The sequence below is a fragment of the Pithys albifrons genome, chromosome 2 (genome assembly GCF_047495875.1).
Source record: "Pithys albifrons albifrons isolate INPA30051 chromosome 2, PitAlb_v1, whole genome shotgun sequence".
NCBI classification, from domain to species: Eukaryota; Metazoa; Chordata; class Aves; order Passeriformes; family Thamnophilidae; genus Pithys; species Pithys albifrons.
Window position 1 is genome coordinate 43,741,837 of NC_092459.1, and position 60,948 is coordinate 43,802,784.

At 42.2% G+C, this 60,948-nt stretch overlaps 1 protein-coding gene across 7 annotated transcripts; it reads left to right on the forward strand.

The window, feature by feature from the left end:
* The first annotated feature begins 27,334 nt into the window (after positions 1–27,334).
* On the forward strand, positions 27,335–60,481 carry PRDM1 (PR/SET domain 1). Of its 7 annotated transcripts, none has more exons than XM_071548829.1 (7): positions 27,335–27,492; positions 37,364–37,612; positions 44,119–44,238; positions 47,383–47,635; positions 55,371–56,479; positions 56,777–56,905; positions 57,323–60,481. In XM_071548829.1, the coding sequence occupies exons 1-7, from the start codon at positions 27,487–27,489 to the stop codon at positions 57,896–57,898; spliced, it is 2,442 nt and encodes an 813-aa protein (XP_071404930.1). In that variant the 5' UTR covers positions 27,335–27,486; the 3' UTR covers positions 57,899–60,481. The 7 variants fall into 7 exon arrangements, with proteins under 7 accessions (XP_071404930.1, XP_071404928.1, XP_071404935.1 ...); XM_071548827.1 differs by lacking the exon at positions 27,335–27,492 and adding an exon at positions 28,204–28,275; XM_071548834.1 differs by lacking the exon at positions 27,335–27,492 and adding an exon at positions 35,740–35,878.
* Positions 60,482–60,948: the final 467 nt, after the last annotated feature.

The window sequence follows — 60,948 nt, forward strand, 5'->3', positions numbered from 1 at the left end:
ATTTACCAATATCAAGGGATTTCCAGCTCCAACTGGTGGTATGGAAAGGAAGGTGATGCCTTATAACTTGGTTGTGCTGCTGCATCTGTACAGGCAAAAGGGACTTTTGCCCATATAGAACCCTTTGAAAATGATGCCAATACAATCTTAGTCAAGTCTCATGGAACAGTGGTTATTGCACAAACCCATGTGGGGAACAAGGTGGCCTCTCACAGTGTTATCAACATCACATTTCTACATATGCTCAGTTTCCAGTATTTGTACAAAAAGCCACTCTGAGAAGGTTGATTAGAAGTGATCAGAATTGTTTTGCATCTCAATTTTGCATATTTCTGTTCAAATCAGGATAAGTGGTCATATTTCAAATGCTGGATTTGGCAGTAACAAAATTGCTTGAAGGAGGATATGAAAATCTGCTGTTTGTTTGTAGACTGCTATTGTTAATTTAATATAATTGGGTGTCAAACCCCATCATATGCTATGTGTTTATAAAGTACTTTTATCAGTGGTGTAAAAAATCCAATAACAACCTAAGAAACTTCTCATTATGAGAGGAGAAAAATATTAGTGCTTTTCCTTGACAGTGTTTCTTTTCATGAGGGATTCCTCTATGGAACACTAATCAAGTCCATTCAGAAAGGTCTTAATCAATTTAATTAAAATCTGTCAGATCAAACTGATTAGCCTGACATCCAGCCTGGCAGGAGGAAGGAGGCTGGCACACGCGTTGTAACTGTGTTGAGGTGGGATTGCTGCCTGCAATCAGAGATGTGTGGCTGCTGCGGTGATCAAAGCCGTCTTTCATTGTAGTCAGAATAAACGTTATGGCTCCCCAAGCAAGTGATCCAGTTTCTTTTTGTTAGAAAATATTTTATACCTCCACAGTCCTGGCAGTGCACAAGAAGATGGCAGGTACCTGGCTCTGTGTGTGATTGAAGGGGAGTGCCAAGTGACCTTTCCTACACTTCTGACAATGGGAACACATATTAAACATTTCTCATCCTTTTGCCATCCTCTGTCTTAGCTGTTGGGCCATGACCACTGCCACGCTGGCAGGAGAGAGACAGAGGCCATGTTGCCAGGGTTGGCTCTGCATGTTGATGCTGAGTGTGGGTGTTGCTGCAGCAGAGCCTTCCAAGGAGCTGTATCCACCTTGGAAGGTGTCCACGTAGGGCATCTTCTTTCTGAGGACTGAACGGAAGTGGAAGACAAGAAACTACCCCCTCTGCTATCTGGCTGTGCTTGTCCAAAATATAGGAATTACCTCAACCATAGGCTTCTTAGTCCTGCAGCTGTTAATAATGATGTGCGGTTTCTATGGCAAACATCAGGACAGCCAATGAAATCTGTGTCTATAGCCCTTTCCACTTCCCCTACGCCACATATGTACTTATGGAGTACCTCTCATCTTCAAAGATTTTAATAAACATTTTTATGCATCGTTATAGTGGGATGGATCCATCAAAAGGGTAATAGCTAGTAAATACTCAGTTTTTTAGGCCCCCCAATCCTGCAGACGCTTAAGCATATGTTTTAGCTTTATGTGCCATTGTTCAGGCTTCAGTGGAACCATGAAGCTAAGCATACGTGTAAGATAGGAATTGCAAAGATTAAATAACATTCCTGTTAGCTAGAAATAAAAAGGTATATGAAAATAGTGACTCCAGCTATGGAGGAAATGCAATTCCTGAAGAAAGAGCAGCAGCAGCAGCTGCCATGAAAGACTTGCCAGCGGAAGACCTGGCAGTGACATATGTTTGGTCTTTATTTGTGAGAAGGACTCTTCTCCTGGCAAAATGTCAACAGGCCATTTTCTCTGAGGGCATAATTCATCTGGGGCATCCAGTTCCACTTGCATGGGCATACACGTAGTGAAAGCTTCTTTTTACATCATCTGGAGATGTTTTTCCTGACTTGTACTGTCCCAGTACTTTCTGACCATGTCATTTGATACTGATATCGTTGGTCTGAACTGTAAGCCTGCAATAAAAAGGTTATGTGTGGTCAGTTTAGGATCTTAAAGCTGGAGAAAGATGGTTTATGCAATGATTTAGGGTGATAAGGGTAGGGCAGACAAATAAGCCACTAGCCAGTATATATATAATTTTTTTAAAGTAATATTTTTCTTTCTCTGCTATCTAAGCCCAAGCTTAGATGTGTGGACACATTTTCCCCTACCTGCCAAGGGCTTCTTTGATCCTGAGCTCATATTATCTCCACACTGGCCCAAGGATCCAACCATGATGAGACCCTTTGGCAAGAGAACACATTACACAGTGTATTCATGGTCTCCTGTGTTAATGATGACTAAACTCAAGCAGTTCTGCCTAGTGGGGTGCAAGTCTATCTTTTTTTCCTTCCATGCTTTTACTATGGCGTCCCTTCCCTGATATCTTCCCAATTTCTCCATTAATTTTCTCTTAAGATAATGCAAAACTGAACTCTATTCAATTGTGTCCACTAAATTGGATTTCCTCTAGATTTTATTTTTTTTCCTAATCATCAGGTATCTAGCTTGAAAAACTTAAAGGTTCCAGTCATGGAACTGAGACTGAGGAATATGTTCAACACATTGCTATTATGCATGTTTGTAGAGAAAAATAGGCAACAAAACCAGATTTTTGAAGCTATATTTTTACTTAGATATTATAAAATTTGCCTCTTCCAATGAGACAGCAGTACAAGCTGTATGTATTACTTGAACCAAAGTGATTTTTATTTTTTACTTCGTTTTTTGCATTCAGCTGACCTAATACTTTCGAGGAAATAACACTGGACATTATTGATCTATTTTTTTTCTTTTCTTCCTGGCTCCTAGGTCACAGTTTAGGCCCTAGTTCAGCAAAGTACTTAAGAAGAGGCTTATCTTTAAGCACATGTTCAAGTCTCAGCAGAGTAAATGAGAATTAAGCAAATACTTAAGTACTTTACTGAATAGGGATAGAATTAAGCATGTAGTTGAATGTTTTGCTGAATCAGGGCCTTAAAATTAAAAATTAATCTTATTTGTGCTACGAAGATTGAAAAGCTACACACTAGATTTAGATCCTAAATTAATATAAACCAGGAACAGGGTAGCACCAACTGTCACAAGAAGAGGGGTGTATAGGTGTAAAAATGGGTAAAGCTGGGGTTGTTAAAATCGTGGGTAGGACTTGGAGAGATGTGCACTCTCTTCCTATGCCTGTTTCAGACTAAATTACTGGAGATTGACATTCCTTTGTGTTTTAGTGCTGGTGCTGGTGAGCCCTGGCATGCATAAAAAGTCCTATAATGTTAATAGCTGCCATGCTAAGTCTGAAGTTGCAGAAGAGGGGTCTTAATCTTTCTAAGCCTATACACATACTTTATTTGTCCTGTGAAGTGAAGGTAATGCCACTTCCCTTCTTTAACTTTGTGTCTCCCTTCTCCATCTGATTGCAAATTCTTTGAGCTGGTGAGCTTTCTTTCTATGCATTTACATGATGCCTGGCACAGTGCTCTTGCTTGTAGCTTCTAGATGGTTTTGTAATTAAAGACCATAATAGTAAATCTTGGGCTTTGGGCTTGACAAAATAATTTGTGTGACATGACAGAGTATCATTGCATTTTAAGTGTTTTTCAAGATTTAGGTTAATATAAAATAATGACAGCATTAAGTAGGTTTCTGACCAGCATAAGTAACCTGTGAGCCTCTATTAAAAAATAAGATTTGAAGAAATGTGGTAACTTTCCACTATTTTTTAGGAAGACAGCTGCTGTTCTTAGCCTCTAGGGTTGAGCAGCTTATGGATGGATGTATGGGAATGTTTGCATGGACTGGTTTTAGGGATGTCTGTTAAACCTGCAAACATCTAGTATGAATTTTTAGTGCCTGTTAATTTCTTCTGAGCAGTTTTTGTATTAATAATAAATATTTGAGTTGTTTAAGCAAGGTATTTTATAGCCATAATTTCTACAAAGATGGACCTTGTGCCCAAGGCTGGCTCAGTGTGCATCATGATGTTATGTGTTGGGGCAGTCGGTGTTAACCTGTAGCGATGCTTACAGAAGACTGATTGACCCATGTGCTTCTCCTAAACTAAATTTCATATAAAGATACCTTAACATGTATGCATAGTGAGTGTAATATGATCTGTATGGATGGTAGCTAATGGTTAACAGGCTCTGTTGAACCTGTGTTCCTTAAACAAATGCTATGAGTGTGGGATGAGTTGTCTTATTTCTGCAGACAGGCTAGTTCAGGTTGGAGACTAAAGTTTTCTTCTTAGGAGTAGAAGACAGCAGGAGGGCTTTCACTGCCTGCTCAAACAGGGAAGGGAAGGAAGGCATCTTATTACTAGAGCTGCAGTTTTCAAATCAAGACAGGAGGGATGAGGGTACTAGGATCTCTTGAGTACATTCTCAAGTTTGTGGGGTGGCTGACCTCAACTCAGCTGTTATTTTGATTTTTTAACTGACTGTGATCTGAACAGGTGGTTGATGCAGTGTAAAGCTTCTCAGGATTGCTGGCATAGCTTTGGTTTAACACTTCAAAAAAGGGGAGAGAAATAGGCAAGATCATGCTTTATGCAGGAGTTTACAGTGTGGAGATACTGTGTACAGAGAATGAAGGGGCAAGATAGTGCCGAAACTTTGAGCTTTCTGTACAAGGCAAAAACTTAATAGATCAGGTGAGTCAAAACTGTGGATCTTGCTTGTATGCTGGGGGCTTTGAAAACTTTTTGTAAATCGCTTGTTATAAGGCATATGGGATAACAGTCTTGTTTTCTGAACTTTTACCAAGGCAAAAATTTACTTCTTACCCAAATACAGTTCTTGCAATGATAGCATTGTATGGTCATCTGGATTAATCGTCTTGACTTATAAAATAGGTTGATATCTTAAATCTGAGCAGTTATTGAATTGTTAAAAAAATGCTGTTTCTGGATGAGTTGTAATGGGATTTTTTTTGGTTTTGGTTGGTTGGTTGGTTGGTTGATTTGGTTTGGTTTCTCTATGCATTTGAAATAAGAAAAGTAGCTTCTGTTGAGAATGAGCAAACTATTTATTCCTACAGGTAGAAACCACAACTCAGCATTGAGGCTTTAAAAGCATATCTAGAGCAAAACCAGTATGTTTTGATTTTTCACAGTTATGGGCTGAGTAAGTTGGTATTTCTGTTTTTTGATCCTGACTATTAGGAGTTACATTAATTACATGAGAAATTCTCTCTTAGTGGTTATTTTTTCCAACTTGCTTTTCCTCCCTTGGTGAATGAAGTGATCCACCTCTACAAACAGATGAGATTGCTAGCTTTGAATAAAGTAATAAATTTTAAAGTGTATAGCACCTACTGCTCACAATAAAAACCTCTGTTTAGGACAGAAGTTTAGAACTTGATGCATTTAAGGTATTTTTAGTGACCAAATGAAAATTCTTTGTTAAAATATTTTTGGGCACTCAGTTCCCTCTTCATTTTGGTTATCCTTGCACTAAGTATATTTAATTCACTTGAGTTCACTGTGACTTAGAGCATTAAACATGTGACAAGAAACAAAATGATGAAAGAATTAAAAGATAACTTTATTTTAGTTTTGTGTTGTTTATTAACAGAATAATTCATTTGACTTTGATTGCAAAAAAGCTCTGACAAGTAAATAGTAAATGTTACTTCCAAGTTAACATGACATGAAAGTCTCTGGCGTACATAATGGTTATTTTAAGAATCATTCATTCACAGAATAAAATACATACCTCTATTTTTTATTGTTTAGTGTTTTAAAATTACTATCAAAGAACAAAACTTTAATTTGTAACTGAATTTACTTTGTTGAAATAATTTTCTCTTGATAGAGTATGGTTTCAAATGATAACTGAGTTGATTTGTAATAGAGAATGAAATAATGGTTAACATTTTAAACAGATGAATGAAATTTTGACAGGCCTGGAACACAGATGATTTTGTTTTGTGAATTCTCCAGTTATTTTTTGTTAGGTAGAAAAATCACACTTGCACCATTTCTATGAATTATTCTATCAACTGCAAAAAGTTTAAGATTATAAATCAAAAGTTTTGAAGCAAATCAGAAATTAGGAATCTGGAACGAGAGGCTGGTTTTGGACTCCAGGTTTGTTGAACAAAAAAGCATTAGCTAGTTTGCTTTGAAACACCTCTCTTAAGCACTGCTAAATTATAAATTTTTATCTTCTTAATACCTTTATGGGTTAAAGTAATAAAGACTAAAATTACATATGAATGTAAGTTTCGGGGGTTTTTTGTTTGTTTGTTTTATTTCACTTACAACCATTTTACGGAGACTTAATGAGTTCCAGTGCGTCTTCCAAATATTGACAGTGCCCGGGCTGGATGGAAAGTTCAGACCAAATCTTGAACCTCCTCTTGTTGGTTCTACAGACTGTCTGGAGTCCAAAGGTTACGAACTGCTTGTAAACTATCTCCAGAATAAAAGCCTCTGTGCCAGGACATCAGTGCTGGTATTGTGTCCTCTATTCTTTTCCTAATCTGCAGTTTCTCCCCACTCTGATCCCGTGAATTGTCAATGGCCTGAATTGCTTCAGTGTGTTTAATTCAGTGAGGCTGTGCTAATCGGTGTCGCCTGAAAGCCTGTTCTGAGACCCCGAGACTTCAGAGATGTTAATTCGCTAAAACTAAAAGGAAAAAAACCGACAAAAAACAGAGAATAGTTCTACATTGCCCGCTCTAGCGGATTCAGCAACAGTCAACACAAGTCAGTACACAGCTTTTAATGGTACCGATCTTAACAGCACTGTTTCCTTAACATCAAGCACCACACACAAACGTGAGGTAACTGATGACATTTGTTAACAGTAAAGGGTCTCTGCAGTATTTTTTCTCTGTGAGGTCTGGCAACTTAAAGATTGAAATTTGCATTTGTATTGTTCTCAGGAAGATTGACCCAGTGACTACTAGAGTCAACAGAAATCTTCCTATGAACCCGAATTTAAAGAATTTGCTTTGCTTAGCTGTGCATGTTAGATCAAATAAGACCATTTATGTCCTTAAACCTGAGGCAGCAACATGACGCTGAACATACAGTTTTCCCATAGACCGGTCTGGTACGTACCTGGAGGAGAATCTTCAAGCTTGAGTTAAGTGCTGAGGCTCTCCAGGTGGCTCAGTGGGAGAACACAGCACTCAGGAGAGGAATCAGCCAGGGGCATCCTGAATTTAGTTCAATGATTTGTGCATTTTTGCAAAGTGGAGGATAGGGCATAGTACAATACCGTCCTTCCTCAATAAATGGAATTGTCTGTCTGTTCTTTGGATATCATTTGAGGATCCAGGCTCGACCTCTCAGGCAGGAGTGCAAAACAGTAGATTTCTTCAATGTTGTTAAAAAATTGGTTCTAAATGAACATTTCTGCCTAAAGCCCTTTTCCAAAGAAATACTATTACTGGAGAGACAGGGAGCAATCACAGCTTTCCACAGGCAAGCACTGTATGTATTTTATTCTCAACTGTGATAAATTTATCTTGGTTTTAATTCATTAATAAAACTTCAGCAGGGAAATACAATTTCTCTTCCTTGTCTAAACATAACAAATAGTCCTTATCTCCTTGGACTAGTTGTTTTTGGGACATGAAATTCCTGGTAAATGGATCTATTTAATATAAACATTTTTTAAACCCACGCACTTTCCCCCCCTGCATCAGTGCGTGGGTTTTAGTTAGTAACAAAATATCTCATATCAGCAGTTTATCAAAGTGATTAAAGATCCAATTTAGGGAATTTATGTGAGTCTTTAACTATTAATTGATCCTCAGTGATCAAGTTAAACTAGTTGCTTTACTCAGCAGAAATAACTTCTTTTTGTATCAGAATTTTAATGCCTCATGAGTATATGCTAAATACTCTTTGTAGCCAGCAGTAATCTTAATGATAAACCATTTCACAGTGTTTCAAATGTTCTTAACTCTTGAGATAATTCCAAATTTAGTCTGTTAAATATTTTCAAGAAATAAGCTGGCTGATTTTTAATCTGCAGGTTTGTTTTGTACAGCATGCAGTTTCCAGGTACTCGGTATCTCTTGTGCTTCTTAACCCGTCTGGTGTGCACAGCTATCTAATCTTGGGGCAGGTGAGAAGCTGTAATTTGTGAGGCTTCTTATCAAAATGCAGAAAACTGATGTGGAAAGAATGGCAATTAAGCTGTATTTTGCCCGCACAATATTAATGCTGTTTTAAAAAATAGGTGGCACTCAAGGAATAATCTCCAGGGCTGTTAAAACATTGCAGGTTGCATGGTTCAAAGGCAAGCCCTGCAGAGGCGAGCACCGCGGGGCACCAGCGCCCCTCACTCCCTGGGAGCCGAGTGTGTCCCCCCCCCCACTCACCAAGATCTGATCGTCCAGTGACGCAAGAGTTTGCTAATTAAACAGTTCACAGAAGTGTTGGGGGAAGAACCTGTGGACATTTAACCAATTGAACAATTTATTGCTGTAATTGAAGGGGTTAGCTGGTGTTTATTAACTAGCCTTCCTGTCACGTTCCAATGGCTGGACTAACCCTTGGTCCCTGACTTGTTTTCAAGTGTCCCACCGTGGTGTTGGCTCTGCAGTGTCACTCTTCAGGCTGCCACTTCAAGGCCAGAACTTCACTTATCCGCCTTTTGCAAATTCAACAAAATGATTGGGCAATTTTTCCTTGCTGGACCAAGTGTTTTATTACAAACACAATACTGTCCCTTTAAAGCAAAAAGGAGATTTCATCTTAGACAAAAAATAAATTTGGATTATTAAAAAATTTCAGCAAACCGCTTCTGGTTTGAAACGTGTTTCTGGTTTTGTAATCTCAGCATAGGGATTATTTTCTTTTTACGATCATGGTCACCTCTGCTGTCTCCATCATCCCTGAAGTGGGTTTGGGCTGGGATAAAGGCATCATTACACTGACCAGCAGCACAGCTTCCAGTCAAACCGCTGAGGCACGAGCAGTTCGGGACTCAACTCTATTCAGGAAAACAACGAGTCCTGATGGTGGTAACAGGCTGCTTCTCCCCCTTACCCGTGAAAGCTTCTATAACTAGAACTAATTGGCCGTTCTTAAAGTGCAATTAGTAGGGATATTAAGCTAGGCCTGGCAGGTGTGAAAATGTGTTTCTGTGAGTCTATTTAAAAGACACCCTATCTGATCACCCGTAGGAGGAGCCTGAAGTAATTGTGCCTATAAACTTGCAACGCTTTAGTTTGTTAGAACCGAACAGCCGACTTTTAATAATCACATTTGAGTCAGACGACATTAACTCCACAGAAATGGTTGGGAGGCAGTTCACTTAATACTGACATAGTTGTATCACTTCCATCATCCAGAAAGGAAATGCCTGCTACTGCCTTCATTTGGGTACATGAAGCAAAGGGAAGACTTTTGAAAAATACATGTTTTAATGAGAAAGGTAGGACTGAATTATTTTGTATTAGGGATCATTAGGTGCTATCCGCCAGTTTACTTCTAGTGCAGTTTTATTATCTCCATTTGTAATGTTGGCTGCTTTTCTCATTTAGTTGTTTTTCATCTCACTAGGTGCAGAATAGAGCAGAGACTTGAAAGGCGTTGCCAACTAAGGTGGCTCATCTCATCAGCTATGCAGGTTTTAAACAGAACTAATGTAACAATTGGTGAGAGAGTTTCAGGACTCAGGACATCACTACTAGTCCAGCTTTGTAGTAGCTGGTGTAAATAGGCACAGCTCAGTGGAGCTGCACTGGTTTATACATGTCTGAAATACTTAATTTAATCAGCAGACTTACTGTGGGATGCTGAAAGGGTTCCAGCTGAACCTGCAGATGGCTGCTTGAGCTAGTGGGCTTCAGGCTTGGAACTAAATGAGGAAATTTGTATTTCCCATTTTAATTAAAAGGGGTATTCACAATTTAAGACTAAAAAGACAAAGCCTACCCCAAAGACATGCATCTGTTTTACATAAGATAAATATATTATAAGAGTGAGAAATTGCTTGAAGATTGGTTTTGATACTGAAAATAGCGTGAGTTCATGGGCATGCACATGCATGTATGCTGTTCAGTCAGCTTGAAATTTTTCCGAAGATGGAAAATTTATTATGTAGGGTCTGCTCTGAAAAAATGTGTGCATAATGCTTTACTAGCTCACCATTCTGGAAGTATCTGAATGTCTAAACCACAGTGATACTTCTCTAGAAATACCTTAGCAGACTTCTTAGAAAAGATGAGTCTAGAAGAGGTCTCCTCAGTTGCTCAGCCCAGTCTTCTGATGGAAGAAAAAATGTTCTACTAATAAATGAGGCCTGTCTTACCCAGGCTGGGATTTCTTTGCCTCACTGCTGTGATGGAAAAGCCCCTCTCAGATTAAAGACTTTCTGGCTTGAACTTGCTTGGGACAGTTTTGTTGTTCTCTGAAAATCTTTAGCTGAAAAAAATCAAGAAATAGCTCCTTGCTGTTTATCCCATGACACATTTATAGAGCACAACCATATCTTTTCCTGACCTTGGCAAAGAAGAAGAGCAAGAAGGATCATGCTTGCATAATGGAACAAGGTTCAGCTGTCTTCAAGAGTATGAGCAGTGGTAGAGGTAGCCTTAGGAACAGTGTATGTCCCTGGTCTTAAATTTGTGTGCCTTTCTGTAGAGCTTATTAAATTTTGCTCTTTTGGCACTGTGATGCCCATCAGGACACTACACTTTTCCACAGCCAGCTTGGAGCTGGCTCTGTGGGCTTTGCAACAGCACATGCTTCGTGGTGTGGACATGCTCTTTTGCATCTTTTCTAAGAACAGCTCTGCGTTTTCTAACCTAATGCCATCAAAATCGATCTTGATTCAACACAGATGACAAGCATAGTAAACAGCACCCTTCTTTTGGAGCAATAGCAAGGTTTGTAATTTCTTTGGAACCCACTGCTCTTCTGTCAAGTCATCTGAATTTTCCACATGATTTATAGGTTTAGTATTCAATTCATGATTTAGGAGGGCAAAGCAGTTTTTTTCTTAATTACCCCAGATAGTGCAAAACATCCAAGAGGAAGGAGGGTCTTGTGATTGAGACAAAGGGCTGTGATTCAGGACTCGTGGGTTCAGCTCCTATCCCTGCTGTCTGCTTTCAGTTAAACCTTGGGGAAGTCATTAGATCTCTTCCTCTTACATAAAATCTGTGACTCCTTCTGTCTTTTCGATTGAACTAAGAGGTTCTTGTCACCAGCTGCACATTTGTATGCCTTCCTCGCGATTGTTAGCCACTAATGCAAGCTAGACAGCCACATTTGGGGAGGAAGGTTGAGGTATTAGAGTTTTGGGGTTTGTTCTTACAATGGAGAACATGATCCCATGCCCAAATCTGCTACCAGGACTCCTGCTTGCTTTTTCTTCTCCCCTCCCCTAGTTTCCTTCCCCACAACAGCTTCATTTCTCCTGTGTCTCTCCTTTACCCCCAGAAATGAAGAGGAAGAGAAGGGCTAGCTTTCCCCCTCCCTACTGTGAAGCCAAAATATATTGTCATTCTTCTCTTAACCAGACGTGGGAACAAGATTACTCAAATTGATGTCAAATGAATACGAGCTACACAGTTTTGCAAGTTGATGACTAAAATTGGAATTACCCAGAGCTAAATGATTTGTTGTAGCTGGAAATTGGAGAACCTCTTGTTGTTTACACCACTGTTCCTAGTGGAAGGGCTAAGTCCTGCTGCTTCACATCTTCACCCTTTTTATAAACCAAAAGGGTGCACAATGAAGAGGTTTGTTCATACTTGCTTAACCTCAAATGGTTTGAACAAATACGTTCTTTATACCTCAGTTATATTTTCATTTCTATTCAGAGTTTTCATTAGCAAGTTATTTTGTGGCTACCCAGAGTGACATTTAGTAATTGCACTGAGATGTTTCTCTTTTAGATTTCTAAACTAATAATGCAGTAAACCCTGCTTTTGCTCAAGAAATACCTGAGCAACAATGCAGTAATTAAAATAATGGTTAAATAAGCACTGATGTGGTTTTTATTGATGGAAAATTGCAGCTCTTTGCTGCACGGCTGGTAAGAAACAATAGAATGAAAAATAGCTACCACTGTCCCAAGTTAGAGAAGTCAGAGGAAATGGCAGCAAGAAAAAGCAAATGAAGATGGATGAAATCCCAGGAGGGTGAAGGGAGATGTCCTCCATACTGGAAGGGGCTGGGCAGTTGACTCCTGGGTCACCTTAGCTATTGCTTTTCAGAGTGGTGTTTTGAAAGGGCACAGTTTGGGAGAAATGCTTCCTGGCCGCCACTGCTGCACACCACTTAGAGATGCTGCCTGTGGGTCAGTGGGAGGTCACCACCAGTTAACTCAACACCTCCAGCAAGGAGAAAGCTCTTGGGGATAAACTTTCTAACTATCACTGTCTAACCTGTCCTGAGAGAACTTGCAGATGCTTGACTTGCCCCTTTGCCTTGTTCTGAAGTACATTTTTATGGCATCATTAGCACTGTCAACCACCATCTCTCCCCTTGTCTGGTATAGCTGGTCCAGCACCGGTTTCTACAACCCGGTGGTTGGGTTTTCTCTTGTCTAGTATAGCTGGTCCAGCACTGGTTTCTACAACCTGGTGGTTGGGTTTTCTCCTGGCAGGTCCCTCTCTCCATGCTGTGGCCAGGGCTGAGCTGTCCTCCAGTACCTCACCAGCACCTTGACAAAGCTGCCAAAGACCAAGAGAGACCTGAGGATCTGCAGACGTAGCAGCATCCTCAGGCTTGGGTCTCCCCAGAGCATGCGTGGGTGCCTCCTGAGCTTGCCATGTGTTTGGGGCACATCTCACAGTCTTGTGAAACCTAAACCAAGGCCAGGCCCATTGCCATGGCACTCAGAGCTCCATGGTGCAGTTTCAAAGGGAAGTGGCAGCTCTTACATCTCTGCCTGTACTCTAAATGTTGTCAGTGATGACATCAAGAGGGGATAAGCCGAATGTGAAGCTGGATGACATTCGCTTATGGAATGTAAAGTCTGAATATGTTCAGCAAACTGTCTCAAGTCTGTAGCTCCAGAAGGAGAGCAGTTGCATTTAAATCATTGTATTTTGAAAAGATTAAACATGCAAATAAATAGCACAAGTAGTGCAGAAGTCCATTTTTTATGTATATATAGAGGTACATGAGAAATCAATGTATATCACATTGTTCCCATGTTTTTACTTCTGACAGCAGTTACAGAGCCCTGCTCACAGGTGAGTCTGGGTGCAGGGACTCCCTGATTGTTAGTTCGCTGGTGGGGCTTTCTCAAGTATCCATGCAGATTTTGGACTAAAGTCTGGAAACGGTAAAATGCTGATTCAAGAGGATCAAACTCTGCAAACCCTCTGCAGGTTTCAGACTGTTCTGTTCTTGTCCATAAAAGAATTTAGTAGGCATATATTTTATGTGTGTGGGTACATCAGTAGATGCATAAAAATACATACGTCTGTTTTCAATAAAAGTGTTCCATGATCTAAACATCTTCCAGATAGGATCTTAAAAATCTTAGACTTCACATTTTCTCGAACAGGCTTGTTCAGGGAAACAAAAGAGAGTGCTTGACAAGATTATGGTGTTGCTTCTATACATTTCCTTTATTCTTGTGGCTAAAAGGAAATTACAATGTGTTGTTAAGTCAAAACGTGGTCTGTGGAGCCAAACCAAAAAACCTTTAAATGGAATAAAATTCCCCTTCTGATAAAAGGGAAAACGACACAGCAGAGAGACAGGATCTCTTTAATTTAAATAGTGGGTTTAGGTATATTAATTTGAGTTCAAAGCATCTTTCAAAGGGTATGATGCCCACATTTTTAATTTTACCTAATACTGAGCATCTGGTGTGGACTGGTTTGTGGTACTGAGAGCAAAAGGAAATACATTACTCATAGATGAAAGGAATGAGGGGGAATCACTGTCCTAACTAAAAATAGCCTTTTTTCCACCAGTTAATATCAGCTGGAGGTTTGATTAAATAGTAATTGTCTAGAAAAAGACAATAATTGAGTGTGACTGTTTCCTTTCAGGGGCCAGGCCCAGGTGGTGAAAGTTAAGTATTGTCCTTCAGATAAGGTCCTGAAAGCAGTTTTCCTGAATGTCCATGGAGCCTTTCTGCAAAATGTCCTTTCTGGGTGCTGAGCTGCAGACAGACAAAATCCAGGCCTTTTCTCATGGCAACAGCAGTTTTCAGGGATGTAGTGCTGGAGGATTTTATGACTGCATTGCAGATACAAGCTGGCTCACCTCTTTGGCTGGAACTCTAACCCAGAGGCACAGAGATCACAAGAGACAAATGTCTTGAATTAAGAAATGGGGTTGACATCTATAAAAGTCAGAGTACATCTAGTAGGCAACATGTGTAATAAGACTATAATGTTTTATCTAATAGGGAGATTGGAAATCTGTCTGAAAAAGTGCAGCTTCTGTTCCGATCTGCACATTCAAAAACAAAATACACCAGATTAATGTTTTTTTTTTCCATCACCACCCCTCCCCCTTTATTTATTGATCTGAATCCCTATGGTATTTTCCAAAAAATCAGTCTGTTTTTTTCAGTAAGAGATTATTGATGATACTGTTAACAACTTTGCCTAGCTTTTTTGGAGTCCATAGTGAAGAAATGCATAACAGTATTTCCTTCTAGATTTCTATGACCCTTTTATGCATCATAATGGTAACATTTACCATTTGTCTAGGACTTTCATGGATATCACTTACCATATGTCTAGGATGTATCATGACTACCTAAGCATTATTTAATTAACCTTTGCAAGTGTCCAGTGAGAAACATGAAATACAGCCAGACAGGAAATACTTTTTCTGCCATGCAAAAGTTTTCAAATGCTACTTATTCCAAGTTGAATGGACTCAAAACTTTGTGGAGCTTTTTATGGAGGAAAAGAGGAGGAGGAGAGAGCGTGAGACACAGTGGATTGTTGTAAAATAGCCAAAAGTTACAGAGTGTTCCCTGGGGAGGGGGAAAGCTATCATTTCAGCCCTTTATCCTGCTTGGTGAGGTTTTGGAATTTCAGCCTCATGCCTCCTCATGCTGAATTAGAGCTATAATGGCTAAACCAGAGTCAGACCAGCTCTGCTGGGAGGTCTAGGGACAAACACTTGGAGAGGAGGTCACCATGGCCTTCTAGTGAGAGCAGCTCCCAAAAGCTTTGCTGGCTTTAGCTTGGTTGTCTTTTCTTTTGCATTCCACATAAATGATCTCACTGCAAGGTGAGGCTGAGCTCCCATCGAGACAGAAAACCCCTTACTCAAAGAATAGCATACATTCTACTAGGAAGGCTGGATTTTGGCCATGCATCATTTTCCAGGGGAAGCTGACCCCTTGGGTTGATAAGAGTAGTTGCCTCAAAGACAGAGCAAAAATTAATACTGTATTCAGTCTGATAATTCAGATATCTTTATTCTGTGGTTCAAAATACTTTGAAACAAACAAACAATGCTTTTTCTGAAATAGGTAGGAATATTTGCATTTTTATATAAGGACACACAGAGGCATGAAAAGGGTATAAAGTGTGCCAGAAGCCAACATAAGAGGCCTGTGGAAGAGCTAAGAACAGAACCCAGGTTTCCTGATACCAGCTCCTGTGATTCAGCCACAGCACACCGTGAGGTCAGGACAGGAAGGAGCAGAGATAAAAAATTAATTTCTTTTGAAAGTGAAAACTATTCTTGCTTCAGTTAGCATTTTCTATTGTATGCTATACTACATGATCACTGCTACATCCCTATAATCTAATTTTTCTTTAACAGTTGGATTTAACAATGCATGTCGCATTGGCACCTACCCCTGGAAACTCCTGGCCGTCTGCTAACCACAGATTGGTAGGCTAAAATGAGAGACTGACCAAGAATATAATCCTGGTCTGCAGGGGGCTCAGAGATTTCTTCCCCTCTGCGAAGCAGCCAGTGGTTTACAGTAACTGGAGCCTGAAACCGTGTTTAGTGCTGCACATCATGCTGAAAGTTAACATGAACTTTAAAGAGGGGGAGAGGGGTCTTTAGATGATGAGAACAATGATGAGTTTGCGTGTGGCAACTTTAAAAATGTAGAAAATACATAGGAAATTTTAAAAGAGTATGTTAACTCTGATTTCAGGAAAGCAGTTATTTTCCTGTCTTCCTTCATGGCAAATAAGGTGGAAAACCAATACAATTCTGTCCACAAATACCAATGTGTTTTAATAGAAAAAAACCCCAGGGTCAGGAAGTCCTCTGCAAACAGGCTAAAATGAAGATAGAGAGTTCATTGCTTCCATATTTTGAGCTTGTGACTTCCAAACTCAAAGACCTAGTAATCTTAATGGATTGACTTCCAAATTTCCTTGGATTTGTATTGCTGGACTTGTCTCTCTTTAGGGCTTAGCTGGATCCCTGCAGATAGATTTTTGGGTTTATATGCTGTAATTCCACTTAGTCCAGCTGTAAACTTGTGGTGGCTGAATTAATATGTTATAGGGGCGAAAAGAAAAAAAAAAAAGAGTATACCTACAAACCTCCTAGCTTGTATAGCAAATCCTGAGGGGGAAAAACTGGGCATTTCAATTAGTTGGTTGTGTGGCCTGATTGAAGAACAGCTCTGTGGCTAACAAAGCTTTGTCTGTAGTATCAGCTTGCTCTTCATCCACCAGGACAAATAGAGTGGTTGGTCATTAACGGGCTAGCCATCGGGTAGGGGTTTTGTTCTTAAATGGGGGCTTTGTCTTATCCCTGCTGTTTAAGCCCTCTCCAAGCACTCCTCACCTGTCATATCTGTCATACATTTAATTCATCACGCTCTCTGGTCAAAAGCTACACTGATAGTATCAAAAGAAGAGGAGGGGGCTTCTTATAACTTTAGCGATCAAAGGAGATTACCAAGCAAATAAGATTTTAATGAAGATGGCAGGTTTGGAAAGGAGAATTTACTGCACTGCAAATCACTAACACATAAACATTAGTTTTTATCTGTGTAGTATGTAAGAGTAGTATCCCAAGCTACTACAGAAGGAAGGATAGATACATGTGTTGATGTGTGATTTTAATTAAAACACAGAGGAAGGAGATATAGGGGGGGAAATTGAGCTCTTTTATTTCACTTTAAAGGGTATAATTTTATTTTGTAAATATGATAAGCAGATTGTGTTTAAACACGAGTTTGTTTTAATGATGACAATACATCAAGCAATTTGCCACTGAACTGATATCGTCAGGTCAATGCTCTCTGTTACTTGACCTAAGTTTCAAAATATCAATTGCAATACTAAAATATGCTTGACCTCACTGTATCTATTTAAGAGGCAAAGCAGGCAGACAGTTCCCAGTCACAGTCACGGAAACCTGCGTGTTCCTGGGATAGTACATAAGGGAGGCAGAGGTAACGGAAATGCACCTTCTCTGTCAGTGAGTATTTTACAGGAAGACAGCCCTGTGCCAGGTGAATGGAGAAGATTGAACACCTTCCTTTACAGGTTCACATGGAGAAGAACATGCTGCCCTGTGGTGCTTTGTCATGGAATGCAAGCCTGCAGCATCCACATCTTAATTCACTATTATCTTCTATTAAACCTGCAGTTTTTCTGCAGAGGAATTTTCTCTTTGGGACTGTCAGTTCAGAGTACTTACTCTGCTTTCTGATAATTCTGATGAGGGAATTACCTGTTGCAGTTCCTACTGCTACTGTACATAGAGCGCCCAGCCAGTCATTTGGAGATTCATTTAGCAGCAAAGATGCTCTACTGGAAACATAAAGCTTATGAAGCAGATCATCTTGAATGCCAGCACACGACACATGCAAGAGAACTAGGGGATCAGGCCCAGCCAGCATGGATTTATGAAAGGCAGGTGCTGCTTGACTAATCTGGTCTCCTTACGACAAGGTGACCTGCTTGGTGGATGGGGGAAAGACTCTGGATGTTGTCTGCTTGGACTTCAGTAAAGCCTTTGGTACTGTCTCCCACAGCAATCTCCTGGAGAAACTGGCTGCTTATGGCTTGGACAGGTGCACTGTTTTGTTGGTAAAAACCTGTCTGGATGGCCAGGCCCAGAGAGTGGTGGTAAATGGAGTTAGATCCATCTGGCAACCAGTCAGTGGGGTTCCTCAGGGTTCAGTACTGGGGCCAGTTCTGTTTAAAATCTCTACTGATGAGAGTTCACCCTCAGTCAGTTCACAGACGACACCAAATTGGGCAGGAGTGCTGATCTGCTGGAGGATAGGAAGGGTCTACAGAGGGATCTGGACAGGACCAATAGACAAGGGCCAATTGTATGAGGTTCAACAAAATGAAGTGCTTGGTCCTGCACGTGGGAATAAACAACAGAGCTACAAGCTGAGGAAAGAGTGACTGGAAAACTGCCTGGTGGAAAAGGACCTGGGGGTGCTGGTTGACAGTGTCTGAACATGAGCCAGCAGTGTGCCCTTGTGGCCAAGATCAATGGCCAGCAGGACAAGGGCAGTGATCATCCCCCTATACTTGGCACTTGGGAGGCCACATCTCAAATCCCGTGTTCAGTTCTGCACCCCTCACTGCCAAAAAGACATTGAGGTGCTGGATCAAGTCCAAAGAGCAACAAGCTGGTGAAGGGTCTGAAGCACAAGTCTTATGAGGAGGAGCTGAGGAAGCTGAGGTAGTTTAGCCTGGAGAAAAGGAGGCTCAAGGAGGCTTTCTGTGATGAGAGAAAACAGCCTCAAGTTGCATGAAGGGTGATTCTGATTGGATATATTAGGAAAAATTTATTCACTGAAAGAGTTGTCAAGCAGTGGAACAGACTGGCCAGGGAAGTGGTGGAGTGTCCACCCCTGAAGGAGGTATTTAAAAGCTGTGTAGATGATGGTACTTATAAACATGGTTTAGTAGTGGACTTGGCAGTGCTGGACTTAATGATTGGAATGGTCCTTAATGTCTATGGTCTTAAAGGTCTTTTGCAACTGAAACAACTCTATGAATTTATGAAGAAGTGTTTCAGACACCAGTGAGCATCTGTGAAGTGCACAGAGCCAAACCTGCCCTGTTAGCAGGAGAACCAGGCAGCTTTATTTTTGCACTTTTCCCTTGTGGTGGAAAGAAAGCCTTTGCAGTTGCTGAAGCCTTTGATAAAAGAAGGGGTAGTTTGTATTATTAGCACGGATGTTAACATCTTTACTTCAAAGACATGGGGGAAGTGGCTGCCTAGCTTTCTTTAAATTGAATTAAAATGTGGGTTCCAGGAGGGAGCTCACAAAACCATGTCTGAACTTGTTAGCCTCTACAGGTTCGGGTGGAAAACTCCAGTTCTCACTTTCCACTGAGTAATACTGAGAACTCATTATTTGTGTGGTTTTCAACCTGGCTATGAATTATGAATGATTTATTTAAGAAGTGCTAAACTATCGGTCTGCCCTTCAGCTAAGAGAAGGTCCCTGCAGCTTTGGTGTTTTACGTTCAGCAAGGAGATGATCCTCAGCACCCTTCTGACATTGGAGATATTATCCTGTATTTTCATTTAAGGGTCAGTATCCATCCCATAAATTGCTTTTGTATAGCCCACAAGATCTCCTGATAAGCAAGGCCCAATGAACTAGTTTTACTGAAAGAGAGATGAAAATTCCCATGTGGTCTGTAATTTGGTGGCATGAATTTAGCTGAACCAAAGTCAGACCCAGATATATTTGCAAGTGAAGATGGGATAAAAACACAGCCAGCACTAGTTCAGAAACTCTGCTTGAACCTTGTTTTGAGTAAGCATGTCAACAAGTAGCTTCTAAATTGATTTGTTTTAATCAATAATGATAAAAACTGTGTGTGAATAGGGCTTGCATTTATCTGATACTGTGATGAGATGGTGCAGCAGAGGCAGCTGCAACAGGGCTCTCCCAGTGCTCACACCAGCTCTGTGGATGGCTATTAGTGACAGTGGGAGTTGTTCTGCAAAACTCTGCCCTGTAAACAGGGTTTGCATGTGTGCCAGACACAAACATTTGAATTTACTGTTAGTTTAAGGACCTCCACGCTTTTATTCATCTGGAAACTGGGGGGGTAGGGGTTTGGGGGGTGTCTCTTTTTCCCCTCTCCTGAAGTTAAGGTGGCAGAAGCTAACTTAAAATATAGTCTTTCCTTTTGCAAATTAGAAATTCTGAGAAGGTGCTCAAGTTACTTGAGGTATAGACCAACCACCTCTACTAACATGTTCTGGTTATAGATCTTAATAGGTATTTGCAAGACTAAAGTACGTAGATAAAAAAGTGTTTTTTGAAATAACAAGTCCACATGACAGCATATAAAAGTCAAGTGGCAGAGCAATTCATGGGTTATTGTTACAAAACCTTTCAAATGAGCTCCTAAAATACTATGTGGTTGAAGTTTCTGTTAAAGAAATTACTTTAAGCCACTTACTCCAAGTTGAAATCTGTCTACAGAAAACTTCAAAAACTTTTCTGTTGTTGTTGTCAGGAAAAGAAAGAAAGAAAAATATCATGGGGTTTTTTCCTGTGTTAAAGCAAATGTTTTTAAAATGTATCACCCTACATCTGACGAGAATTTTTAAAAATTACCTTGAGAAACAGGATATCAGTTTTCTTGAACAGCACAGAAGCCACCATGCCAACACTTAGAAACTACAGCACATCAACTGCTCTTATAGCTCATACTTTATTCTCTGCATCAAAGCTCTGGTGGGGGGGAGTAAAAACAGAGAGTGAGAGAGCGAAAGAGTCAAGCTCTTCAGAGCCTCTAATGACGCGTGCCAAACACGTGGAAGGTAAATCCCCTAATTCAGTCTATTCTTTCAGCATTCCCTGGCGGGCAGCCAAGCTAAATATTTCTGCTGGATAAAAAATGCACCCTCCTATGCAGCACTTTCTTAACAGGATGGCTCTCCAGCTTTAGCAGAGGGGGCTTCTCTGGGGGAAAGCCAACATGTGTGTTCTCTTATCTATTTATTTATTTTATTAAAAAGAGGCTTTATGGGCTGTGATTGGATTAACTTAGTGAACCCTGGAGGAAGAGGAAAAACAAATTGGGAAGCTGGTTTAGCACCCCCACCTTTTTGTCATCTTCTTTTGGGATTTCCTGGCTGGCTGCCACCTTGAGCCTGTTGAATGTTCTTTAGATCAATCAATTAAAAAGGCTTTAATATTTGGGTGATTGGAACGCAACATATGGGCTGCTGGTGCGGATGTCATGTGGTGCATGGAGTTAATTGAAATGATTAATAGAGGTGTTAGTTTCTTCAAGACTAATTGAAGAAAGAATATAATTGGAAGCATGGACTAACCATTATTGTTGACTTCTTTAACATATTGCGCCCTTAAACACTTGTACATGTTTATAAGCATGCAGATGGAGTTTGTTTAGATTTCTTCAATGTGGTGATTTGCAAAATCACATCAACTGTACAAAAGTCAAATCTATTTTTATGTGAAATAGTCAGAAAAATATTTCCCTATGTCTGGCCTGTTTTGACTAACTAGTACATACACTGAATTTCTGGTACCTGCTAGACTTAAACCAATTGATCCATCCTCACTGTTATCTGGGGGGTTAGAGTATCCATCCACAGAAACTTACCATGAGCCTCCGAAGGTCTGCTAGTGCCCTCTTCTCACTAAGCAGTGAGTGTGGTAGCACTGTGCAAATGTGCAGGTATTTCAGAGAAATAGCATCTTGATGATACTACCTCTCACATTGTCAGCTTGACTGTATTTCAAAAGGATCCAGTTATCTATGTAAAGAACTGGCAGAAGCTTGAATTTGAGAGTCAGAAAGAAATGTGAAATTAAAGAGATTCAGAGGATATAACTGAGCTCTTTTGGTCTCTCCACCTTCTCTAAGAATAATGCATACTTTTCTCAGGAGTAGTATTTTTATCAAAATTGTAAAGCTATTGTGAAATATAAAAATGAAAGCCATGAACTAGCTACAGAGGACATCTGGCAGCAAGGAGAGGGTATGAAGAATGTGCCTCTGAAAGTCATCCTGCTCCACAGGAGGGCTCTCAGGTTAGAAATGGGGAAACAGAAAACATGACAATCTCTCGTCTGCAGTCAGTCAGTATGGGCTGGCTGCCTGAGTGCTGCACAAGGAGGGGCAGTATTGCGTCCTGCTTGCTGCTGGGCTGTGGTTACAAGTGCTGTAGCAAACTTTTAGCTGGGGATTTCTTAAAGCTGAAGATCATGGCTTAAATAACTTGTGAATCTGCTAGAGGGCAAGTGGTTACTCGTGGGAGAAAAAAATTAGGCAAGATGGCAATGAAGTGTTGATCCAAAAGGTAAGTCAGTTCAGATTTAGGACAGATAAGCTACATTTTGAAGTGCCTTTTTTTCACGCCAGCCTTTTTTTTGCCTGGTTTTGGTACCAGGGGAAAACTTTAAGCATAATTTTAATGTTCTGGAAAGGAGCTGTCTTCCTGGAAGGCACATACCTATTTTCTCTATTTGTTTTCCTTTGTACATGTGGTGCAGTTTATGCATTTGTGCATCTTTTTCAGTAGTCAGAAAGTTTATTCTGCAGCCCAGAATAAACTGAACAGAGAAGTGGTAGTTAAGTTTAGAGGGGAGTTGTTGTTGGCTTAGAAGAAAAGGAGTATGGGATGGTTTTAATATTTTAGAGTCTTCCCACACAGATTTCCAGTGATGCTTTGAAGGCAACTGAGTGTCTGCAAAGACTTTGAGCCTCCCCGGAAGATGTGGCCTGTCTTCTGTACAGATCTGAGCAATGTTTGTAGAGAGGAAGTGGCTGTCCTGCACTGGGGGCTGAGAGGAAGGGAAAGCATTAGGTCTGATTGCAAGCTTCTCTTACTCCCTGTTGCCTGATTGTGTGCATATAGTGCTAATAGTTTCAGATGAGAGGGGTATGCTGGGATAGACTGGTGCAAATTAATCTTTCAAAAAAATTTTTTTATTATTATTATTTGGTGACAAGATTAGTCATTTTAGGATCTGGTTTCATTACAGCAAGCTACTGCAATTACACAGTCACTTGTTTATTTTTTAAATCTTAACACTGATGAAAAATAGTAATCTCAGCATTCCGCTGTCTCTATTGCCCATTAGGGTTTAGTATATTAAAAAGGGCAAATTATGTAAACTTGTTGGAACTGGAGCATCTTCTCTGTCTTTATCAAAACTTGTCATGTTGTATAATTAATACAATTCCAGTGCATTGGCCTGGGTCACTGAAAGACAAACAGCAGGCCAAGGAAAAAGGGTTTAAATCTATGCAGATGCTTTGCATGGGACTTATGTATGATGGCAAAATTCTTGTTCTCATACAAAGGAAAATATTCAATAACATTTGCCTAAAATTAATCTCGGGAAACTGGTATCTAGAAAAAGCAGGGCTGGTAGCATCACTTGCTGCTAAGACAGACAGACCATTTCAGTAGGAGATCCCACTTTTAAGTGCCGATAAATCTGCCAAATTCTAAATGTGTGGCTGAGGTGGTCCCTGCATTTTCCTTTCTTCTGGCTGTACTCTTCATCAAAATCTATTCTGTCATTTACAAGAACTTGGCTACGACAAAAATTGTACTGCTAACATTAAGAGTGTGACAACTTTTGTTTTGAAAAGTAATTTCAGCTGTGATAGCCCTCATATTTTGGAACAGAAGCTTGAATGACAGGTTCAGTAACTCAGAGAAGGATAGCGTATGTAGCAGAGGAGGTGGTGACCGTCATTGTCTTGGATGCTCAAATACCATCCGCTCTGCCAGGAGCACTTCCCAGTTTGTGGCTCTCCACACGTCCTTCATTTACTTTGGGTCTCTGTCAGACCCGACACAACCAGAAGACACTCCAGTCCTTGTCCCCACCTCCATCTCTGACTCCCATGCCCTGGAGAATGGCTTTTGAGCTAGAACCCAAGCTAGAGGATTGGCAGAGCAGCCTTCCCCAGGAGCTGTATGAGGGCATTACAGGTCACTTCAATGAGTGAACACTTGAGTCTAGAACAGAGCATCTGAACTGAGAGCAGAGGAGTGCATGTTCCATGCAAGCTTACTGCAAACCATCCTGAAGCCAGAGAGTCTTCAAAAGAAACTGTTTTAGAAAGCCTATAGACAAGAGCTGAACCTGCAGGGGATTATGGAGGAAGAGAGACTGTGCCTGGAGATCAGCACTGTCAGAGAAGAGGGAAACTGAGAGTAAAGTTGGTACAAGACCAAGGGATTTATCTTTATGGGTTATTGTAGACAAAGACGAGCAAGATCGGTGTTAAAAGCGGGTGGGATGTAAGCCAGCTCTGATCCAAAAGCTGCCTGACTGCATTAGCACGGTGCTAAGCCCAAGCTAATATATCCGGCTTCTCACCAGGGCTTATTAGCTCGGGCTCAGTGCCATACTAACATAGTCACAGGAGTTCCAGTTGGCTTGACACCATGTCTGCTCAATGTGTGAACTGAGCTCACTGCTACGTGCCTGCAGAGGAGCACCAGAAGATGACTGGAGAGTTGATTACACCACATTGCTGTGGAGGCCAGGCCTGCTGGTCAGCAGGAAGGGGCACATGGGGATGGAGAGCATGGCATGTTTGCGTAGATCAGGATGGGAAAGAAGTGTAGTGCAGATGAGGAACCAGGAGGGAACTGAAACTGGCTTGATGAGAAGACTTGGCACACAGGAGGCTGGGTGTGGGAGTGGAAGATGGGAGTGACTGGAAAGGGAAACTATAAGAGGGGTCAGGAGGAACAAGTTGAGGACTTGCTGGGCAAGGAAACCAATCAGAAGTCTGAGACAAGGTCTGGAAGAGGAAGAACAAACTCCACACCAAACCTGGCATGAAATCAAGATGCCTGAAAGCAGTCATTCCTCTGCTTCCAACCTGTTACCTGGGGAAACCCACCAGCAGAAGTGTACTATCCCTTAATATGCTTGTGCTGACCTTGCCAAAAACAACCATATGGTTGCTCTGGGCCAGGTCTGCCAGCTGCCTTGCAGAAGTCTGCCTGTGGCAGATCATAATATTTGTTGCTGATCTCTTTGGGCATCAGTGTAATGCCAGGTCATGAGATCTCTGCTTTTTCTATTTGGAGTTTCAAAAATCATCATAAAAACTGTAAAAAACATTACTAAAATTGAAAACTTAAGTTCTCCAGACTTAAGGTTGTTTGCCTAACCCAGATTTGATCCTCTTATGCATTATGATACAGTCTTTAATTACTCTTTTAATTACTGTTAACTGGTTACTTGCCTCACTCAGGCATAAGACAAGCTTGCTAGGGGAGATGAATTAGAGTGGTGCAATAAAATATTATCTTTAAGACACTTCTTACTCCCATCTCATTTGCTGCAGCATAAAGAAGTATAAGATGGCCATGGCAGGAAAAAGTGTTGCTTTTCTCAAAGTAAGCAAGCTCTGATCTGAAGAACTGTGTATTATTTCTTCCTGTTGTTCTGAATAAGATTCATGCTGATTCACCTCAGCAAAGCCTTTTGCAGGTGGGCAATAATTTTGACATCTTCCTGGGCACCTGATGTGAAGCCCTGCAAGATACAGAGCCATCACATATGCCAGGAAGAGAAATGCTTTGAACATAAAAAGTAATGCGCTATGTGGAGTAAATCAGCTGCTCTGCATCCCAAAATTAATGTATGCTTTTGATGTTAACATCATTGTGTCTTCATACCCCTTCTGCAGAGCAAGCATAGCAATAATACCTTCATCAACATATGGGGGAGGTATTGTGAAAATCAGATTAGTCATTATTTGATGTTTGTGAGGCATTCAAGTGCTGCTGTTCTGATGAGCAAAGCGGAAAAATACAAGACAAAATTGGTTGTCTTCATTTGAATGGTCTGTGGTTAAAGTAAGGCACTGGGCCTTTCAAGGAGAAAGGAGAGAGAAAAACATCTGGAAAAATTACTCTTTTAGTCAGCACTCTTCTTTCTGAACACCAAATGAAGTGGAGAAAAAGATGGTGCATCATATACCAGGAGTGCAGAACTGAGGCAATCCTAGATCTTCTGGCATCTCCTACCCATTGAAAGAGGGCCTGAGTTTGCACCATAATAGGTCTCCATTTACTGACATTTTGGAGCAGTTACCTCACTGCAAAGTTTGGGGGTTTTTATCTGAGGCTGTTGTCTTTTGTATCTGATGGTTTGCTGTAGCTTTTTACAGAACTTTGACTCAGTTTCAGGGAAGAAAGAATAAAGAAGCAGAAGAGTGAACTTCTGGAAGCTGAAACCCTCCTTTCCCTGGGTTTGAGCAATCTGCATTCTTATGAAACGTTTTGAAATCTCATTTGCTGATGTCTTTCTGACCCCCAAAATTATTCTTGTGCAAATGTTGACACCCAGTAGAGATGAAATCATTGACTTGGGAAAACATGTCTAGCTTATCAGAAACTGCAGGATTCCAAAAGTACAGTAGCAACATCAGCCTTTTTTTTTCTTGTATTTTTTTTAAATTGTAGTTGTCAGTATTTTGAATCAGGTTGTATATAACTGAGGAGCAGAATGTTTTTCAGTTCATATGAACCCAAATCCATGTTGCATATCAAACTGGTTTTATTTTCTGGTCTTCTGTATGCTTATGATTTTGATATGTTTACTAATTTTATGTTGACAGTTTTAATTACACACTCACGGAGTATATAAGCAGAACAAGAGCTAGATGTGTTTCCCAACTGAATTCAGGCTGTCAGTAAATTTTCTTGTGTGTTGTACCCATAGGTGATTAAAATCAAAGGACATAAAAGTTTTTTCACTAACCACCTGAAATTGGTTAGTCCTCAGTTGTGTTTTGGACAATTCTGACACTAAATTTCTGTGATTTGATTGCTGAAGGAAAGTGATTTAAAAGTGGATGTACAAACCATGAGAAAAATGTTGAGGACTTGGTCTGCTGTATGATGCTATTAGATACCAGGCAGGGCAAAAGGTACAATTACAATCTGTTTATTCTTGGGTGTCTGTAAAGCCAAAAGATGCATTAAAACCTGATTTCACATCTTGGATGTCTAGGATCACAAAGTAATTCCACAGAGAAAACTGTTTCTAAGGAGTTTGCTATGCACAGGAGAAGGGAGCTGCCCTTTAATAAACTTGAAAAAAAATAAAAATGGTTTAAAAGTGTCAATTTTGAGCTCTTGTTCAGATGTGAGTTTTGAGGGGTTTATGTTTTAAATTAAAGGCGTGGGTGAATGTTCATTATCCCTACGATAAAAGCAGAAAAAATAGGTGCAAAATGGTCTTGTGCAATCTTATAATTTAGCTTTATTTTAAACTGGCTTACACATCTTAATACATTATGACAATCAGAATTATCAGGCCACCAAGAGGAGAGGAGTTTGTTTTGTTAATTGCTCTTGTTAAGCCTAATTACAGAACGGGGTGGAGTGGATGTGAGGGGAGGGAGGAATCTGCTAGCAAGAGGAAATTCTAAAATCCTCGGAGCAGTTCCAGGCAGTTGTGTGTTGGGGAGCGAGAGCGCGGGTGTGGTGTGGTGTGCGTGAGCATGCGTGTGTGTGTGTAAGGGTGTGAGAGTGAATGACAGACTTTCCATATGGACTAAAATCCTGAGATGCCTAAGCTGGAGGTGGGAAACCTGTGCTGTGTGGACACATGAAGGTACAGCTGAACAAAAAACTATGTTGTAATTTTCTTTATGAACTAACTCCTTTTTGGGGGGAAGGGGGAAGGAGGAGGGGCGGGAGCATGATGCAGATTATTTACTTTGCTGTTAAATTTTGAGGTTTGTATTAGATTGAGTGTTAAAATGGTTTGCTGGTATGTTGCACTATTCTTTGATATTACAGGTTGGCATGTAGCTTTGGGTTGGTATCCTAAAGCCCTTTGAAACATTTTCCTTCTTCCCCATGATTACAGTAGAGATGTGCTGCTCACAGACTGTGCTATTCGTTTACACTTTACAATGAAAAACATACATCCTTCTGCCCTGCATTATTCCAGTTTGTTTATGTGCCCCATATTACGTTGTTGGCGACTTACTGTGCCTGACCTGCATTTTCAGCCCCCTCCGTTGCCTCGGGAGCCTCCAGCACAGAAGTTTCTGATAAGGCAGTTTTGAACAAGCCAAACACAAAGTGAATGATTCTATAACAAATCTGTGCTCTTCCCCAGGGTATGTTACCTGACTTGTTTGCTGCCAAGGTGGTTTTATTGTTTTGGCTACTGGGTGGAGGGAGGAGACTAGAACAGTAGACGAGTCACGCTTTTGTTTTGCTTAATTATAATGTACACTTTTAATACAACCTTTTAGTGCCATGAATTAAATGGCATTGCAATCCTGCACAAGAAGAAAAATGCTACTGCTGTTGTAGCTGACAGCTGAGTGGTTAGATGGCCAGCGTGGGTCTGAGGCTTTTCTTTGCTGGCTGGAGATACTGCTGGGTAAATGTGTTTACTTTTTCCTTAGTATTTATACTAGTTAATGTGTTGCACTAGATAAATCTACTTCCTGAGTCCATCTTTCAGCTTGCTCTCTTTCCTCCCAATTGACAAATGGTTTGAGTTTGACACCATTTTATCAGTTGAACCCCTGCTGGGTGCTGCATGCCTGCTTGTTTCTGTTTTATCGTGAAAAGTGAATTATCTGCAATATTTTGCTACCATCCAACTAGCAGTTGGCAGGCTTTTCTATATGAACTGATTTAGATTTCAGCAAGGGGAGGCTGTTGTCTTTCACTGCAAAGCCCTGTTGTTGCCCTCCAGGAAAACAAAAGATCCGAGAGCTTTCTGCACCACAATCTGCTGCTGTCCCACTTTCAAGGAGGTGTTTTGTTTGTTGCGGCAGCTTCCTATCTTAAAATGATAAATTGAGCGGACATGTGTGTTGTTTTAAACTGCTGTCTCCAGGGCTTTGTGTTCACCTAGGATAAAATACATTATTTTGTGGTAGACTCTGGTTTAAACTTGATTTAAATTTGGTTTAAAGATTACAGAGCAAAAGGGAAAGCATCAACATCTTCAGCAGTTGTAGTGTGATGAGGAATAGCTGTCAGAAGAAGAACTCTACTAATTTAACCTCAAGTGGGTTGCAAATGCATTAGGGATTCATTAATATTAATAGTAGAATAGACATTTCCTGCTTTCGTTTGACATCTTCCAAGCTCTTTTTTTTTTTTAAGAGCAACTTGAAGTGTAGTTTTAACACTTATTCAAGTCACTACAAGGATGATAAGCTGAAGTTAAACAGAAGGAGACCTCTGAGTGTGTGGGGTTGGTCTCTAGGAGTCCTGGAATTTGGTGCTGTGCCTTAGAGAAAAATTGTGGTAAACGCTTGGGTGAGGCTTTCAGGGTAGTTTGCAAAAGGGATCTGCTAGGTACAACTGTAAGCAGAATAAACTATTGTCAAAAGAAATTGTTCTATGAGGGTGACAGGAAGGTCACTATCAAAATGGCATGTAAAGGTTAATAGCTGTGTAGATTTCTAAGGTGGACATGGTAGCAGCTTGTTCGCAAGTTCAGGGGTGAAAAAAAATCCAAACTATTCTTGAGTCCAAATATTTTGTGATATTGGATGAACAGTTCAATTTGAAAAATAAATAGGTCCAATGTAATTTTTACTTGTTTTCCATCTTCTAAATCCTGTGTTGCACATTTTCATGCTTCTGCTCTGTCATCAGCAGGCTTCCAACATTTCTTCAAAAAATAAAAAGAAAATTTGATAAACTCACCAAGTATCTTTGAGACCTAAAGTAAAACCAAGAATATTGTCAGCACCAAGAGGAAACATATAATTGCATTTATTGTTTTTCAGCATCCTGCACACCAAAATTTCACCCACTGAGTCCTTAAACTAAGAGAATTTGTGGCAGTGAAATAAGGGAGGGGCTTGATTTTTATAGAAAACACAGCTAAGAGTTTCAGTCCATAAAACGGCAAAAGAAAACAGGTAAACCCCCACAAAGAGCTAGTCTGGCAGGTCTAGTGATGCAGCAGCTACAAATGCAGAAGTGCACGTGAGTTTGGCAGCTCTTACTGATAGGGCAATTTGAATTGTCAGTGTGCGTCTGCTCTACTTGTTGAGCCTAATGAAAAGTACAGTTTAATCACTGGTGTGCCAAATTGACCATGATTAGCTGTTATTGCAGATTAGCGCATTGTCTGGGGCTCCAGAATTATTGATCCGGGTGCTGTTTGCTGGTGTTTTCTGTGCCCTCTATCGTAACCTCTTCTTAATGCTTAGGGGAGAGAAGCAGGAAAGGAGAGTAGGAGGGAAGAAGTCCAGATGGGAAGAAAACAGGTCCTGAAAAGACCACATAGGAACTAGGTCAGGTACTCTGGAGATTAAAGAAGCATGCTTCATCCCTGGACGCAGGAGGCAGGGACAAGTAGCATACAATTACGAGGAATTAGAACGGCAACAAGTAGTGCAGATTTATCAGCTTTAATTGTCTATTGTCAGGACAGAGCTCTTCTTGTAGATCAGGCGCTGCCAATGCTTTAATACCTTTAATGGACTCTCTATTGTGGGATTATCTCTCCTAAGGACAATGTATTTCTTAAAACTAGTTGTTTTGGGAGGGGCGGGGGGAGGAAGGGGAAAAAAGTAGCAGCAGCCCTCCTTTGTTGTTTTTGGGGTTTGGGTTTTTTTTCCTCCTCTGGTTTGTCACATTCTGCAGGAAGTAGCTGAGAGCCCAGTGTTGCTCTTCTTTCAGCAGCGCTATTCCTTCAGGGGAACTGATAGATACCTATTGAACATTAACCCCCTTTGCTCCACCTTCCCCAACAAGCTCCTCCAGAAACAATAGCTGGTTGATAAAAAGCAGATAAGCAAGGACACCCGGCTTAAGAATCTCTCTGCTATCTTTATTTTAAAAGCTTTCCTGGGTTTTGTAAAGTAAACATTACAACATTTAAAGAAGGATAAGGTGTCAACTATTTAATGAGAAGTTGTGTTTAATAGCAGAGGAATTCTTCCCTCCCCCACCCAACACATAGGTATGAAAAGACTGTTATTTCACCACCCTGGGGTAGGAGAGGTGAAGAAATGACAACTGTACTCTTAGGAGCTTAAAAAGTGGTCCTTCGGACCAACCCTACCAGATTCCCTAATCAGCTCTGAACATACAGTCACTATTTTGAATCCTTTGGTCCCGGATGCATGGTAGTCACATTGCTAGATCTGTGATAATCTGTGGGTAAATATTTTCATATTCACCACATGCACTTTGTCATGGTGTGTAGCTGTTGTTTTTGTTAATCTGTTCTGAAACACACTCCGTGGCCAACTGAGAAAAGTGACGTGGTTCCACCCATGGATCTTGCCCTCCTTCTGCTGTGTTCAGCAGCTCCAGGAGATTGGTAGACCCAGAGAATATCTGAAATGAAAACTGGATTGTGCAAGGGCAGAGTCTGAAGTTTTGCCGTTGTTCATATCACTGTGTCTTACCAGGCAGACTGAAGAGAGAATACCCCAAAAAGTGTCATGACTGCCAAACTGGGAAGAGACATGAAAGTTGAAATAATGCAGTTAATTGTGAGCTGGCTTCACTATTTCAGCTTATTGTGAGCTTGTTGTGGGGCTGATATCTGAAATACTCACAGGAGTCATCCTTCTAATATATGTGTATCATCCTATCCATCCTCCATGAGAATCTAGAAATCAGCCTTTTTTAAATGAAAGTTTTCCAAAACATACCCTTTTTTCATCCCCTTATCACCAGTAAAGTTGGAAAGTGGTTGGAATGGTTTGGCCTGTTCTCATTTATTTTTGCTCAGACTCAGTTGCAATGGACAGAATATTCAAAAGTCCATGTTTGGGATATGAAAGGTTGATTCTTGTGCTCAGGTTTTCTTGTCCAATATAAACTTAAGTTGCTAGAAACATGCAAAGACAATAAAAGTGTTGTATGGGCTCCTGGTTGTCATCCCTACCTTTCCTAAGGCCAGCATTGCTTAGAAGTGTGATGGGTAGACAAGATGGGAACATCTGTGGTTCATCTCACAGAGCCTTCTTGCCCTCCTGATAGCAGGCCCAGACAGCCTCAGTTTCTTCTTCTCAAATTCGAGCCTTAACAAGAGGAAATGGTTGAAGCTTAGCTCTTGCTTGTGTGTCCCCAGAGAATGTTTTTATTCCATTGGAGGAAGATTGTTTTGGCTTATTCGTATGTCATCTGAGCAGTATTTTAATAATGCCTAGCTGGAAACAAAAAGGGATATGGTATTTTAGTCTGCCTCCTTTTTTCTCTTTTTAAGGAAAATTTCTTGAGAGGAAAGAACAACAGAAACCAAAAGTGATGTTAAGGCTTGCACTAGTCGGTAGCTGAGAGTGCAGCCAAAAGATCTCCTCTTGGTATTGCTCAGCTCAGACAAAAATAAATGTTTGGCATTTGGAAGTGCTACAAGGCAATGACCAGGGTGCTTTGTAATTAAAAGCAGTCCCTGAAAGCTGCATGTGTTAATTCAAAAACCTCCTCCTACACCATACACCACCCCAAATGCCCTTGCAAAAACCTTCATGTACATTCAAGTGCAATTTTAATTTATCTCCTTATAGGCAATACTATGCTGAAGTTGTCTAGGGCATACAAAGCCTCTGAGATCATATCTAAAGCCTATAGGCACTGTTTTGCAAAGGTCAGGCCACTCTGTGAGAAGACGGCTGTAACTTTTCCTATTGCATAGTCACTAGAGCGTGTTTGGTCTCTCTCTTTCCCTTGAATATCACAGCAACCACAGTTTAAAAATGTGGCCCCAGAACATGAGTGTATATGAGAACTTGAAAGCAAGTTCTTCTTAGAGTTTGATTTCTCAGTTGGCTTTTAAAAGATGTGCAGTCGTGCAACTACATCATGTACCTTCTCCGAGTAATGACCACAACTGGTCCCCAAATGTTTACCAGCATAAGGATGCCTACATGCAGGAAGTGGGAAATGGGGGTGGGTCTGGTAGTTACCCTTGATGTGGTCAATCTGCCACTGACCTTGTTTGGGGAAGGGGAAGGGGAGGATGTGAAAATGAGACTTTCCTTTAATCTCTCGTGTGCATTTTATCTCCCCTCCAACTTTCTAAAGAAATTTCATCTGTTAGAGCCAGCTCCCTTCCCTCCTTCTTCCCCTTACAATTACAGCAGGCAGGGAGAACAGCAGCAGTGGCAGCTGAGGCTGAGTTGCGCAGGCTTGTTGTTGAGCTGAAGTGGTGATAGCATCAAAGGAAATGGATGGGGATTTCTGAGATCAGAGCTGTTAGGGCCATTCATGATTTGTTGCCAGGCTGAAAGCTGCTGCAGAGAGAGCTGCCTGAGAAATGCTGATTAATACAGTAATTGAGGTTTTCTATGAGCGAGAAGGAAAAAAATAAAATATGACTAAAAAGGTTCTTTTTGAAATGAACAACATTTTGAGATTGCACATTCCAGACAATAGCAGCTACTGGTACAAACGATTTCTATAAAAGAGCAGAAAATTTCTGGTTGAACAGGGCGTCTTTTTATGTTTCTCTCTTAAGGAGGAAGGTCAGAAGGTCAGTCTATATATTTCTTTAATGGCAGAATTTCCTTTGTGTTTCTTGCTTTTTTTACACATTCTGAACAATTTGTTTCTGTCTCTTTTTCTTGATAAACTTAGTTTTATTCCACTGTTAGGCTAGACCCGCACACCAGTGAAATCCCTTCTCCTGCACTATGGTAGTTCTGGGCTCAGCTTCCCTGAGACACCTGGAGCCAATTTCAGGATAGCCTCAGAGTGTACCACAGAGTTATTTGAAGTCCATAGGCTTCATAGGCTGTACTTGCCTCCCTGGGCTCCAGGGAAAGAGCCACACTGACCTGGGATATTGGCATCCTCCTGTTGTCCTGATGAACATTTTACTTCATCTGATCTGATTTAATCTCTGCTTCCTCTTGTTTTCTAGCCCAAAAGCATTCTCCATTCCTTGAAAAGCAGGTTTGCTTTTTCCCCCTCCTCTTCACATTGAGAAGATCAGTCCCTGAAGGAAATACATCAACCCTTTCTTCTTGCCACTACCCCCACTCCCCTTTCTCATTTTTCTTTCAAGCCAACAGGGAAGTGAAAAGCTCTGAAACAGCTGCCTCTCGGAGTGAGACTGTTTTTTGGTAAAATAATCACCTTCAGTATGACTACATTGTTTTTCTGTTCTATGCAGTGTGACTCAGCATCAGTTAATTAACCCAATCAAGTAGGCCGGATTTCTCTCCTTTAATGAATGGTTCTTCCTACTTCAGAGCCTTCCTAGACCTCATTTTGGATTTGGACCTCGGTTTTACTGGGTATATCCAATTACACATACATCCTTCAGCCCAGTGCTTGGGCCACCTCTCTTGTGGAATTACGCTGTGGTGACAGTCAAGCCAGGACACTGACTTGCGAGCAGTTGCCCTACTTATGTCTGCTGCCACGAGCCCTCCCATGTTAGTGCATATGGAAGGTCTTTACACAGATATGCTATTCTCAGCATCACAGGACGAAAATGGCAGGTAATCCTTTCCACACGTCTTTTTATCAGTGGGAGGAGGAGCAGGTTAAGGGAAAGGGGTTTGTATATGCCTGTCAGAGAGACAGACAGGCACCCGATTGCATAAAACCTGCTTCCTCCTCCCCTTCTGCTCCCTTTTTCCTGTGAAGAAATACATAACACCCAGATCACCCTAAAATATAAGTGCATGTATATTTAGAAGAAGAATGTGAAACTAGTTGCCACGTAAAGTGCCAGGAAAGTGACAAGAAATATGCTTGCAGGTGTGTGAGAAGAAGGAAAGGCAGTAGTTGCCCCACAGTGCAATAGCTAGTGTTTGTGTTGGGCTGTGGATGGCTATAAATGGAATTGTGCATCACTGTTCCTCTGAGCCTGAGGATGCCTCGCTGAAGAGACAGGACCACTGAAGGAAGTAAGGCATCTGGTTGTTTTGTAATGAGAAGCAGGAATGCTTTTAATAATAAACAAACAGGACATTGTATGCCATCATCACAGGATGTCCTTCCTTCAGCCAGCATGCTGACTTGGGTCGGAGGAAAAAGTTGAGTGTCAGGATCTGCTGATTGCTCTACCGATCCTCCTTCCATCATTAGCATGTTTCTGGATGATCACTTATACATTGCCCTATGCAAGATCCGTGCTCATTTTCTTACCACACTGTGAGAGGCAACGGGTTTGGAAACGCTGCCTGCCGTGCCCTGCTGTTGTGAGCTTCCCTGCTGTTACCTAGAGAGGGGCGAAGGTTTTGTTAAAGGGAAGAAAAAAATGTTTTCCCTTGTTCCTTTTACAGGGATTGATTAGGAGGACACTCAGGAAAGCGATAAAGTAAAAGCTCTTATATTCCCAAACGTGTCATCTCAAGTACAGTACTATGACTGTTAAGGGTTTTGGAACAAGCACTTTGAATCTAGTTTTAATCAATGTTCCTTGGGAACTTGGGAGTAATATTAGTTGTTATTTTTTATAACGTTCTATCAAGTCAAACTGCGGAAGAACGAAAGCGGGAGCGTGTTGAACTCCGGAGCTTAAAAACAGCACGGAAACCAGATTTCTAGTAAAAGTTGCCTCAGGTGCGCTCTCCGCGAAGCGTCCCCCCTGCAGACCGAGGCGGCGGAGCAGCGCCGCGGCTCTCCCTGCTGACGCACAGGCTGTCTGGGTCGAAAGAGGGGGGGGAGAAAAAAAAAAGCAATGTAAAAATCCCAACGCGGGTGGGCTGGGCGGGAGTAGGGGCCGCAGGTAGGGCCCCACCTCCCGCGTTCTGAGGAGAGGGGCTGAGGGAAAGAGGGAGGGGCCGGGGCGAGCGGCGGGCGGGCCGGGGCGAGCGGCGTGCGCGGCTGTGACAGGCGGCCCCCCAGCGTTCCCCAGCGGCAAGAGCAGCAGCACCTGTCTGACACGGGGAGGGAGGAGCGGGAGGGGAGCGGCGGCTGGAGGTGTGAGTCAGTCTCCCGGGGACCCGGCCGCTGGAAGGAAGGAGAAATGTTTACTCTGTAGAGATGAGCCAGGTTTGCCGCCGCCGGTGGGCTTCGGTGTGGAAACGCGCGCGGACTCTGCCCCGGTAAGGAGCGCGATGCCGTCCCCGCTTCACCCCCGTCTCCACCTCCCCGGCTCCTGCTTCTCGCCCGCCCCGGCGCCCGCGGGACGGAGCAAAAGTTTCCTCGTCGCCTCTCCCGTATCGGGAGCGCTCCTCCGATCGGCATTAACCCTTTCGCTCCGCCGCGCAGCTGTCATTCCCCCCACCCGAGGGCTGAGTTTCGCTGTTAGTCCCCTGTCCCCCTTTAACGTCGAGGGTCCGGCACTGTCGCAGCGCTCGCCTCGCCCGCAGTCGGGACGGGGCGCGGGGCCGGTCCCGCGGGGGCTGCGTGTCGCGACCCCAGCCCCAGCCTCTCGGGCAGCTGTGGCGGCCCTGCCGCGCCTCCCAGGAGGGAGGAGCGGTCCCGGGGGGCGCTGGGGGTCTCCCCCGAGCCTGCAGTCAGTCAGTCCTTAAACTCTTTCTCGGAAGATTGTGCGCTTTCAGTCTGCGCGTTTCGTTTTTTCCGGAGGAGGGCTGTGAAATTTTATAGCAGCTGCATATCCGAAAAGGAAAAATGAAGGGATTTTACGCCGGATTGAACGTCATTCCCAGCTACCGGCATAGGCAGAGTTTGGTCCCTAGTGAACCTTATGGAAAGAGCCTGACCCTACTATCTTTTCGAGGATAGGTTTGATAACAGTGCTTATGTCCCGAACAGAGTGAGGGGCTGAAGGACTTGCTGGAATTGTCCTGATAGGCTCATATGCAGTCCTTTGAGTTAATAATTCTAGGAGGTCCCATCAAAATCAAAAGGGATAGATCAGCTTTAAAAAATATTTATTTCCCCTGCTCCTTTTCTGTTTTGACCCTCAAGAATGTGTTGCAGTGCTTTGTGCAGGGCTGCTGCTGCTACAGTGATGCTGGCAGGATGTCGGCTTTCTCAGTCTTCCATGCCAAAGGATAAGGGGACGTCAGAAAGAGGCGGGGGGGCCAGGTTGTTTTGAAAGTTGTTTGTGTGTTGAAAGCCGGTGGGAAAGTTCAGGCTTCCCCATTTGGAAGAGGCAAGGCTGGGTTCCGCTCTTCCAACATGCGCTTTCCATTTTTAGCTTCATTCAGACGCAGACAGCAGCTCCTTTCCTCTTCCTCTCCTTGTTTGTGACACTTTTCTGAGGCAGCTTTTCCACAGGCGACTAAGTGGTCTTGCGGCCATGACCCCACGTTTTCTTCAGCACGGAATATTTTTTTCTCTCTGAAGCATTAAGAAAAGGGTCTGAAAGAGGTAACGTGGTTATTAGCTTAGGGATTTTTTCCTCTTTTTGTTCCTTCATTATTACCGAGGCTGGCGTTTTAAGGTGCTGCTTCAGTCAGAACAGCTTCGTTTACACTGCTTTTTGGCTATTACTCAACTGTACCAACTATCCTGCATACGCTTTTAAAGTGTCACAGACTGCTGTATTAGTCACACTGTATCAACGGAAACCACAACACTGAAGGACAATGAGGATTAAAGACTGTTTTCTTTTTTTCCAGGCTGCTACACAGTGTAGCTCGGACGCTGTGAGTTTAAAGAATCTGGTGAAAGGGAGAGAGTGGACAATGAAAATGGACATGGAGGATGCTGACATGACTCTGTGGACAGAAGCTGATTTTGAAGAGAAATGCACATACATTGTAAATGATCACCCCTTGGATCCCAGTGCTGATGGAAGCACCCTAACTCAGGCAGAGGCTTCCTTGCCAAGGAACTTGACTTTCAAATACGCATCTAACTGCAAAGAGGTAAGCACCAGTGCTGTGGGGAAGGTTGGAGTCAGACAAGCCAAATCACAACGCTTTGGAAAGTGTGTGCTCACCCTGTCTTTGATTCTTTAACACAGACACACACGCGCCCCAACGACAACAACAAATGCTTCCCACTAGCATTTAATATGGGACTGTAATAACTCTGTTAAGAAACTGTGAGCTGGTCATCTGTTGTCTCATATTTTCACTGAAAATTGCAGCCAGTCTATACCTGAAACTGACTCTGTACCAATTCTCAAACAGTTAAATTTTCACACAATTTGAACAGCATCTGAATAAGCATATTTAAACTGTGGGGTAGTCCTCTGTGCCAATTTCTAGACTGCTGTTTGCCAGGACCATTCATTGCCTCTGGCTCAGAGATTAAAAGTGCCTCAGTTGTCCAATAAACAGCTTTAAAAAAACATAGAAGGGAAAAAACGCCCAAATTCCTGGAAATGTGTTTAATTATTTCTTTTTGTTTTCCCTTTGGTTATGAAATTGCTTTATTCTTTTCGTGAGCTTGTTGTATTCCCAACTGCCTAAATTCTTAAAAACTCCTGCATGTCGGTTAACGAAGTAATGGTAGAACTGTAGCAAGCTTGACAGAAGTGTGGCCGTAGCTTAAATTAACTTTTGTTTATCTGGGACAGTATCTTCGCTGGTAGCTGAGCGAGTCTGTCCTATCCTTGTCCCTGGAGTGGGTACATTCTTTGTTGTTGTTTCAGAAGGGCTGGAAAGAAATGAGCCTGGATGAGCAATTTGGTTTTGTGTTTACTCCTTCATATAGAGTAGCTATTATAGTTAGGTGTGATGTTCGGCAGGGTAATAACCCAAGGGACAACCCTTCATTTCTCCTTGTGCTGAGGCTTGTGGTATAGCAACTATTACCTGTGCTTCTGCTTTGGCTAAACATACTGACCACAGAGCTGAAAAGAAGAGGTATACTCATACGTGCCTATCAAATATTTCCTTACAGAGCAGGTACTTCTTTAATCCTGAATACAGAAAGAGGGCCAGACCCCCAGCTAAAGGGTGTTGACACTGGAATTTAGCTTGACAGTGCCTAATACAGTGTCTAGTAGGTCTGATAATAGGTTAAAGCAAATTCTCTGTAAAATCACTTTTCTCCACGCATCTGCTCTGCCCTGCAGAAATTTGGCAGAGAAAGGTCATGTTCCAGAAAAAAAGTGAGAAACTTTGCTTTGTGTTACTGCATTGTTAGATAGGTCTTACTTTGGCAAGAGGAGGGAAATAAAGCTGTGACTCTGTTATGTGATATGAGAGGATTTTGTGGTTGAAGGATGAGCTTGCAGCACGACAGCTCAGGCCGATCCTTAGTGGCCAGCTGGTGACTGATTGGTTGCTGAGGCTGCTTGCTCTCTCTGCCCCTGTTGAGTCGTCCTGTTGTGGCTGGAGACATCGAAAGAGCTTTCAAAATTCCCGGTGTTGTGTTTGGAAATACCAAGTGTAATTTCCTTACTCTCTAGCTCAGGTCAGTGAATCAGGGTAGGAGGATTGCTACCATCTCTGTATAAGAGGTGGGGAAAGAGAGAAGTTGTTGAAAGATTGTTGGTTCTTCCTTGTAAAATGTGACCTGTGCAGCTCCCTGCTAGTAGGAGTCTGAATATAGGACATCCTTCTTTTGTTCTCCAAAGCTCCCCCTGGTCTTTTATTTGTGCTAAATTGCACCTACCCTAAGAAGCAATAGGAACTTTCCAATCCTGACTATCTCTAAGGTAGCTCTGAAAGAAAGATCAGTCATGATGCATTTTTCACCCACCTTCTGTGAAAGCTACTGTCCTGTGAATGTACAGACAGGTCAGTCATTTGCTACTCATCTGCTGAGTGAAGCAGTTGTAATTGACATAATCTGCTCACATTCTAGCAACTTCTGACGTGAAACATTATTTTTCTTTCTGTCTGCCTTCCAAGTTTGATTCTATTCAGTGGGGTCAGGACTGGGTGTGTGTATTGCTCTTGCACATCAGTGTTTGTTGGGTCAGTGAGGGAGCCTGAATCTGGTTTTGACCTCATGGAAAACCACTGGAGTCCTGGCAGTTTGCTGGGGTGGGTTTTTTCACTTGCGAAAGGATGAGGTAAGACTTCACGGGATGCATGTGTGCGTGTTTGCCAGTGGGCTTCAGATGTGAGCTGTCTTCCTTGTTAACTTTAGGGAGAGCTGTGGCTTCATCTGGCTGAGAGTTTTAAATGCTGAGTCAGTTTATTGTCAAAAAACATATATAATACATCACTTATGAAATCCTAATACTGTCATGATTAGATCATGAAATCCTAGTGTTGTCATGATTAGTACTGTATCTCCAGTTGGAGCAGGAAAAGTACTGCGTGCCTTCTTAGGAGGGAGGAAGTACAACCGCTGTTATTTGGAAAGCATTGCTTTTTCTTTTTCTTCCCCTTGCATGCTTTGTGAAGTGAGTAGCTCCTCTTTAAAAGTTTATGCAATTTGCAAGGGAGCCCGTGACACGTCATCATACTCTTGTTTATTCTTGGATCTTGATCAGGGACTTTTCTGAAGGACACATTTTTTGTTATGAGTTCACAGAATGTGTCAGCATTTCAAAAACTGAGTTACTACTGCTTGTAACATTTTAGGCTGTTAGATTTGCATGAAGTTATTTATTTCTTTCTATGTGTGAACTATTTATCATTTCCTCTATTTTTGACAATTGTCAAAAAACGATGAAATGCGGTGTTAGGCTCATCCTCTAGAAGGCCATATGAGAATGATCTTTTCATACAGACATTTAGAAACTTTTTTCAAGAACCTTTCCTTTGGTCTTGGTGCCTAAAGCTCCAACAGCACTTGATGTAAAGTGCCGGTTACTCTGCTGTTTTGAATATTACTAGTTCTTCATCCTGGTCTGTGAGCTTTGACAGAGCAAAACATATCTCAGCAAATGACCCATTACTGTTGTATTTCTCTAATAAGGCCATTTCTTAGAGACAGACCCTGAATTGGTGATTTTGGTGAAAGCAGTGATTTTGAGCTGTTATGAAGTGTGCCTCACTGACCTCAGACACTTGCTCTCCCCTATTGTTTTTATTTATTTTATATATGGTCACTGAGGAAACGGTCTGAAAGAATTTTATTTTGTGGCATCACTTTTGGAAAACCGGTCACTGAGCAAAGAGGTAAAAATTATGTAACTGTAGAATTGGTAGTTTTAAAAAAATTAAAATCAGTGTTATTCCAGGACACATGATGGCCTAGCCTATTCAATGCATGTGGAGCATTCTGCTGATTTAATGAAGTCAGTAAGTATTCAGTGTTTTGGGGGTTTTTTTAAGCAGCTTAGCGGTCCCACTGCAGAGTTAGCAGGAGTTGTTGTTTACTTCAGTGCCTTCTCCCCAGACAAGGATGTAGGAGCGTTGATGTTCCAAAGCGCCGTCTCTGATCAGAACTGGACGGGGAGCCCATCCGCCCGATGCTCGGGGGCCGCGGGCAGGGCGGGATGTGCGGACCGGGCCAGGCGCGCCCCCGGCGTGCCCGGCCCCCGGCGCCGCATTAGGACCCTGGTCAGTTCCAGAGCCGCCGTCCCGGGTTCCCGTCGGCCCCGGGCTCGGCCCGCCGGGCCGGCCCGCAGGCGGCCGCGCTGTCCCCGGCCGGCCCGCCCCGCTCCCAGCGCGCCCCACTCGGGCGGCACCGAGCGCAGCTCGGGACGCGGCCGCGCCGTGCGGGCTCAGGCTGCCGCCGGGATGCACCTTCCTGCTGGAAGTGCTGTTGTACCGAGAGGAGGGATGCGGCGGAGTGCTGGGAGCTTGGAAGGGAGAGGGAGTGAGCGCCTGTGCAGAGGAACTTGCGGGGGAAGTCGCGCGTGTCTGCCGTGCGGCGTGGTCCGCGCCCCGCAGGCAGCGCCGGGGCTCGCATTTTGGGGAGCGCGCCCGCGCCAGGCTCCCCGCGACTCCCGGCAAGGACTCCCGCCGAGGGGAGCGGCGCTCTCAGGGACACCTGGCGGACAGAGCTCCGAAGTGCCGCTCTGGCACAGCCCTCCCGCAGACCGGGGCGGCTCACCCCTGCTCTGGACCTGGAGTTCCGCCACTGTCCTGTCTCCAAGCCCTCGGCATCTCCCTGATTCCTGGCCTCTTGTTAAGCCGTCACCGCTAAGCTGCGGCGGGGCAGGAGCCCCTTTTGGCTGCATCAGGGGACCTGCCGGCATCCTGGAGCCAGCCCACCTTGGCACTGCTGACACCCTTCTCCTGTAGGGTGTCCCTCACTGACCTCGGCAGCTGAGCTTGTGGGGGCACAGTGAAAACCAAGAATTGCTGACCAGAAAGCCATCCTCAGTAAAAAGTTACCTGTGCAGCTTTAGCCTAGTTTGCACAACTTCAGTTTTGGCACATGGGAATGTGCAGAACATCCTCTGCCAAAATAACTTTCTGATGGGTACGGGGTGAGAAATCATCTCTGTGTTCAGCTGCCCGGTGGGAGAAGCAAACACTGTCTCTAAGGTGGAAATCAAAAAGTATCTGCTGTGTCAGAGACTGTTTCAAGTTGACTAGTTCAAGGAGTGATTTCTAGAGATTCTGAGAATTTCATTAAAGTTGTCTTAATTAAGGCCAAGTTATTTTTAAAACCATGAAAAAACTCAAGCTATCATGCAGTAAAACTGGTAGGATTTGCCGTAGCTTGGTTGTGAACTTTTCTTGAGAGGGCAGATGGATGTAAATGAAGATATATAGGGAAAATGAGAAGAACATCTGCCTTTTTCAGCTCTCTATGAGACAAGTACAAGCAAGACAAAAATAAAACTGAGTCACTGAGCTTGTTTCAGCATATGGTAGGTGTAGGAAAATTTCTGGAAGTCCTTCTCTTCCTTCAGTCCAGATGCACAGGTCAATGAAGCATTTAACTACCTCTACTGTTAGTGTTTCAATTTTTTGGTAGTATGCAGAAACACATGTTGAAATGCAAACAAGTACAAACAGCCACAGCATACACCCAGCAATCTGTTTCCAGGTGATTACTTGATTTCATGACTATTATTTGTCCCCTTTATTTCGACATTTAATATGAAGTTATGTTAGGTGTAAGTTGTTTACTGGGATTTTTCAGCTTCACCAGTACACAGGCAAGGATTTCTTTGTATCTCTTTCTTAGACACTAAGGGTCATACAACAGAAGAAAACATAGCATAAGAAAATCAGAAGGCTTAACTAATTTGTGAAGTGCTGTCTACATACAGTCATGGGGTTTTACCACCTATTGGTGAGAAGAACTTGTTAAAAGAAAAGCTCAAATAAGTGAGCTATCTGTAGGGTCTGATGAGTGCTAATCTGCTTTGGTAAGGAAGTGGATTCCTTGTGCGGCACAGACAGCAGTAATCCCAACTCTGTCAACTACTCTAGTGTTCTTGCCCTGTTCTGAAATCCTGGCGAGCGAAAAGACAAGTGGCAAGATATGTGAAGGGGATATGTTTAATTCATTTTGCCATGAAAGTTTGTATAATGCAAAATTAATGAGCTTTTTACTTTCCTTTTTTCACTATCTGAGCAGCAAGATCAATCTTGCAAAGGCTTGGAACTTTGGGGTTACAAAATTACTGGTTTTTTAACGTTGCTTGGATGCATTACATTTAAGAAGATTAGGGAGAAGCAGAGAGACAAAACCAGTAATTCAGCAGTGTTTTGCAAAGGGTTACTCTAAGGCACGTTCTTCTGAATAATGATGAATTGCTTCCTGATTTGTGGTCAGTGACTTTTTTTGGTATAATTACTGTCAAGAAGGAAGCTGAACAACCAGAGTACATGTCTTAGACCTACCATAGTGGAGCATTTTCTTCAAAACCTGTATGGCTTTTTGACCAAAACCACTTGATATATGTTACTGGAACTGCTGATTCCTTTTCATGAAAGGTGACCTGTAAGTACATGTCCCAAAGCCATTTCATATTCTGTTTTGTATGCCACTGTATGCTGGTGAGAGAACTGTAGGTTGTCTCTTTTTTTCTTTATTTTTTTAAAAAAATTTTTGTTCTCTTTTTAGCTATCAGGGCGGGTGCAGAGCAAAGAATGAAGGGGGTTGGGGGTGGTTTCATTTTGATCTGGAGGACTAGTCATTCCAGTTCCTAACTTATTAGAAAAGTGAGCTCTGTAGCAGTGAAGTGATTGCTAGATATTGAATATTTTTGTTTGCTGAAACTAGACTTTTGGGTGTTGCCTTTGACAGAAGAAATAACTTCTGAAGATATTTGATAGTCTCTACACATTTCACTTACTGTTTCTTCTTGTAAATGTATTTCCACAAAACAGATTTTTAAGGTGATATTCATCATTGGCTTCCATATGTCTTAGCAAAATGCTAGTCCCTAATAAAGCTGTTGGTATTGTATCCAACATAATTGTTAATTTATTTCTGTTTTGCTGACCTAAAAATTTCTTGTATTTGCTTTACCTTGTTAAGTTGGGGGGGGCAGGGGAGGAGAGGAAGACTTCTCAATTTCTGCTGGCAATAAACTGATCCTGTGCTGCTTTTCTTGTAGGTCACTGGAGTTATAAGCAAAGAGTACATCCCAAAAGGAACGCGCTTTGGACCCCTGGTAGGAGAGATCTATACCAGCGATACAGTTCCCAAGAATGCGAACAGAAAATACTTTTGGCGGGTAAGCAGGAAAAAACAGCACCATGTAGTTGCAGTAAGCAGATCACTAAATGAGTATGGCTGAGAAGCTGGGTCACTTCCTGCTGCAGACCTGTGTGATGGAGGGGACAACCTTTGTAGCCTGCCAGGCATGAACGGAGCCAGGGGGTGAATTAAGCTGAGTAAAAGCCTGGCTGTCTTGGATGTAGAGAGTGTGTGGGTGGAGAGAGCAGTGGAGGTGCACAGCCCTTCCGGGCTTTGTCTTCCAAAATGGATCAGTGCTTGGTTCTGTAAAGAAATAGTTCTGCTGCTTGCTGTAAGGACAGGTTATTTTGCATTTCTTCACAGTGGAAAGTCATTCTAGTTTATGCAAGTATCATGTCCTTGATTTTTCCTGCTGGGAAGAACCTGTGAAAGTAGTGCATAAACTTTACTTGGAATTATGATAGATTTTGTGACATTTTTTCCTGGGTTTTGAACAGAACTGCTATGACAGTGGTGGTGGTGGTCTTCAGTATATGACATTCAAGTCATGAATTTTTCCAGTCCACCTCAGAATTGTTAGAAGAGGAGCCCATGGATCTCAGTGAAGGGAAAAGAGGCAAACAGTAGAGGTGGTGTCTAATTTGTACTCCATAGTATAAGCTCGAAGGCAGCACCAGCCAATTTGTTTTGGCTTGGGCAGTCTGGGCTGGGGCATGTGCTTCCAATTTATCAGTTGACATAATCCTCACTTTCCTTACAGACCCATTAACTGTTAGAGAACATTCCTTCAGCCCCATCTCCTTCCATGGATTTGTTTTGCTGCCTTCTAGCCATTTAGGTTGTGTCTAAATCCGTGGATTTGGGACTGTGTCCAAGCGTCTGTGCTCAGGTGCCTGCCTGCCTTAGTAATATCCTAACCTCATATCCAGGTGAAACCCAGGGCAAACACCAGCGTTCCCCACACTCCTTTCTTCCTACCTAATTGAATCATTTTGGTTTTCTCAGGTCGTCTTTGAGCGATGTAATACAGCATTGCACAGGCAGTTATTTCCATGAGCATTTTTACAAAGCAGGCAACTGTTTTCACGTTCATAAGGCCACAAAATGTTTCTTTTTGCCAATTTTTTGAGGAGCTTTTGTCCAGTATAGGAAGAGACTGGTATGCTGGCCCTAGCCTTGCTGGTTGTCAGTAAGACAAGCAGACACAGGGAAGAGGGGCTGCTAAACATCTTTCAGGACTTCATTCGTATGTTGCAGCAAGAAAGATGACATCATTCTTATGATATGATTTTAAGCCTTAATGTGGGAGTACCCTCGGAAATACTATCCTAGGAGCCATCTAAGCATCATTAAATTCCCTGTTATAATCTCTTGATTTGTTCAAGACAGACTGCTGCACTGAAAATTAATTCCTTCGTAGGGGTCTGACACAGGCTTGCATATGCAAAGGAAATTGTGGGAGATAACTTCCCACATGTTATTAAAGGCATCCTGGGCTTGCTGGCAGGAGTGGGAACATCTGTTCTGTGCACGGGGGATGCTGCCTGTGCCTTGCCCGCACAAGGGGAGCTGGGGCGCCCTGGCCCACGTCATTTCTGGGAACCACGCCGTGACTCAGCACATCTGGTCTCGCCTTCCCCAGAATAGGTGGGAGCCTGGTGGGTGCCTTTGCCAGGGGAGCTGGACCTGTGGCCCTGATGTGGGAACTGTGGAGGACTGGTTTGGGAAGTGGCAGAAGGCGTCAAGTACCAGAGCCCCGCGTTCCTGGAAGTTTGCGAGCTGGGGTGAGCAGAGAAACCCGAAGGCTCCTCTTGATGCAGCATAACTCGCCCAGCTCCCTTCCATTTTCTCATAACAAACATACCGCAAAATCTCTCGCAAGCTGCTTTGATGAGGCCACATGTATTTCCCCCTTCTCAGTTTACAGGAAGTTACTCTTAAAGAAAGTGATTCTGGTGTTTACGGCCGGCGTTAAAGGGCCATGCTGCCTCGCCCCTCTCTGGCAGCAGCCGGTGGGAGCAGAGGGGTCCCGCTGGCCCGTGGGCGCTCACAGCGCACTCTGCCTCGCCAGGTAGGTGCGACAGACAGTGGTGTGGACACAAAGGCAGGAACACCCTGTGGAGTGTTTTCCCCTTAAGATGAGCTCTGTATCCTCTTTGGAAAGGCATTTCCTGCTCAGCGAGGTGCGTCTCTGGTGCAGGCTGCTCCCACTTCAAGGTCTGGCTTTAGCCTGGTCATCTGTTTTGTGAAACCCAGGAAGCCCATATCATCCAACACAGAGCTAGTTCCCTCCAAAAGTAAGCAATGTGTCTTTAACATGTCTGCTGGATTTTTCTTTTTTTTTTTTTTTTTAAATAGTTCTCTTATTCTTACCATTCCAAGAAACAGTACCTTCTGTCAATGACTGGGGCTTCTTTCCCCTGAAACCACTAAGCAGTTTTTAGATTCACATTTTCTTTCACCTCTGTGGACAAGTCAGAACATGTCCCTTGATAGGGACATGTCCCTTGACTTTTCATGGGCTAGTCCCTGTCCAGCTCTTCCTTAAGTTATGACAGGTGAATTTCATCTTTGCCTCGCCCAGCCTTTCTACAAAAGGGTTACAGTTCAACTATGAGCAAGTGTTGCTTTAGGACTCTGCTGGGGGGTGGAGAATGTTTGCATAGTTTAAACCTTTGGGTGGAGGCGGTAGGAAACTGCAAGTACAGAGGCCATAGGAAAAGAGGAGAAAGACTCTGACGTAGCACAGCCAGTCAGTCTTATACATAGGTGACTCAAAGCATTAATGCAATGTGCACTCAGACCTGCAGTCATCAGCATCACCCACTTGATCCTAGCACTAGAAAAAGCACTCGAAGGTAGACTGTTCACACAGGGAGAGTACTCTGCATTTCAGATTTGGTGTCTTGTTTTCCCATACTAGCAGAGTCACAGGCTAAGCAGAAATGGAAGAGGTGACTTTGTACTTATGTTCTTAACTCTCAGGATGTCAGAGTTGGAAAGGTGGGAATCCAGCTTGAACTTTTATTCCAGTGATACCTGCTTGTTTAAAAGCAAAACAAAACAAAACCTTATTGCTTTTCCCCTCTGGACTTTTGTTTCAGTTTAGCTAGACAACTCTGTATGTACATGTTGCATATGATGCATATATATATTAATAAGCACTTCCTCTCTATTCCAGATCTATTCAAGTGGTGAGCTTCACCACTTCATTGATGGATTTAATGAGGAGAAGAGCAACTGGATGCGTTATGTAAACCCTGGCTACTCTGTTCAGGAACAGAACTTGGCTGCTTGTCAGAATGGAATGAACATCTACTTCTATACCATCAAGCCCATCCCTGCCAACCAAGAGCTGCTTGTATGGTATTGCCGAGACTTTGCAGAGAGGCTGCACTATCCCTCCTCCAGAGACCTGACAATGATGAACCTCAGTAAGTGGATTACAGTATAAGCAAGGAATGCTAGTAATGTCTCTTCTGCCTATATGATCTAATAATAAGTTGTATAATTACACACCTGCATCATCTGTTGTGTCACAGTAGGTAGCTTGGAGTAAAAAAGGGGAATTAAAAAACCCAACACAACAGAATGAGTTCCCTGTGACTGTGTAAATGTAAACAGGTTATAAAAATTCTGAACAGTTGCTGGTGTACAATCTGAGTCTGATCTGATGAAATTCTGGATGGGCAACCTGAGTAGATCCTTTGCCTTCATAATCATGGCTGTTGGTTTGTTCTCATACTTTTCAAGTCCAGATCTCACAGTGTGTTGAGCAAAAGTCTGCTTTGATAGCATACACTAAAGGCTGTCCAGTCATGTTCCCAAAGGCCTGCCCTCACTGTACCACGAAGTGGCAATGTGCCATGACTCTGTCTAGGTGCCTGACAAAATATGTGTTAACTGCCTGCCTAATGCACTTTGAGCCTTGCATCTACACTTATTTATCATAGGGGAACAAACCTCCTGTGGTCTTCTCATCTGGTTACTTGTTTTTTAAACTCAGTGCACTTTGTCCCCATTTCTTGGCTTAATATCGCAGGTTTCGTTTTCTGTTCAAAAATAATAGCACTGGTAGCAGAGGGAAGAGGTGTTCCCAGGAGTTTATCTCTATGTTCCTCTGTGGTTTATGACCATTTCCAGCTGCAGTGCTTTACTCACAGCTTAATCACTGCCTAGCACCTCACCCAGAGCCCCTTAAAGAGCAGGGAAGAATCTTGCTGACTTCTCAATGGACTCTTAGGCTGCCTCCCCCACTGCTAGGTGCTCTGAGATAGAGCAGAACATTCTTTTGTCCTTTTGCCATTGCCTACACTGAAACTTGAAGGAAAAAGCGAACAGGGTTTTTTTTCTAAAAAGAACTCTCGCGGTTATTTGACAACAAGGGGTTAGAAAATATCAGTGTTGCTTTGGGGTTCATTAGAGCTAAAATGTCATCCTGTATCATGAAAATGATGTCACATACTCAGATTAATCAAAAGTACACCTGTCCTCTGTGGATGTCATTCTTTCATCAGTTTTTGGTCTTTCCTTACAAATTAATAGAACAAAACTTGTCTCTTAATGGCAGAGGGTAGAGAGGGAGGGAATGTCCCATACAGCCATATTATCTATTCTAAAACTATCTCATTGGTTCTGTTGCCTTTGCACATATGTCATTTTACCACTCTCTGTGCAGTTCTGTTTCCTGGTATGATGAACTGTTGGCTTTTCAGTGGGATCTGCAGGTGGGATGAGAGAATAAATAGCATTTGGAGTTCCTGTGGATGAGAAGTTTGCAAAGATCTAGCTAGGAGGATACACAAATGCAGGACTGGTTTCCTGCTTCTGCTGGTACCTTAGGTTTCCTCACAGAAGTAGCAAGGAATATATTTGTATGGTGTTTCTTTCTCTGTCCAGTTACTCTTGCTCAGGTCAAAATTAGGTGTGTCTGAACATGGCAGAATAATGCATTTTTGTAAAAGCTCTATACCTGGATTTAAATAAATGGGATTTTGAGCCACAATTGTGTAGTTCAGCCTTAACACTGGCAATATTTTTGGGTGAAATTGAAATATCTATTCTTTTTTAAGATAATTAAATTTTATCTTACCTCTCTCCACTTAAGGAAAATAGCAGTTCAGAAAAATGAGGAAAAAGTTCTCACTTTTTTTATTTTTTCCCCTCATTTTTGTTATAGACATCTTCATGTCTAAACCTTGCAGTTGGGCCAAAACCTCTGCAGGTACCATGAAGATTGAGGTTTTCTAATGTTTTGGTGCCCTTCTTTGAACAGTATGGAAACAATCCAGTAGTCTCCCAAAGATGCTTATTTGCCAAAGGCCCTGTAGCAACAGTGCAAACAGAGGTGGTTTTTCCAGCATTAGTACTGAAACCAGATGAGTTGAAAGTGAATGCCAACACTGTTTAGTTTTCTTCTGCCCCTTCCCTCCCAGGACTGTTAAAGTTGAATTAGTGAGCATTGTGCTGCCTCTCCAGCCTCTCTCTCTATCACAAAGTCTGGCCAAGGTACCCTCACACTGCATTCATTATAAGTGAAGTGCAAAGAACTTGTCACCAGATCACTAGCACCTTGCACCTGCTGCAGACGTGGGGCTTTGGCCCTTCAAAACATTCTTGACACAGTCCTGCTTGAGGGGACCCTCACACTGGTCACCTGCTAGGAAGTCAAGAAAGTCCTTTCCAGCCAAATGGATTGCTAGTAATTTGATGTTTAAAGTGGCATGGCTTCCCTCAAAGGAGTAGGTGAGCACCACCGTCTCTCCCAGCTCCTGGTTGCTGGTTTTGGCACCCTCTGAGGAAGAGGGAGGGAAAGTTGGGATCCAGGTCCTGCTGCAGGCTGAAGTCAGGGCCCCCTCCCATGGGATGTGTGCTGGCACGGGCACGAGGCAGCCAGTGGCCGTGGTGTGTTGCACCCAGATCTCTCTCTCCACTGTGCCTACGGTGTGCAGAGCATGCTGGTGCCTGCAGGAGGCTTCAGGAGAGCTGCCCAGCCCAGGACAGGAGAGGCCACCTGAGACACACACCTACGGAGACCTTCCAGTCCTGCCAACTTAAAATATAGGCAGCTGCTCTAAGTGCCTCAGGGGATTGGGGATCACGGTCTTGGAGTTCAACATCTCAGTTCCTCTTTAAGCGCCAGAGCAGGATGGGCCTCTGGGGAAAAATGTATCAGGGAATTTCTCTGGCTATATTTCCTGTAATTAGTGGCCTCAAAAATGAGAGAACTACCACTTTAGAGCATAAATATATTTACACATCCATGTATAACATCTACTTGCCTCTGTAACAGCAAACTTTCAAATTAAAGGTAACTTCTCCAGCATTAGTTCATTTGTGCCTCGTAGAAGGAAAGAATCCAGATTCAAGATAGCAATTAGGCATGTACTTAGTTGTGGGTTTAACCCTGTCCTCTGTGTTTTCTTGAATTGGGGCCTTTGACCCAGTCCTTCAGACGCTGGAGCACACACCTATTTCACAGTCATGATTAGCTCTGAGTGGAGCTATGTAACTTCAAGTGGATGTTGAAGTGCCTGCAAGGAGTTGCACAATAGTGGTAGAAGACAGACTCTGCATTATCCCAGTGGTGGAAATTCAGTCCCATTTCAAATGCTCCCCTTCCTCTTCCTGCCTGTTTTGAGGGCCCCTGATGTTTTCTGTCAGGATTTGAGATGTCACCTTAAGATGGTGCCATTGCCCAGTAAATAATTGTAAGTATGGGGGCACAAGACTTCTATATTGTTAGCCAAAAAATAAATTTTCAGTAATTTGTTAATGTGCTTAAACGTCATTCAACTGCTCCTTCAGATTGTCTTTTAGTCTGTGATATTTTATATTTGGATTATTTAGTAAACAGATGGAGGAAATTTGCTTCTGAGTTCTCACATAGCTTAGCATTTCATCCTTATCACAGGAAGATTATTTTGGGATGGAAGGTGGAGAGGGCAACAGTTAAAAATAAAAAAAATTAAAACCAAAAACCAACCAAACAAAAACCACACATACCCCAAAAAAGGGGCAACAAAATCCAAACAATTGCATTGACTCAGGACATGACTATTTGATAATAATGTTCATATATTGCAATCATATGATGCAACTTCCTGCTGCTCTGTCATGTTTGTCTCCTCAATCAAGTATGGGCAGGTGACATCTTTTGGTCAAGCTTCAGAAAAAAAATTCAAGTTGGGGAAAGACAATTTGCATAATTATAAAATCTTTAGCAATCTTTTCGTTTCATTAACAGGTTTAACAAGGCATTATTTTAAATGTTTCAGGGTTTATGAAGATTAACTTTTGCGTGCTTTTTTCTTAAATGCAATTTAATCTTTTCTTCATCCTGCTGGCCCTGACATGCTGGCCGTTAGCTCAGCCCTGACACTTGCTTTCCCTTTTGTTTTTTATTGGTAGTTTCACTTTCTGGTTTTGAAGCTTTTCTGTTTGGGTTGAGAGGAAACATCTGCACTTGCTTAAAAAAGTGCCTCCTGGAATGTTCAAAAGGGCTCAGGAAAAATGATTTTTAAGTTATATGAAAGGTTGTCTTGACAAAACGAGAATGTGGGGACTAAAGTTGGACTTAATATGGAAGATTATTTGAAGACTCCTTTAAAGACATTTTCTGATCAAAAACCTTTCAAAGGCATGTCACCCTGCCTTGGACATGTTCAGAAAACAGATGATCAAATTATGTACTTCTAAATGTTGGCCTCCGTTCTCATTTTGAATGCAAACAGTCTTTGTTTTGCCCACTTCACAACTTCGAGGTTCTTTGTCTACTAGTAAAAGAGGTGCTTAATTTAGATCGAAAATGTGAATCGGCATAATTAAACTGCTCTACTCAAAGTGTTCAGTACCATCTCACTCCTGAAATTACTATTGAAATTACTGTCTGCCTACAACCGTTTTTCAAGTTTTTAGAAAAAACCAGATCATTGTTTTTATGAAATCTTTCTCAGGCTACATACAACTCAGAGCACAAGAACTGAGAGCAAAGCCCATAGCTCTGCAGCAGCCTGTAGCTGGAACACCCACATCAGAGTGACTTCAGGCAGGTCCTCCCCTCACATTTTATTAATGCTTAAAAGTAACAGGAGTTTTGTCCTTTTTCCTATTGAATGCACTCACTAATCTCAGATCTAACCAAGTAATCTGTTGACCTCAGTTAGAAGTGTATCAGGCTCCTCAAGAGGCACATCTGGGGTTTTTTTCTTTCTTTTTTCCCCCTCTCCTCTCACATCAGTAACTTAAAAATGCAGCTGCACTGTTCTTGTTTTGTCATGAATCTCTTTTTTTGTGTCTCTCTGACCACAGAAACTACACAGATCTTGGAAGAGTACGTGCCTATATTTAGTGTGTAGTCTATGTGTATGTGTGTATGTATGTATGTATATGGAGTGGGGGGCTGAAATGCATTTCCAGAGTGAGAGGGGGACATTCTGATTGGTAGAATCTTAAATCTAAGATCACAAGTTTAAAAAAATAATCCATTTATAAGAAACCTATCTGTTTAACTTTGAAGTGTGGCTTCTTTAAGAGCAACAAGAAAGGTTGTAAACGTCTCAATCATTTTCAGCCCTGGTTTAAATCCACCTTCAGTATAAAACCTAAGAACCTCTCCTTGGCACATGACATTACCTCCTCTTATTTTACACAGAGGTGACACACTTGTTTATGTTTTGATCTCTCTGGTGTTCCCAAGTGTCACTTGTGCTCAGGTAATAGGGGAAAAAGCCAAGAGGGGATTTATGGACCAAAAATAGCTTGCAAACTGAGGAGAGCTGTTGCAGTTAAACTTGAAAAATAATCTTTTAAATATCGCAACTTTTTTCTACACATGGGAAAATTCGGAAGGGAAGAGCAATTTTCTTTTGTCAGTCAAGTGGAAGCATTGGCTTGTTGCACAAAGAAAGTTTCACTCTCTGCTTAGGCTTCCTTTCTGTCACTCATGGGCTTGCTCCCGTGTGTAAGGCACATATGTCCCCACCCTTGTGTTAACCTTGTGACAGTAGGAGCTGTTACTCCAGCTGAAGCGGCCCCAGCTTCTCTGTCGCTTTTCCAGCAGCACCAGCACTTCTCCTTCTTCTTCCTTCCCCTTGGATTTTCTTTTCTTTAGAAATAAAGTGTCAATTTGAACTTCCTGCTTGACAGACCCCACTGAGAAACTGATATGGGCCTGATAAGGTGGTATTTATTTATTTTTCCTGCTGTGAGGCTTCACAAGTCCCAGTTTCCACCCCCACCTCCCCCGTCCAGCCTTCAGTACTGCCTGGTCTTCATACTTCCCAATGCTGATAGTGTCACCGGCAGTGTTTGCTCTTGGACCCTGGTGTGGTGAAAGGCAGCTGATAAGAAGATAGAGATAGCATTATCCACAGTGCCATTGTAGAGCTTGTTGAACCTAGTAGGACCTCTGTGTTATGCCCAAAAATCTGGTACTCATTTAGAAAATGAGTTACCAGTCTACTAGTACAGACAAAATAACCAAAGAAAGTAGATGATTTTTAAAGCCAGACAACACATTATGCTATTATTTAATTTTTGATACAGCTTTGCACTAAACTTTTAATATGAGAGAAATAATTGGGAAGCTGTCTGGCACTTGTGTGTACATGCTTGTTGTGCAACACCTCTGAGTTTTATCATAAACATTTTAATTGAACATTGGATTGCATTTCATCACAGCTTGAAAATACACAAACTGCTCACACATATCAAACTAAATTTTCTTGCTACTAGTCTAATACCATTTGAGAAATGATGCTACTGTGAAGTGGATTGCTGTGAGCAGGAGCATGCTTTGAAAGCCGCTGTTTTGTTAGGTACGTTTAATAAATGGCTGTTTCTTTGCCTTATAGGGTAATGTTGCCAAATCATAGATTCCATCAGGGTAGTGAATAGTGAAGCAAAGAATCTGTGTTGAAAGCAGCGTGGTCATTGTCTGTTCTCATGTTACTTACTGGGTTCAGATGATCCTCTAAAAATCAGAAATAACTGTTTCTCACCTCAGATAGTGAAGTAAGAACAGTTGGTCATGAAAACAGAAATGTGCCTAAAGGATTTTGATATTTTTGAGTCACATACATACTGGTGTTGATTTGTACCTCCTCCTGGAAAGCCATGCACATAACTAAGCATGATTATGAAACCTTCTTGTAGTTTTCCCCCATAATAAAATATATTAAAAGTAATTAAGATTATTTAACTATTAACTTAGATAAAAGCAGACTTCTTTTTCTATTGAAGATGTCTTTCAGTGTACTGTCTATATTGTAGTATGTCCAGATAGCAAGGTCTTTGAATACAAATAAATGGAGCATGTGCTGAACTGAGATGAATGGATGCAATCTTCTAATTCCTTCTAAATACATATTTCTTTTTCCTTTTCTTTTTTTGTGTGTGTGTGTTAAAGTACATTTCAACTTAAGCTGGAGCCACCCAGTCTTGCTTTCTTTTGCTTTGCTTCAGCATTTTTTTTATAAAGTACAGCTGTAAGCAGAGGAGTTTTGCATAGACTGAATACCACAGAAATCTGCAGTAAATAGTCTGCTTTGTTGTAGATGTTCCTAAGCAGTATATTTAATGAGTAATGATCTGTTTACTGATGGAGGATACCTTCTCTTTGAAGAAGGCTTTCATCCTAGCCAGCCATGGTTTTTTTGGTACTGTAAGTAATTGAACTGGCTGGTGAAGTGACTGCTGCGGTTTGGCAAAAGCTGATTTGTCATGCCTTATTATTTTACTGAGGAACATTTCTGGGAGCTTGTGTTCTGCAAAGTCCTTCTGTTAAACCTGTATTATAAACAAATGCTCATTACCACATTTATTAGAAGTACTGCTTAAAGCCACATTCAACAGCAAACCTAGTCAAATTTAAGGGGAAAGAAAGGTGAAATCAGTTTGCAGAGTGGAGATTAGCACTCTGCAATTGCATCATCACCCATATCTCTATGTATTGGCTGATGTCCCTTAAATTAACAATGCTTTTTATTAACACTTAATACCAGCAGGCATTTCTTCACACAAAAATTGGTGTTTTGGCAAGTTAAATGTTTGCCATCTCTGGGAGTAGCCTTTCCTTCACACTAAGCTTGCAGGAGTTAGATTGTGTTTTGGAAAGAGGTAATACCAGTGCCATATCTAAATAATCATTACTTTGTCTTTGTATTTCAGCACAAACCCACATTAATCCAAAGCAGCACAGTGCTGATAAAGATGATCTTTATCAGAAGAGCATCCCAAAGAAGGAGCACAGTGTGAAAGAAATCCTGAAAATGGAATCCAATCCTCCAAAAGGAAAAGACTTCTTCCAGACCAACATTTCACCAGTTACTCCAGAAAAAGACTTGGATGATTTGCGTAAGAACTATAGCCCTGAGAGGTGTTTCTTCCCTCGAGTTGTCTACCCGATCCGACCTCACATTCCAGAAGACTATCTGAAAGCTTCCTTAGCATACGGGATGGACAGACCCAGCTACATTACTCACTCACCCATCCAGGCATCTACTACACCGAGTCCTTCTGGGAGGAGCAGCCCCGACCAAAGTTTAAAAAGTTCAAGCCCTCACAGCAGTCCAGGGGTCACGGTTTCGCCTCTGGCACCTACTTCCCAAGAGCACAGAGAGCCATACTCTTACTTGAATGGATCATATGGCTCAGAAGGATTGGGGTCTTATCCTGGATATGCACCCCCTGGCCACCTCCAACCTACCTTTCTACCGTCCTATAACCCCCACTACCCCAAATTCCTGTTACCTTCATTCAATATGAGCTGTAATAACCTGAGCGCTTTGAACAATATCAATGGCATCAACAATTTCAACCTCTTCCCAAGGATGTATCCTCTTTATGGCAACCTGCTCAGTGGAGGTAGCCTTTCCCACCACATGCTGAACCCTACCACACTCCCCAGTTCGTTGCCCAGTGAAGGAGGCCGTCGATTGCTGCAGCCTGACCATCCGAGAGACTTCCTCATACCAGCACCCACCAGTGCCTTCTCTATCACGGGCGCTGCTGCCAGCATGAAGGACAAGCCATGCAGCCCTACCAGTGGGTCACCGACCGCTGGTACAGCAGCCAGTTCGGAACACATAATGCAACCTAAACCTACCTCAGTGGTGTTGGCTGCCACCGGTGGTGAAGAAGCCATGAATCTCATTAAAAGTAAGAGGAATGTGACTGGTTATAAAACCCTCCCATACCCACTTAAGAAGCAGAATGGGAAGATCAAGTATGAATGCAACGTTTGCTCCAAGACCTTTGGCCAGCTCTCCAATCTGAAGGTAGGCAATAGAGAATAAGACAGGAGTCTTCTCAGAAGGCTAAGGTTTCTCCCTGTAGCTTTTTGATGAAAAGTGGGGACAGGCCTCCTTTACTTGTCAGGCTGTTTATCCATCTGGGCTTGATGCAGTACTCCCCCCCTGCAAGAAAGCACGGTTGTGTGTTTTAATGCCACATAATTAACTAGATAACATTGTATTTTGGCAATGGGACTCTTCCGCTGCCTTTAGAAAACATCTGAAAATACTTTTGTTATAGCACTGGAGACTCAAATTGTTAATTGCTTTGTTTCTCCCTAGGTTCACCTCCGAGTACACAGCGGAGAGAGACCATTTAAATGCCAGACTTGCAATAAAGGCTTCACACAGCTGGCTCACCTCCAGAAGCACTATCTGGTACACACAGGAGAAAAACCCCACGAGTGTCAGGTATGTAACACACACACAGACAACTTCCCTTGGAGGCTGAAGGGATGGCAGGGCTTGTGCACGCCCTGTATGGTGTGCAGGGAGGGCTGAGTGACTGTCTTGGCTACCCAGGGCTGGAGTCTGCCCTGACCACAGCCATGCCCAGACCTGGTCCAGCAGCATCTGGGAGAGAGCAGAATTGCCTGTAGCCTGATAGAGGAACATCTGCCTGATACAGTTTTGCCATCAGCCACACTCAAAATGCCATTCAGCATTATTTAAATAAAAAAGGTGGGGATTTTTTCCCCCTGTGTGAGAAAGTATGAAGATACAAAAGAGCTGCTGCTTCATCCTGCTGTCTCCTCCTAGGTGTCTGTGATTTAAACCATGAAATCTCCTCCCACTCATTCACTGTTTCTCTGCCACCCCCTACATTAGGTTTGTCACAAGCGGTTCAGCAGCACCAGCAATCTCAAAACCCACCTGCGGCTCCACTCTGGAGAGAAGCCTTACCAGTGCAAGCTCTGCCCAGCCAAATTCACCCAGTTTGTGCACCTGAAGCTGCACAAGCGTCTCCACACCCGGGAACGCCCCCATAAATGCATCCACTGCCACAAGAGCTACATTCACCTCTGCAGCCTCCAGGTCCACCTGAAGGGCAACTGCCCTGTCGCCCCTGCCTCTGGCCTCTCTATGGAGGACCTGAACCGAATCAATGAGGAGATCGAGAAGTTTGACATCAGTGACAATGCTGACAAGTTGGAAGAAGTGGAGGACAATATTGATTTAACAGCAATTGTGGAGAAGGATATACTGACCATGCTCAGGAGGGAAATGGAAGGAGCTAATCTGAAAGTATCTCTACAGAGGAACCTGGGAAATGGGCTTATCTCCTCAGGATGCAACCTTTATGAGTCGTCAGATCTGTCAATTATGAAGTTGCCTCACGGTCACCCTCTACCTCTGTTACCTGTAAAGGTCAAGCAAGAAACAGTTGAACCAATGGACCCTTAAGACTTTTTTGGCAAAGTGATTTTTTTATTTATGACTTGGCAAGTCAGGGTGCCTGTAGCAGTTGCTTGTACATAGTTTCAATGCTGCAAAGCAATCTTGGCTTACAGTAGTTTCCCTACACTCTTCAGCTGAAAGAAGGAACTCCAAAGTTACTGTTTTCTCAGGGCATAAAAAGGGGCAAAGGACTGTGCATTGCCTCGCCAGTTACTAAAAGACAATCATGTATCCATAACTATTTTTTCAATGATAGTACTTCATAATTTATTATGCAATTAATCATTCTAAAAGCAATAATTAGGAAAATGTTTACAATGACTGGAAAATTCATTGTAATTTTTACTTTAAATGTTTTTATTTTTGTTTTATGGCCATTCTTTGTAGATATTTTTTTCTGCACATCTGTTTTAAGAACCTAAGATTGGGGTCTCAGTAAATGTGTTTTATGTATACCAATGTCTTTTAAACAGATGCGCTTTTTCGTATTGCCAAAGTTGGACATGTGACATACAGAATCCTAGATCATATTGGAAAAAAAATGCTGTGTACTTCTATGTGCAAATCACCTCACTGGGAATAGAAAAGGGAAAAAAATAACTGAACCAACAACCCCGAACAGCAGCAAGCAGGGAAGAAACTGTTTCCCCTGCCTCTCTGAGGAGAGGAGAAAGATTCTTCTACCTGCAGCTCTACCCAGAACAGATCCACAGCAAACCTGCCATGGACAATACCATAGGTTTTAGAAAACAGCTGTAGCCTCACATATTGTCATGTAATTTTAAGACCAAAGGAATACATGAGCTTAAAGTGGCTTTTCAAAAATAAAATCTCACTTAATGTCCTTTTGTTTCCAAAAGCAGTTTAAAAGCAAAGACGCAAATATTCTTAATATTCTGCCTGAAAGGAGTTTTTTGGCAGATTTCTTTCTTCTGGTTTTTGTTTTGTTTTGTTTTTTTGGCCAGAGCCTTCCAGGAATAAAAAAAAAAAAAAAAAAAAAAGATGGTCAGATTCCCTGAGAAAGAAGGGGTTAGGTTTTACTTGTATTTTCCTCTCCCACTTTGCCTGGGTAGAAGTGGGGAACAAAGTCCTTTCCTGGCACATATGTTTTTTTTTTCTTCCTTCCTGTACGACTCAGATTTTTCTCAGTATTTGTGTTTGTACATTTTGTGGTTAATTTAATTAAAGAAGAAAAGGGCATTGCAAAGTTGTTGAACAACAATTACCTCAGTGCTTGTGTCCAGTGGTGCAGACAATGCTGTTTTACCTAAATGCTTTGCTACTTCAGAGAAGAAACCAAAATGTGCACAGGGAAAAATAGAATGCACGTCCTTTTATCTTTTTGTTTTGCTAAGCCCAAAGATGATATGGTGACGTTTGAGGTGTAGCAAAGAATACATGTATATTTATAGATATATTTATACCACTATACTATATATGTATATGTATATATATTTATACCACTTAAGTTGTGAGCCAAACCATGTAATAAAACCTATTTTTCATCTAAGTGTGAAAATCAAATGTTACCCAGTTTTGCATATAACTAGTGACCTCAAAACCAGAAGGTTGTACTAAGGCATTTATCACTTGCAAGTACACACGTGATGTTGTCCAGGTGGAGCTGGAACTTGCAAACACCTTATGTGAATGACATCACCCATGAGTGGCCTGTCAGGGAATTTGCCGGGAACGACCCTGTTGGCAAGACAGGGCTTGTCAGTCCCCTGCTCTCTCAGCAGTCTGCACTGGAGGGGAAAGAGGTTGGTGGTCAGTCAACAGCCAGCCAGAAAACGTGACTGAAAGAACTTGGAAAAAAGCCAGATATGACCCATGTATGATGTGGTCACAAATCACAGGAAGGGCAGGATGAAAGTTGGGACAAGCCCCTTGCCTCATTGTACCCTGCCATTAACGAGTTGCGCTGTCAACTCACATAAATATAAGTAGCATTATTACACACCTCCCCTCCATGTATCTATTTTTGTCTGGTGATTATATTCTCACAAAATTTAAAATAGCCAATCTTAGCAATCCAAGATTCAGTGATCTTTTTTCTTTTCCAGCAAACTTCATTTTAATGCCTTCTGTTAAAAAACAATCCTGAAATAAAAGTCTCTCAATACAGTTTTTGAAGGACTACAGTTCATTACATTTCCACTTCTGCAAATTGTGAGGCTGACATCTTTTAAATGTAGCAATAGTTCATAAATATAGTACTTAATTGTAGGATAAACCAAAGTATCACTACTCTGTCACTGGACACACACTTTTCCTGTTATTGCCTGTAGTGCTTTCTTGTATTTGATACAAATTTTACAAGAATTTATATGCATCAGCTTTAAGAATTGTTACTTCTCTTTACTGTTTCCCCCTTCCCTTAGACGTTTTACATGTGAATGTAGCAACAATCAACAGTGTTTTGGGGGTTTTTTTTGTCTCTCTTGAGAAAGACTCTGACCAAAGTTAACAGGCTTTTTACTTTGCTAGAACAACAAACTATCATATGTTTACGTATTGGTTTACATCATTATTTATGTGCAAATTGTCAAATGTAAATTAAATATAAGTGTTCATTGCTTTACTGTCGCTTCCCTTGTCTTCAATCTCTCAGCACTGACTGAGGCTTCCCTTGTCTTCAATCTCTCTGCACTGACTGGGTGCACAGCCTGGTTGCCAGGTACCATCCTCTCCCAGCCCCAAATGCACGCTGCGCTGAGGGCGATGACGTCTCCAGCAATGCCGACCTCTGCCTGTGTGGGTTCTGATTCTCCCTGGCTGAAATTTGCAAACAGCAATGCCAGAGACAAACATCCTGGCTGCCTTATTTGCAGTGCTCTCCTCAGTTTCAGGCAGTACCTTTAAAAAAAAAAACTTCAAAAAACAAAATTTCACTGGAAATACTTGAATGCTATCTGCCTCACACATATGTGACCAGGGTTCTCATTTACATTTTTCCAAATGATTGTCATTTCTGGCCTGAAACTCTAACCACTGGGACCACAATGACACTCAAAATGTCAGTGTGAGACCACTTAGTCCTGTCTCAGCATGGT

Bases quoted from the DNA above. Each gene is read 5' to 3' on its own strand.
- PRDM1 (XM_071548827.1), top strand. From the start codon at position 28,225: ATGGCCAGCGTGGGTCTGAGGCTTTTCTTTGCTGGCTGGAGATACTGC. The intron at 28,276-37,363 runs GTAAATGTGTTT...CTTTTTTTCCAG, and splicing joins CTGGCTGGAGATACTGCTGG to GCTGCTACACAGTGTAGCTC. The intron at 47,636-55,370 runs GTAAGTGGATTA...TTTGTATTTCAG, and splicing joins CCTGACAATGATGAACCTCA to CACAAACCCACATTAATCCA.